This window comes from Prionailurus viverrinus, chromosome B1 (genome assembly GCF_022837055.1).
Source record: "Prionailurus viverrinus isolate Anna chromosome B1, UM_Priviv_1.0, whole genome shotgun sequence".
Lineage (NCBI taxonomy): Eukaryota > Metazoa > Chordata > Mammalia > Carnivora > Felidae > Prionailurus > Prionailurus viverrinus.
Genome location: NC_062564.1, coordinates 151200572 through 151272660, shown reverse-complemented (window position 1 = coordinate 151272660; position 72089 = coordinate 151200572). Strand labels below are relative to the sequence as shown.

General features: G+C 38.5%; 1 long non-coding RNA gene across 2 annotated transcripts; it reads right to left on the bottom strand.

Annotated features, from left to right (window-relative positions):
- Positions 1 to 33469: 33469 nt before the first annotated feature.
- Positions 33470 to 60457, bottom strand: LOC125164174 (uncharacterized). Of its 2 annotated transcripts, none has more exons than XR_007151664.1 (5): positions 60362 to 60457; positions 59152 to 59268; positions 58538 to 58628; positions 40822 to 40912; positions 33470 to 33607 (listed from the first exon to the last, which is right to left on the bottom strand). It is a non-coding gene; the product is annotated as an uncharacterized LOC125164174 (long non-coding RNA). The 2 variants fall into 2 exon arrangements; XR_007151665.1 differs by having other exon boundaries at positions 59152 to 59227.
- Between the last annotated feature and the right edge of the window lie 11632 nt (positions 60458 to 72089).

Genomic DNA, 72089 nt, shown 5'->3' with positions numbered 1-72089 from the left:
GTCAGTCCCTGAGGTTTATCCTAAGTAATAATAGTAACAATAGCAACTGACATTTGCTGAGCACTGACTATATGACAGGGACTATTCTAAGTATTTTATATTCTTTAGCTTATTTACTCCTCCCAGGTCTGCCCTGAGGTCAGTGTGACTACCCTCACCTTACAGATGAGAGAATGGACACATAAAAATTTGTCACTTGCCCCAGGTCACTCAGATCAAGTGGGAGCTGGACTCTAATCCAGACAGTCTGACTCCTGAGGCTAGCTCTAAACGACTACGACCTCGCTAAACTGTCCCTTTCAGGACAAAGAAGACTGATCAATACTTGCTCCAAGATGAATCGAGAGCCACATGAGAGTGAAAGGAAAGCTCAGTTTTCAATTTTCAATTTGGTTTATTAAAAAGACACAAAGCTTCTCTGTGTGAATAAACTTGCTACAAGGAAAATGAAATTGGTTAACACTGGAAAAGCATTTTACACTTTACAAAGAAGTATTACATGCTAGAACTCACTTAATGGGCCTCAAGATTGGGGAGCATTAGTAGGATCATTATTTTGGAGCTGAGAAATATGAGCATCCAAAAGCCAAGATCATTCTACTGATTATAACAGAGTCAGAACAAAAGCGTGCTTTCTAACCTGGATCTTCGGCTCCTTCCGTCATTATTTCCAAGATGAATGCCAATTTTTTTAAAAAAATGACACAATACTTCAAAGTCCATCTTTGTTTGAGAAGTGCCAGGAGGAAACATAGAATTCCTCTTATTTGTTTCTGTGATATATTTCCCCATTCATCTTTGCTCTCCACTCCTGTCCCCACCACCCACACTCCTGCCCCTCAGGCACCTGTTTACTGTGTTCAACATCTGTCCTTAACCTAGCATGTCTGCTTACAAAATATGCATGGAAAAAACTCCCATATTTCTCTTCAACTACTCACAATACTTCTGGCCACCAAATGTGTGGGGTTTTGCCCCACCCCAACCAATTCTCTGACACCAGGTGGGTGCCCTCCAATTCAATTAAGTTCTGACACTGTCTAGCTAGAGAGAGTTAATGTCAGATCCCACAAGGATCGTACAAGAGCACTCCCACTTCAGATGCCAGTTGCAAGACACAGGTTGTCACCTGTACTTCTAAGCAACTGGCTATAAATTAGAGTTCTCATGATGCCCTCTTCTAGTCTGATCATTTGTTAAGATGACTCCTAAAACTCAGGGGAATACATACTATGTTTACTAGTTTGTTCATAATAAAGGATGTCATAAAGGATACAGATGAACAGCCATATAAAGTGATACATGCTGTAATGGCCAGAAGGGTTCTGAGCATAGGAGCTTCTGTCCCTGGGGAGCTGGGGTACAACACCCTCCCAGCATGTGGATGTGTTCACCACCCTGGAAGCTCTCCAAACCCCGTGGTTCAGGGATTTCTAGAGAAGGTTCATCACATAGGCACAACTAATTCTTAACTCGATATCCAGCCTTTCTTTCCTCTCCAGAGGATGAGGGATGGGGCTTGAAGCTCCAAGCTTCTAAACATGACTTGGTCTTCCTGATGACCAGCCCCCATCCTGAAGTTCTCCAGGAGCCCACCAAGAGCAACCTTGCTAGAAAAAAGAGATGCTCCCAACACCTGGGAAATTCCAAGAGATTTAGAAACTTTGTCTTGGGAACAGGGCCAATACAAAATATTAGAACAAAAGATACTCCCAGCACTTTTATCACTTAAGAAGTTACAAAGGTTTTAGGAGCTCTGGCCAGGAGCCAAAGACAAAGATTAAATATATATTTCTTTTTATAAATCACAATATCACAAATGGGTTTCTATGTCATGCATTAATTTTTTTTTTAATTTTTATTTAAATTCCAATTAGTTAACATAGAGTGTAATATTAGTTTCAGGTGTACAATTTAGTGATTCAGCACTCACCTACAACACCCAGGTGCTCACAAAAAGGCATGTATTAACTTATAAAAATGCACTTATTCTGTGACTCTTATTCTGCTTCCTTATCTTCGTTTTGTCCGTATCTTGTTCAAGATTTGCACGTACACCTAGTTCACCGTTTGCAGTTGTTATGAGATTTTCCTTACTGTGCAGCCACCAGATTACTCATTTATCTCCTAGTGATAGAAGCCTACTCTACCTTTATCTCCCCACTACCACAAACAATAGCCTGGTAAAAACTCCTATACAAGCTTCCTTAGTGACCTGTGAAAAAATTTCCTGGAATTTATCCATGGGGGTGAAGTGGTCCTGAAACATGCATATTCTTAATCTTACTAAGGACCGGCACTCTGCTTCCAGGGGAAAAAAAAAAAAATGCACCATTTGCATTCTCAAGCATAGCACAATAAAAATTGTAGTCTCCTACATCCTCTCCAACCTTGGCAGCATACTTCCTTCTAATGATGACTAAACCAATGTATATGTAAAATTGTATCTCAGTGTGTTAATTTCCATTTCTTGGATTACTACTTTGTATACTCAGTGACAAATCAGGCTTTCCCTTATGTAAATTGCTAATTCTTATCCTTTGCCTATCTTTCCATTTGATTCCCTGCCTTTTTAAAAGAATTTTATTTTTTAGGGGTGCTTGGGTGGCTCAGCGGTTTGGCATCCCGCTCTCAGTTTGGGCTCAGGTCATGATCACAGATTTCATGAGTTCAAGTCCTGCGTCAGTCTCTGTGCTGATGGTGCAAAGCCTGCTTGGGATTCTCTGTCTTCTTCCTCTCTGTCTCCCCCTTCCCCACTCACTCTGTCTCTGTCTCTCTCTAAATAAATAAATAAATTTTAAAAAAGGAATTTTATTTTTTTAAAGAATTGTTTTCTAAAGAATTCACTTTATAGTCTAGAAATTGAGCCCTTCTTCATCTTACAAAATTCAGATGTTGTCTCCTGAGGAGCAATTTATCACTTTATTTGGTCAATGGCATCCTTTACTGAGCAAAAATATTTCACTTCAATGTAACTATATCTGACTATTTCCCATCCTAGAATTTGTGCTTTGAGAATCTCATTTAAAAATTGTCCCCTTCCCCTAAATTACAAAATATTTCCTATGTTTCCCTATAAGTGATACTTAGCTTTTCATAATAGTTTCAATCCATCAGATTTACTGTTGGATTGGTAAAACAGGGATCAGATTTATTTTTTCCCGATATAGGAAATCAGATTTTTCTAATGCCATTTGTAACTGTCCCTTCCCCTTGCTTTCTGGTCATTTTCATTATCCATCATATTCCCAAAATAAACAGATTTCATAGTAGGGGAGAAGTTCATAATGGTAAAAGGTTTTCACTGAGCCACTAGCCCTAGCCCTAGCCTTGGCTATTGCATCGTATGTAAAGGAAAGTAATTAGCCTACGTTTCGTCTCCTCATTTGGGACTCAACCTTCACGTAAGCTATAGAAACTACATTTAATATGTGTTGTTTAATTAGTAGCTACCTGTTCCCCTCCTTAAATTCACTCATCTTTTCATATGTCCAAACTTCTTCCCCTTGGAAAACGCTTCTACTTCAGGGCTTCCTAAAACCCTATGGATTTTTTGGTACAGCTTGCCATTATATGCCCTGTCTATGCAAAACATTGGTCTTCCTTAGCTAAATTGTGAGACTTTCTTATTTAAGAAGAGCTGCATGAAGTGACAGTCAAAAACACTACACAGCATGCATAATAATAATATATGGGTAATCAAATCTCATGCTTCAAGAAATAAAGTAATTACTGTGGGATTTAGGAACCAGAGCCTACCACTTCCATAAATAGCTCTGTCCAAATCACTGGAGGCTTTGTGTATAAATGTGTGTGTGTTTAAATATGAGTGCTTATGTGTGTTTGTGTGAAGGAGAAAGACAAGCCATGTATATTAACAGAGGCCTTGGAGTGAAACTTTCCCCCTTTTTCCCCCTAAACTTCTGGTATTAGCCAGTAAAAGAAATCGGAGTCTAGAACACATAGAGTTATATTTTACCTGACTGTAATAAATCTCAGATTTTCACTGTTCATCTCTGCTGCATTGCTCACTAGAGAATACTCTCCCCTGAGGCTGTGCCCAGGTAAAAAATGCCAACCAGCATTCACAAAAGAGATTGCTTCTAGAATTCCTCTTGCAAAACAGTAGTTTCTCCCTCCTGTGGTTTGGGTACATTTGACAGACTGGGAGCAAATCTAATATTTTCAACTGTATCACCACTGCATGAAATACTGTAAAAAACAAACAAAAACTGCTTTTCCAGTGTTTTCCCCATAATGCAAACCTACTTCATCTAATGATAATTCATCACAGTGTGGCTAGTAACAACCCATTCAAAAACAGACATGAAGAGCTTTGACCTAATTTCAAAAATTTAATGAAAATCAAATTTATCTAATAAAAGGCTATAGAACATCTTAAAACTAATGAGTTTACTTTGGGACTACATTGTATGAACTCAGAGTACATTGATGTATATCTTTCCCACTAGATTATAAACTCCTTGAAGGAAGGAATATGCTTTATTCACCTTTACATTCTCAGTGCTTGACATGTGACAAAAACATAATAAATTAAACTGCTATTCAATCTGGTTATTAAGATTGATCAGAAGCTCTGCTTGGAAGTTTGCTATTTTATTAATGATAAAAATATGGGACTACAAATTAATTATTAGTTTATAAAGACAGTTTGTCTGAGAGATAGAGTCCACAGAGGAGGATTTATTTTTTTTAAGTTGGAAATCATGGAATTATACTAATCCCTGAATCACTCCAACTTTGGATTTCTCAAATGTGAGAGATGAATGTTAAATACTACAAGAACATAAAATGAATCTATGAATAAAACTATAATGAATGTGGGTCCTCAAATAGGTGGACTTATTTTCTTGGTAATTCATCTTTAATGTAGTTATGAGCATATGTGTAGAAACCGTGAAGTAACAATACAATAAGAAAATAATATGCAACCTTGGGCAGAACTAATGGCACCCAGAAATACTTTACCAGGAATTAAATCTGCTTTCTACCACCACCAACTATGCTGCTAGACTTTTAAATTGCTATTAAAGAGGCAGAAATACTCAGGGAAATGTGAATGCACATGGCAGACCAGATGAGATAGAAATGACAAAAGAATATGCTAGGATCAATTTCATAAATAATTCAGGAGGGAATGGGGCATAGTATGTATAGAAAAATCACTCCATCTACTCCATCATGGAAGACAATATCAGATAGGAATCCAGGGTAATCTAATTAGCTAGTGCTCTCAGATGATAGATGATGATAGATGATAGACAGATAGATGATAGATAGATACATAGATAGATAATTATGTTCTTGAAGATATTATATTCTTGAATGTTTTTGCTTATTCCTGTTCCAAAGTTCTAGTTTAGTCAAGATTAAGAGAGTAGAATCCATGCGGGAAAAAAACAATATTCATTTGCCAATCTCAGTTTCCAGGTACTAAAAAATGTCAAAAGCAATAATCAAATGGCTAGAACATGATGATTTTGGAAGCATCCTTCTTCACAAATTCTCAAAAAAAGGAATACAATCATTGTCATATATGGAAGCAAGTCAACAAATACTTATTAAGACATAAGATCAAAATTGGTGACGGGCACCTGGGTGGCTCAGTCGGTTAAGCATCCGACTTTGGCTCAGGTCATGATCTCACGGTCCGTGAGTTCAAGCCCCGTGTCGGGCTCTGTGCTGACAGCTCAGAGCCTGGAGCCTGTTTCAGATTCTGTGTCTCCCTCTCTCTGCCCCTCCCCTGTTCATGCTCTGTCTCTCTCTGTCTCAAAAATAAATAAACGTTAAAAAAAAATTTTTTTAAAAAGATCAAAATTGGTGAAAGCTCTTAATCTGTTAGCAGAGTGTCCTCTTTTTACCTAGATTTCTAAAAATAACATACCGTTTGCCAAACAGAGAACAAAGTCAAGCAGGAGAGGATGGAGGTCCCTGTCCCCAAACCATCACTAGTTTCTACCCTTTCCTACCTTCTTTCAGCAAATTCCATTTAGAAAGAGTTTCCTCCAGGCTCAGACTTTTTGATATTTGGACTTCATCAGGTACATAATGGCATTTATGCTCCTTCAAGTTTTTCTTACTGGTTTTTTTAGGGAAAAAAAAATCTTTGAGATGACTATGTTAAGACATGGGCCATTCAGCCCACATCTTGAGCTCTTTATTCTAGGAACTCAGAACTGAATCTGTGGCCAAGAAAGGAAAGAGAGCCTACACTGAAGGCCTAATTGAAGATAGTGCTATACAAACTTTTTTTTTAAGTTTATTTACTTTTGAGAGAGAGAGAAAGTACAAGTTGAGGAGGGCCAGAGAGGGAGGGAGAGAGAGAGAGAGAGAGAGAGAGAGAGAGAGAGAGAGCATTCCAAGCAGGCTCCACACTGTCAGCATAGAACCTGTTCAAGGACTCAAACCCACAACCTGTGAGATCATGACTTTAGCTGAAGTCAGACACTTAATCAACTGAGCAACCCAGACACCACCAAACTTATTATGTTGGTGGACACATACTTACTGGCTGAAGTAAAGCATTCACAACCTACAAGTGGGTGGATCGACTTAAGTTTTCAAGCTCATGCCTTACACAGGGACAGAGACTATATTTTCCTTATAAATGGAATCAGAACACACCTGACTCAGGAATTTTGTACAGCTTCCTGATGGGATAGGCAGTATAGCAAATGTTATTTGGATGCTTAGGACATTTCAGTGATTTGTGAACCTGCAGGGAAAAATTGGAACAGTTTTTGAAAGTCTGGGATATATGATCTTTACAACTGTGGGAAATTGCAAAGCTAGAGACCATGGCAAGGAGAGGCATAAGGAAAAAAGAAAATTCAAGAGTCAGAGAACTGACTAGGAAAATGATATTATTTTAATTCAAAAGCTTTGGAACATCAGTAGTTAGATACTGAAAGTCTTCTAATGTTCTGAAAATGTGTTACCTTGGGAAACCTGCAATTAACCAAATCAATTACTGAAATATCTCTTGTGCCACAAATGGGCAGAGGGATTTTTATCTAGGAACACTAACATGATTTTATGGATGAAGCATTTGTCTAACTAATCCACTAAAGCAAGGCTGTGTCACCTAGAGAAGAAAAGAAAATGGCTAATGACAGAAAATGTAAACTAGCTAAGACAAGGCTTAAAATGGAGTTTGCACATTCTCAAACCAAATACACCTTTTCTCATTGCCCTTTCTCTCTGAAAAAAAAAAATGAATAGAAAAAACAGGTTCTTTAAGAAAAGCACCCTCACAAGTTCACTTGTGTGTGTGCAGCCAGAGAGCTATGGTCGTCAATGTCATTTCAGTCATGCCACCAATATATGCTTTCTCTGCCTCACACTGATTGGAAGGGCTTTCTAATTTCAGTCACCAGTTAGTCTGCTCATTCAGGCATCCTCCTTCCATACGCGAATTCTTCCTTATTACAAGGTCACTTTCACCTTCCATTTCTGCCTTCGTTTTGGATGTGAAATGTCCAGGTGTTCTGGATTATTAAAACATACACACTGCTTACCCTGCTTGAGAAAGATTATATTCATTTTCCATGGAGTTTTACATCTCATAATAAGCTACTTGTGTGATGATCCATTTTCATTTTTAATTAGGATGTCCTCTGAATTCCCTTTTGCTCCTGCAGACAAAAAAAAAATCAATCAAGAAATATCTGGAAGCTCAGAAACAATTAAAATGCAATTCTTGTAGGGGTGTTATCAAATCAAGAGAATCTGGAATTAGTTGCTTGGTGTTATCATAATCAAAGCCAAACTTTCACTCTAAATGTAAAACATGTCTAGATAAGCCTTATTACATAGTTAGAACAGTGTAGTTAGAATAGTGTTTTTAAGAAAGAAAATAGATCCCTGAATCTGGTTATGGGTATCCACTATCAATTTAACAGGGTATCTATTACCAACGAGTGATTATGATAAGTGCTGTCTTGGAAGGGAGCAAATCCTGAAAAGTAATTGGATTTGCTAAATCCAGACTTGCTTTGGCTTTGGTTCTGGCACCTGCAACAAAAGAGGACAGCTGTTCTGGATACCCACCAAGTAAATACTATTAAGCTCATTAACACAAACCTTTTGGCTATGATCAAGTGAAGTATCAGTTTAATTCATTATATGTCTTCTGTCAAGGGACTCACTCGGTCTTGCCCGGCTAGTTTGAGAGGTGGTGGGGTGGGATTTGGCAAGCCAACAAAACCTTTTCTGTCTTTATCAACCATGAGTTTTATTTATGATCAAAGTATAATGGCATGATAATGATAACAATACCTCGGATGGATAAACACCTCAATCCTAAAGAGCTCAGAGGGCTCTGCTGATATTTATCTAATTAATCCTCACCACATGCTTGTGAGTAGGCATGTGGCATTACCCTGGTTCACAAATAAGGAAAACGGGGTAAAAGTGACTAGCCTGGGATCACCAAGTAAACTACTTTGGAGAAAATAATATAGCCAAGACTTCCTATCACTCAATGCAATCCTGTGATTAAAAGAGCAATTGTTAGGGGCACCTGGGTGGCTCAGTAGGTTAAGCATCCAACTTCAGCTCAGGTCAAGATCTCACAGCTTGTGGGTCCGAGCCCCACATCAGGCTCTGTGGTGACAGCTCAGAGCCTAGAGTCTGCTTCTGATTCTGTATCTCCCCCTCTCTGCCCCTCCTCTGCTCATGCTCTCTTTCAAAAATAAATAAATGTTAAAAAAATTTTTAAAGAAAATAGCAATTGTTAAAATTTGAAGATTTGTGGTAATGCCTGTATATGAAACTGTGAAATATTCCTAGTTGGTAATTGCATGAGATTGTTCAGGGAGCAGTAATCAGTTGGAATCAACTAATAAACAAGATAATGGGGAAAGTGGATGCATCATATCTTCAGATGATCTATAAATTCCTTTTTATCCACTTGGTTGACCATTGTTTTTGGACCAAATTCCAACTTTGAATTCAAAGGGTAAAATGCAGTAATAACTTAGGAAGGCTTTTGAGAATTATTCCAAAAGATTTGAGAGACAACAAATAAACCAATACAGGTAACCCCAGCACTTTTCAAAAGTTCGCATTATGCCACTTCACTTTTTATGAAAGACCTAACATTTGTACCTGTTTTCTCTGACTGAATGAAATCAGAAGAGGATTTTCACTTTTATGAAAAAAGGCAGAAAGTGAAATGGCATCCATCACTGGTTTTGGAGCAAGCTCCTCCAGAGGCAGTGCACATTCACTAGGCTTCTTTCCAAGAACTACACTCAGCATCTCAGCATCCAGCCATCATTGTTCTGAACTGGGTCTGTGAGTATCTGGGCTTTATCTTTATTTTTGTGTGTCCATTAGCAAGATGTGTCCTAAGGTATCACAAAAGCTTAAGAGAGGTTATTTTGGGGGGTTCTGAGAAGGCTCAAAAAATTTGCCATATAATTAATGTGAATTGCTACTTCACTTTCTGCCATCTTGGCTTATGAGAGAGGTTTCATATGAAAGCTCTGTGTTCAGAGATCAGGGGAAACCTGTCCGTTCTATGACCTATTTTATGTTTATTGTTTAAGCCTCAGGATTTTACCATTTTAAAACTATGTGAAGCAAAACAACAATTGTGTCTGCATTACTAAAACATTATCATAAATAAAACAATCTGGTACATGCCATGAGTTTAAGATTCTCTTAAGTCTCAAAGAAAAGCGACCATATAGACTGAGCGCTGAAAATCAGATACAGAAAGTTTCGGAGCCTCCATTTGAGGAATCAACTTTTCCTCATCCTTTTAGGGTCAACTGAGCATTCAGTAACAGCCACTGGAGCTAATCAACTGAACATTCACCATGACACTGACAGCCCTTTAAACCAATTGAAATTTGACCGTTTGCAAACTGTAAGAAACCTATGCATATCTTTAGTAAGCTATTTGTCCTTCGTTTTTGCAGCAATGAAGAGATTTCAGTTTTTGCCCTCTTGCAGACAGCACATCAAACAATACTATAAAGTAAGCAGAAAGAGCAGAATTGGGTTGAAGTTCAGAAAGAGGATTTTCTTCACAATCCAGAAGCCAGATGGCCCACAATTTAACTTTGTTGGAGGCCTCTGTTTCTGAAGGAGATAGTGACTAAAATATAGAATGAACAGAAAATAGACACATTTTTATAACAGAAGATGTAGTATCTCAGCAAAGGCCCAGGAGCTGATTCATCTGTTAGGGGAGTATTTTTAGTTTTGGTACTCAGAACTCCTAGAGTCCCTAAACTATCTACTCCAAGTTAACTTTCAATCAGAATAAGACTCTAAAAAATATAATTATTAGTTAAATGTTGATCCTTTTTCGATGCTAATGCCATGAAAATATGTATCACTTTTCATCTGACAGGCATTACATTAGACATTTACACATTCCTGGGTTATTTAATCCCCACCACAAACTTAATCTTTTCATACGTAAACATCCAACAAATGTTGATGGAATAAATAAATGAGACAGATGTTACTTTCATTTTACAGACAGAGGTCCATAATAATAAAGTGATTTGCCTAATGTTATACTGCTACTAAATGGCCAGCCCAGTGTGCAAATCCTGATTCTCTTACACTGAGTGCATAGTTGCAAAATCTCATTTATGCAATTGTCTCCCCAAACAGGCAACTCATTTTTTAAAAATACTAAGGGAATTCTGGGACTATCAGAGATGCTACTTGAATTTCATTTCTGAGCCCTAACAATTATAAGTGGGAGACAGGTAACACGCAATCTCATAGAGTCATAACTAAGTCCCAGAAAAGGAGTTCAATTAATAGCTTAATTCCTGTCTCCTCTATTCCTTTCAAAATAGACATTTTGTTCAATAAGTGTGGTGTTAGGAGAACAAAGATAATGACATTTATCCCCAGATCCATCTCCATGGCCACTGGAATACCACTGAGTCTCCTCATGCCTCCTCCTGTCCCTAGTAAGTATCCAGAAAATATAACTGCATCCTGCATCTGACCTCTGGCGGAGGCTGGCAAATTGGAGATAACCCCCCCCCCAAAAAATGGTCACTACAATAAACAAATAGAAAAGAACTAAAAATGAAATAAGGAAAAAGAAAACCAGAGAAACCAATGAGCAATGTTGATGTTTTGTTTCATTTTAAACCACCATTAATGGGCAACCCTTTCAGAAATGGTCTTTGAAAAACCAAAGGCAAAATGTTTGAATGGAAAGACAATGGAAATGCCATATCTAATCTCAACACAAAAAAGTTTCAAAATTCAGTATGTATGTTTGTTTTACTAATACATGAGCAATATAAGTAATTTCAAATGCAAACTTCAAAACATTGTCCATTCTACTAATGAAATACTTGAAAACCACATGAATTTCACAATCACCTTGAACTTAAAAAGATAACTTATGTGTGGTATTTAATTAGAAATTGATGATCTGCTTGTGCATAATTCTAGAACAACTATACAGAAACACTAAATATTGCCATAATTCACACCGAAATATTAACAATTGAACAAATCCTGTGTTTACTCATCAAATTTATGCTCTCATATTGCAATGTCTTGGTCCTTTTTGGTAAGATTTAGAGCTGACATTATAGGATTTGGTGTGGTGTTAAAAATCTCCATGAATTAACTAATTGTGCAGCCGTGGAGCATAGTCAACCCTCCACAGCATGTCTAACGTAAGCCCCTCAGGCATAAAAAGGATTCAGTTTTAATAGACTCCTGAGTGCTGATAATGGACCCAACAGAAATATTAAAACTAAATTATTATAAGATTTTTTAATGTGACCTTGATATGGATTATCATCCTATGCATTCTTTAAACATGATCTAAACAGTATCCTAACAAAATACCATAGACTGTGTGATTTAAACAACAAAAATTTAGTTTTCCATGGTTTGGAAGCTAGATATTCAAATAGGGCATCAGTGTGGTCAGCTTCTGGCACGTAGCTAGCTTCTGGATGTGCACCTTCTCACTGTGCCCTAATATGGTGAGGAGAGAGAAAGAGTGAGTGCATAAAAGCTCTCTGGTATTTCTTCTTATACAGACACTAATCCTATCATAAGGGTCCACCTTCATGACTTCATCTAAACATAATTATCTTCCAAAAGTCCCAATCTCCATATACCACCACACTGAGGATTAGAGCTTTAACATATGAATTTGGAAGAGATACAATTCAGTCCATAGCAGAGCCCTAAATGATAGCAATGAGGCAAGCTCAGGTGGAGGAAATATTCCACGTGGAGGGCACAGAAAATGCCTATGTTATAAAGAAAAGCAAGGACCAGCTTAGAGTGTCTAAGTAACAAGAAGGCCAGTATAGCTAAAATAGAATGATCAAGTGAGAGAGTGGTAGAATGAGGCTGGAGAGACAGACAGGAGCCGATCATATAAGATATTATCAGAGCGGTAAGAAATTTAGAGGTTATTCTGAATATAATGTAAAGATACAGAAGGGCTTTAAGAGAGAAACTTACTTGATCTAATTTATGTTTAAAAGAAAATCACTCTGTCTTCTATGTGGAGAAGGGACTGTGGGGATAGAAATGGTGTAGGGATACATGTAGGGATACATGAATGGTGGTACCATTTACTCAAAGTAATTCAACATGGAGAGGAGAAGCAATAAGGTGGAAATTAAGAGTTCAATTTAACACATAACATTCGAGATGCCTGTTAGACATTCAAGCAGAGGTTGAATATAGAGCAAGCCAAAGGAAAAGCTAAAGATGGACATATAGTTCAGAAGTCACCAGCAGAGACATGAAATTTAAAGCTACAGAACTGAATGAGATGACCTAGGAGAGAGCCTAGGAAAAGAAGAGACCTATAGCTGAATTATGGCACTGCACATTTAGAGACTGTAACAGGAGGAGAATTACCAAAGAGGCTGATAAACGGCTGGCAGAACCATAGAGAGAAAATGTGGAGTGATTCTATACCTTCTATAGAAGAACTGTATTTGACCATGTCATAGTCGGCTGAGACCTTATGTAGGAAAAGGACAGCGAATGGGTCATTGGACTTGACAAGATGGCAGTCAATAGTTATGTCCAGTTTCAGTGGACTTTTAGTGAAGACAAAATACTGACTGGAATGGGCTAGAGAGATGACTAGAAATTAGGAAGTGAAGAAAGTAAGTAGAGACAATTCCTTCAGGATTTTTGCTTTAGAAGAGATCAGAGGCATGTGACAGTCACTGGAAGGACAATGGATCGAGGAAGCATTTCCTTAATGGAAGACGATAGCAAGTCTGTGTACTAATGAGAATTCTTCAGGAGAGGAGAAACTGATCAAGGGAGGAGATGGAAAGGGAGAAGAACTACCAGAGCAGAGGCTTTAAGTAGGCAAGAGTGACGAAATCCCATGACCAAGCAGAGACGCTGGTCACAGGCAATAACAAAGAGAATTCATTGAATCTGATATGAAGAAAGCCAGGGTGTGTGTTCATAAGCAGGTGTACTTTGGAAATTTCTTGGAGAAAATATGGGGTAGTTCTGAGTAAAGGGAGAAAAGATTGAATTGGAGGTTTGAGGTAATTATCACCGTGAATGAGAAAGTAAAATTTTATTTTATGATACAATAAAAATGAGTTTCTCTTGGGACCAAGTTCTCATTTGCAATATTGTTTGCATGGATAATTATTTCAAATAATGCCATTTATAATAAAGCCCAAAATTTCCAGGAAATATAACCCTGGTATTACTCAAGTAAGTGGAGTATTCCCTTCTCACAAAACTAATAATACTACGCTAATGAAATTTTGCTAACAAAGTCCACGTTGCTCATTATGACCTATTAAGAAAGACATTTTTACAACTAATAGTCTCTCTTTTTATTAAGGAACTAAAGCTAAAACCCTGTTAAACCATGGTAACTTTTTATTTGGGATGACAAAGTTCTGATTTTTCAAGCAAGAGGCAATTCCTTCATAGAAAATAAAGTTAGTAATGAAAGATCTCAAATAGTTGAAAAAACAACTTCTCACCATATCCTAATATCACATGAAAGAGTGTGGATGGCAAGTGACAGGTGCCACCTTATTCTCTGAGGACAAACATTTAAAGATCAGCACAGGGCATCAACTACAAGTTCGAGGACGACCAGGCTAACACCTCTACTGCACCCCGTAAGAGTTACTAACCTGGTGATGTCTCTTGGAAACAGAGAACTCTGAGGATTATCAGGGTAGGACTCCTCTGTTCAGAATCTAGGAAATGTGACTCCAATAGTAATAATGATGGCAACATTAATTATAACAGTACTTATAGTAGCAGAGGCAGTAAAACCACTTACCAAGTAATAAACACTTTCTACGTGCCAGATATTGTGTTAGGAACCCTAGCTGGATTACAAAAAGTATGATAACTTCTAAGCATCTTGCTAATAAAGAGCAAAACCTAGAGTTGGATATCCATCTATCTAACTGCAAAATATTCTTTTTGCTACGTAAATAAATGTCTAGAGAAAAGGTTACAATCTCACATACCTAAGAAAGTCACAGAAATAATAATGAGTGAAGGAGACTGCATACAATTTGTAATGCATAATATATTGGATGAGTAATAGAAGCCCAGATAGATCAGACAAAGGGGGTAGTTAATATTCAATTCCATTCAAATGTTATCGTTTGGAAATGTGAGTTCAATGTGGCCAAACATGCCATTTTTTCAAGAAAAACAAAAAATCCTTAGTATTTTGTGAATTTGTCAAATGTCTGTAGTGTTGGATTAATTTTTCAAATGCATAAATAATGCCTTGTGAGTCAAACAAAACATATCTGGAACAAGTTTCATCTACTTCTGAATCAAAAGAATTTGTTCTTTTTTTTTTAATGTTTATTTATTTATTTATTTTTGAGAGAGAGAGAGACAGAGCATGAGCGGGGGAGGGACAGAGAGAGACACACACACAATCTAAACAGGCTCCAGTCTCCGAGCTGTCAGCACAGAGACTGATGTGGGGCTCAAATCCACTAACTGCTGGATCATGACCTGAGCCAAAGTCTGACACTTAACCAACTGAGCCACCGGGTGCCCTGGTGCCAATCTATTCTTGATTAGCTTGGTAGAATTATAACCCTAGAACAAGAATTTTGCACATCTATTTGTATGCACACCAATGGAATGAAGGCAAAAGGAAAGGAGGACTGACAAGAAGCATCAGTGTTAAACCTGGAGTAAAAGCAAAACCACTGATTAGACCTCAGTGGGTGGCAAACATTACTAGTCAACCAGCATCAACATCAATGAATTTAGCTTAAAAATGGACAATATCAGTTCGGCACCAATGAGGTTAGAGCATAGTGAACACTGGGGCAGGAATTTTTGGACTTGAAAGACTTTTCATATCTATCATTAAAGGATATTGCCCATGAGAAGGAAAAAAGTTTCCAGAGTAGATCAGATCACATGAGGATTTGGCAGCTTTGAATATTGCCCTAGAAATTAGTAGTAGGAATTGACAGCTGGGTTGTTGCCTTTTGAGTTAAAACAATCAGGCAGACAAGATCCCGGAGCAGCTGCCATTTGGAAATTTCATTAAGCAATCTAACATAGGGGGAAAGCCTGGGCTTTGAACCCAGATAAATACCAGCTGATCACAGCTAACTTGCCGGGTTGTTACAGGGTTAGAAACAAATGTGTGTAAAGCTTCTTGAATGGAGCTTGAACAGGCTAGCACTTGGCCAGAATTCAGTAAGCAGTGTAAGATGGGGCACATGCAAGAAAGAAAGGAGGCCAGCCTGAGAAAGAAGAGAGGGGTAAAAGTATTTCTACTGACTCATACCCCAAGACTTGAAATGATAAAGTCCTGATCATAAACATAAACAAGTCTAAGCATTATCATAAAGGAAAAGCAACAAATTCGCTGATTAAAATGTTATCAGAGGTTGGGGCGCCTGGGTGGCGCAGTTGGTTAAGCGTCCGACTTCAGCCAGGTCACGATCTCGCGGTCCGTGAGTTCGAGCCCCGCGTCGGGCTCTGGGCTGATGGCTCAGAGCCTGGAGCCTGTTTCCGATTCTGTGTCTCCCTCTCTCTCTGCCCCTCCCCTGTTCATGCTCTGTCTCTCTCTGTCCCAAGAATAAATAAACGTTGAAAAAAAAAATTTAAAAAAAAAAAAAAAAAATGTTATCAGAGGTTAATGTACATTGCCTGGTAACTACACTTGGCTACAAACTGTTGGGCACTTCCAGAAAAAATAAGAGACGGATACATTTTAAGTGGGCAAGATGGTCAAGAAGCAAGGTTTTTGTCCCAGGAGCAGAAGATCTTAACCATTCTGGTTACACAATGAAGACACTAGGAATTTGGGCTTAGTGAAGTGTTAGAGGGAGGCTGAAAAACTGAAAGGAGAACACTAATGGCCAAATTTTCATATTGATAATATTGTCTGACGATAGTCCAAATAATTGCTTTTAATAGATCAAAGAGTGCAGGAATTACCCAGGGATGTCACCTTTGTTAAGAAACTCTACCTCTAAAAGACATACTGATATATAATGGAGATAGCCCTAGACTGAATATGAGGATACCCAAATTCTAGTCCTTAGTGACCACTCACTAGTCTTGTGGCTTTGGACAATTAGCTTAACCACTTTATCTTGAGTATTTTTTTCATATAAAAATGGAGATAATTACACCTGCTTGTCTTTATGACACAATTATTAATGAGGATTTTGATAAATTATAAATTCAATCACTCAGAAAACTTATGCAATCCTGTACCAACGTATATAACAGTTATGTTCCTTTAAAATCAATTTTCTTTGATCCTATCACTCATGCTTTGTAAATTCAAGGATTGTCCATTGTCTGGAGAAAAAAAAAAAGCATCTTGAACACACCTATTCACATTTTTAGCTCCAACTATTCACTTCTGAATTCTCCATACCAGCATACAAAGTACTTTCACCAGTGCTTTTGCTCAGTCTGACTTCAGAGAAAAAAAACCTCAGGCTTTGCCTGCCTTCTCAGATGAACCCAGCCTTAATCTCCTTACATGTGAACTCCAACATCCTTTACTACTGATACCATCAATTTAGTAATTAATAGTATTCTTGGTTTTTTAACCATGTTTCTAATGCTGTTGTGCATTTTTATCCCATATGGAATTAAAATCTTCCCTTGCTTATGTCTGATCTCCCCACCTATACTATCCATAAATGGAAGATAGCAGGGACTGTGGCTTTGGGGTGTTTGCATTTCCTTCATCACTGAGTGGTAGAAGGCTCTGTTAAACAACTGAATCGATCTCCCTGCTACTGCTGTGATCACCACACCGTTGTAAATCTGCTCTGCAGCAAGGCTCTCAGCTTCATGGTCACAACCCACTGCAGCTCAGCTTGGCCTCCCAAGTGCAAAAAAAGTTAATCACAATAACATTCTGACCTGGGCTTCTTCCAGGACTCACTTCGTTCTTTGTGGCCCTACCTGTGTTGTTGCCACAGTTAATATTACAGGGTTACCCATGATCACTGAGCTTGCTTGCATCACTAATGTTCCTGCTTCCACCTTCCAAGGAGAGACTCTCAAGGCAGGAGATCTGGCCCAAACAACAAACGTTGCCATGAAATTCAACTTCTCTTTCCATCTTTTCCAATAGTTGGTCGACGCAGATGGTTGTCAAGGAGCAACCACTTAATTCTTTTCTTTCTTTCTTTTCTCGTTTTCTGTTTTTTGTTGTTGTTTTTTTTCTCCATGAGTAGGAAAAGTAAAGCAGAGACAAGTGAGCAGCTAAGGCTTTTAATGAGACTAAACAGGTGAATGCTGAGGTCCACAGGCTCTGGGCACCTACTTTCTAGCCCTGAGATGTCCAATACCATTATCTACCAGCCACATGTGGCTATCAGGCACTTGAAATGCAGCCAGTGCAACTAGAAACTGAACTTTTGATCTTGTTTAGGTTTAATTCATTTTAATTTATAAACTGAAGCAGAGCAAAATAGTTTTTCATTAAATACGACTTTACTGTTTTGCCAGGACTACTTTTTACTCTGTTGAAAATTTACCATTCAAATTGAGATGTGCTGTACGTATACAACACATATGGGATTGTGAAGACTTGGTAATAAGGGAGGGAAAAGTAAAATAGCTCTTTAATAATTTTCTTATCGATTACATGTTGAAATGATGTTTGGACATAGTGGAGTCCATAAAATGTATAATTAAAATTAATTTTATCTATTTCTTTTTTACTTTTTAATGCAGTTACTGGAAAATTTTAAATGTGTGCCTTGCATTATATTTCTACCAGACACAGCTGTTCTAGCCCATCACCTAATATGTTTTAAAGTGTTAATAGCTAAGAATATTATGTACATTATTTCATTTTGTGCTCAACACAGATTCTTGAGGTACCATCCCTATTTTACAGATGACAAAACTGAGGTGTAGCAAGATTAAATTACTTGTCCAATAACCACAGCTAGCAAGTGATAGAGCTGAGATTCATACTTAGATAGGACGTGCACCAAAGCCCATATTGAATAATTGATTGGGATACTTACCACCCTTGAATTATAAAATTATTGATCAAATATGCTCAAAAATTTATTTTTTTAACATAGTCCAAGTCATCTAGCCAATTACAAACAATGAAAAACTTCAGGCAGAAGTTGAGCAAAATCCAGTCTCATTTGTTTCCGAAACAGAACCCAGACTGGGCCAGCCGAGTATGATAATGGCAAAACAGTGGGAAATAACCGGCAGGGTCACAGAGCAACCAAAATCTCAAATTAGCATAGGTTTGAATATTTCCCAAAGCACTGTGTCACAAACATGTACCAAAACAATGAATACAAATTACTCATTTCTCACAGTTTCTTCATTTCATTCGGGGAGGAATTTTTCCAAGCAATTCAAAGTCTTGGCCAATTGGCCTTCGTCAAAATAACAGGGAGAGTACAGGAATACTTTTTGAAGGTGAAGAATTGCTCCACAGGAGGCTAATTATTTGAAACTTGAATTTACACTCACTGCACGTTAATTTCTGCATTTTACCAGGCTCGCAAATTGCCTTTAGAAAATAATAGTGACAGTGAAATCCAACCAGATTCCCTGATGCTGCTTTAGAGACCCATTAGCGTCTAGAAGTGGAATATGATTCTGTCACCCATTTTGTAAATCTGAACTGTTTTCTATAGCTATTCAAAGGTGAGAGTAAGACCAATACATGAGATTGGTTGATATTGATTGGTTGATAAATGAGATTGGTGGCTCATCATGTCATTGGAGGTGCTGACCCTCCAGGTTTACTTCCTGGGTAAATAATATAGTATGGTAATGTGGCAGTGTCTGAAACTCTGTATCTGGGCTCTGTGAGTTATTGGTCAGACTAACAAGCTCAAAGAAACCCCTGTGAACTTTTTCCCCAACTACACACACACACACAAACTCATTTTCATGTATATCTTTGCATATATATGTACCTTTGCTTGTATAGGTTGCACTTTGCTCTAAGACAAAAATACTTCTATGGAATGAATCAGATGTACCATTTGAAATAAGGTTACAGGTCTCTTTCTATAGTGACAGCAGGTGAGACCAGATTCTTTTTGTCCATGCTAGCTGTATCCAGACTGTAAAATGGGAGTAGCTGCTCCTAACTCTTCTGAGTTGGATTGAAATCGACACTCCTCTTGAAATCTGAAGTTCACCTACCCAGATATCCCATCTGTGTCCCTTTCCAAAATGGCCCTGCGCATAACTAGTTCTCGGCCAAACATACAGTTAAGTGCATTCCATCACAAGAGTTATTTACATTTTTTATAAGAAACTCTTGAAGTCTGAAGAGGTTTATGCCATTTGGGAATAAATATGTAACAGTGGAAGTTTCACAGGCAGGTATTGTGGAGAAAATGAAGAAACAGTTTACTTCCTCAGATGTCGCCATTTTGCCTGCAACCTACTCACTACACCAGTCTTGGTCTCCTGAGTACTACTTAGCTGGAAATTTACACATAAGTTTTACCCTCCATCCAAACTTCCCTCCCATTTTCCTTCTTTCCTTCCTTCAGCAGATATTTATAGTGAATGCCAAGTATTTATTATCTATACCAGGCCCATGGAAACACATGCCTTTCAGGGGTGGGTTTAGGTGGTGTGTATAAGCATAAGGAATAGTCAGAGCCGGCAAACGGTAAGCCCATTAAAAATAGTGGCAGAGATAGAAAACTGGAGGCCCACGCCTTTCCTGTCGGAAAGGGAACATAAAGCTGAATCTTTCAGCTCTCTTTGAAGCCACTGCTGCTTGTTTTGCTCCTATAGCTTTCTCCAGCTGCTGTCACATCTGTCTGAGATCACAGTAAGCTCGGCTGCTTTAATACCCTGGTATCTGTTAACTCCTGCTGGAACCTGGCACCTCAACTCTTCTATCAGCCCAGATCATCATCATTACCACCCAGGCTGACCTCAGGCCCAGCCAGCAGCTCTCATGCGACTCCCTGTCAGAGGCACACCTCAGGCAGCAGACAGTCACAGTCACAAACTACTCCCCATGGCTGTGGGAAGAGGTGACAAGCTGCTAAGCTCAGTCATATTTTATCAAAGCCTTTGATCTCCGGTTTGATCTTTGCCAAGATCTGTGACACAAACAGGTCTCTACCCACATGGCAACCGGTGCTTACTAACTCAGTTCCTCTTTTCGTTTTGAGCACCCTAGTGCCTATATATTAATGCTGCCTAACAGGAACCGGGGTCAAAGTAAATAAAGTAAAAATAGGCACTTTGTAAGAGAGAACATTTTTCCATTCACCCTATTGGCTCATTTCAGAGCCCCACATTTGTGCAAGGCTTTTATTTGTACTTTCCTGAAAGGCATCATTAGGTCATTTTCTGTCAGGTCCTTTTTGGCTTGAACTAAGTAAGTTCTAAGAGGAGCCATGAGGTAAGATAATTCTAGCTGTGCTGCACATTAACTTTATTAGATAAAATTTAACACATTAAACACATATCGTAACAGATTATACTTCAGCAAGAAATGACAAAAATCATCTTGTTTTTCTTGTATTTCCAGTGGCTCTTAAAAAAAAAATAGGCCTGATGAAAGGAAAATTCAAAATAATTGTGAACAAAAGAATTCTGAAAACCTAGGAAAAGTGAAAGAAGTCAGACATGTTGAATGGGACGAGAGAAAGGAAATCATTCAGAGCTCCAACACCTGACAGGGCAAAGACTGTGAACTTAATTCTTTAGGGAATGGGAAGCCGCTGTGGGATTTAAGAGTAAGAATGGAAATGCCAGAACCTCAGAAAGAATCATTTGAACACTGGCAGTAGGCAGGAATGGAACAGATGGACTGCTTACAAGCAAAGTGTTTCAGTGAAGAGAATCATTCAGGTAGAGAGCTGGGCAGCAGTGGAGGGAGAGAAAAAAGCTACAAATATAAAGGGAAGCAGTGAGATTTGGCAATCAATGCAACAAGTAAAGGGCAAAGATATATAAAGCTATCGCTGAGGTTTGGGGTTTGGATGTCAGAAAGACTAAAACTCGAAGCTGCTGCCTCCTGTGAAATACTATTAAGGAGATAATTACAGTGGGAAGGACAAGAAGAAGGAAAAAAATCACATCTTACCCTGGTTCCAAACATCACCAGATTGACCATCACCAGGCCTTAATAGGCACATCAAAAATAGACCAGAAGGCACTCCAAATTCAAGAAATCTAGTTTCAAATATGTGACAAAAATATGACCAAAGTCAACCAAAACAAAAACAAGCACATCAGGCATTAACACCGGGCAAGAGATTAAGTTCGATTTAGACACTGATTGCCTCAGCTTCTCACTTTTTATTTTGCAGTAAAATATTAGCCATAAATAAGAATTAGGAAAAGGGCAGCATGGCATTATAGACACGACTTGTCTAAAAGTTAGGTAACCTAGGATTTAATGCCTGCCCGTGGACCTCCTTGACATTACCTCCCCTGTTTTTCTTTCTACCTCAGTGTCTGTTGTTCCTCAGCCTTTATTCCTGTCTATTCCCTCTTTCCAAAATCTGAATTTTGGAGGGGCCCAGGACTTAGCTTTCAGTCTTCTACTCCATCTGCTCTCCTTCCTTAAGAGACCCTATCTTGCCCCAGGGTTTCCGATACCCTCAGCATGCAGATGACTCCCAAATTTCTCTCTGCTGTGCTGACCTCATTCAGCTCCAGACTTACACTCTAACAGCCCAATAGCCTACTGAAAATCTCTATGGACATATCTCAAAGGCATCTCATAGTTCATGTGTCCACAAGAGAATTCTCAGTGTCTTCCCCGATACATCTATTCTTTCCCCAGTGTACCTATCTCAGCTTACCAGCATCCCCATCAGCCTAGATAATCAAGCAAAAAACTAGGAGGTAACCTAATTTCTCTCTTTTGTCTCACCTTGATATTCAAAATATGTGATAACCATGCTCTTCTCTCAAATCCACATCTCCCACTATCATTATCACCTTTCACTTAGCCATACAGTTGACCGACGCAGGGGTTAGGGGCACCAGTCCCCACACAGTTGAAAGTCCATGTATATAACTTTTGACTCCCCCAAAACTGAACTCCTAATAGCCTCCCTTTAACTGGAAGCCTTACTGAGAACATAAATGGTTGATTAGCGCATATTTAGTTTGTTATATGTGCTCTTACAGTAAACTAAGGTAAAGAAAGCCTTAAGAAAATCATAAGAAAAAATACATTTATAGTATTGTACTATATTTATCTGAAAATAAAAAATCTGTCTATAAAGGGACCCCGGCAGTTCAAACCCATGTTGTTCAAGGGTCAACCATAATAACCTACTAGGTGATCTTCCCTCTGCCAGAATGGTATTTCAGAAATATACAGTAGATTTTATTCTCACACCATGCATATGTGTCCATACACATGCTGTGTAGAGTATGCAATAAATGTGAGTATAAATATAAACAAATTTCCACAATTAAAAATCAAACTACTAATACCTGAAAGGCCTCAGCGATCTGGCCCTTCCCACCTCTTCAACTTCTTCATACTCCAGAGACACAGGCCTTATTTCTGTTTCTCCTGCATGGCAAACTCTAGTCTCTACCCTTGCTGTCCCTCTGATTTAAGTGTTCTGCCTCATATCTTTGGAAGCATGGCTTCTCCTCTTTCGGGTCTCAGTTTGTCACCTCCTCAGGGAGAATTCCTTAAACACTAACTCTCAAGTGGCCAATCCCCAACTACAGTCACTTTATTTCCACTATTTCCTCTTTTTCTTGGCTCTCATCACTCTCTGAAATCTTGCCTTCTGTTTTTTCCTCTCTCTGCTCCTAAATATAGGCTCTGTGAGAAGACGGGTTCTTCCCGTGATTCATTAGTTCCCCACTCTACCCCTAGCACCTAAAAAAGTGCTTAGTCCATGGTAGATGCTCAAGAAATATTTGTTACTTAATCAATCTGGGCCTCAGTTTCTTCATTTGTAAAATAAAAGGACTTTATTAGATGACCTTCAAATTTCTTTCCACCTCCATCATTTCTTTTGAATAAAATGGAGTATGTCATGGGAAAACTTTAATAGATAGACTCCCAGGTTAACGATATATAGTTATTTAATAGGTGTTTGCTAAACAACTAAAATGATTTCCAAGCTGTTCCTTTATATGCGTGCAACGATGCAATCACCAGAGCCTCTGACATACTGCTCCTCTGTGTGCAAAAGGACAGTTTGATTTGCTTCCCATTAATCTAATCTTTTCTTATTCTCCTGAGTAAATGCCACCTCAAGGCAAAATCTAACAAACACCAGACAATGAGAGCTGACATCCAGCTGGTATGCACCAGAGCGCCATATTCGTATTATGGCTGGTCCTTCTCCATTCCATACGGCCATTGAATATATTGCCACTCACCCATCTCACTATTCTCCAGTCCAAGGCATTTTTTAAGCATGTAAATACCCAGCGCTTTCAAATAAGGGTCTTAGTTAAAGACTTTCAGTTAATATACTAGGAAACAATAGACACTAAGCCAATTTACTATTCTAAACCAAGGACCAGAAAGAGTGCGTACAGAATGTTGGTCATATTTGTTTATAGCATATTCAACAATAAAACCAACAAAGTCTTTCCCCAAAGTTCTTATTTGATTCCTCATAGATTGTTTTTGAGTTTGTGGACTTTCTTTTTCTTTCTGTTTTGTTTTGCATTTTTCTGAATTGAATTTTGATGAGCCTGTTCTTCCTCCTAGAAATAACTGTTCCCAGTTATTACACATCCAGTGGTGTAATGTGTATTCGTCGAAACCGCAGCTGAGAAACACTTGAGAAAGTGATTTAAAGATGTTATTGCTGCCATTTGTTTATGAGTTTACTGAGGAAAGCCTGGGCGTCATATGGATTTCTGCCATATCAAGAATTACTTTGTCTTTAAAAAGTTCAAATGCTGTAGGTGCATAATGGACCATTTTCTGTGATCTGTTCTCAGTCTCTCACAAAGATATTGGAAATAAATAAAATCTAATTAGAACAAAAAGACGGAGCAATATGTAGGCTCAGCTTTTTCAGTACAGCAATGAGTCAGCTTTATAATTATTTTAAAGTGTCAGAACAATTTGTCTTCATTTCATTATAATAACTTAACAATTAGTGCTCATTGGCCATTCTCCACCTCTCTAAATTTCATCATAAGTGAAAATTCTGTTTCATAATGAAATTTCTACTTAAATATCTGGGTTTGTTAAAATAAAACAAAATGGATATTTAAGATATAAGAGAAGCTGTTCAATTTTTTAAACAAAGCTTAATGTGTTAAGGTCTCCATACTTACAATATTCAACCCCAGGAAAACACTGAAAGTATTTTCAAAATCACTCATAACTCACTGGGTTGTTTTTTATGTTATTTCCTGGTGAACACAAATGTAAGGTAACACTTCCCATTGTAATTATCTGTCCATATCTTATATATATAATAGATTGTGAGTTTTGGGGGGAAAAGGACTTGTGCTCTGTGTCCTCCAGAGTACATGGTAACTTGTATATGATGGGCACTCCATTTAAATTAAAGTATGAAATTACACAATACTCTTCTTTTGCTTGGGCAAGCAAAAATCAATGAGACTGTTTTGATTAGTTTTTTCCAGCCATGACATTCAAGAGACATGGGCCAAACAAATCTATTTCCCTAACAGGTATTCATATTCATGTTGCAAGAATTGTTGCTGTTACAGGCAGCAACAACGTCAGAAACATCAGAAACAAATTATAGCAAGGCCAAAAACTCACCTGCAGCTTAGATTCACTGGGTCACAGTTTGGTCTGAAAAAAACTTTTCCTTAGTTTAAAAAAGCAACCTATTAGGAAGCCCCCAAATTGGCCAATCCCTAGGATCTTTTGTAGTTTGAGTTAGTATAAAACTAGACTTCTTGGACCTCTTCAGACAAGTGTTGACTCCCTGGCTCAATAACAGATCCAAAAGGGTCCTTCGTCAGGGAACATCAACAGAAGCTACCCAAAGTGCCCATTTTAAATTTCAAATTCAAAAAAAAAAAAAAAAAAAACCTACATATCTTTGATGATAATGAAGTTTTATTTGTTTTGCTTTGTTATAGTTTTGTTATTGCTTCCTGATATAAAGTCTGTTTGGAGCAAGTAAAAATGTACTTTGTTATCCTTGACCATTTTTATTAAGCCCACCAATCAAATAGGCATCACTAAAGCACATAGAAAGAAATCTTTGATCTAATATTTAAATGTTATTAAGGTGATAATGATGGGAGATATTAATTGTCCCCAATAAGATGAGCTCTGGAACACTCTTTGTTCAATTTCAATCACCTCATTACTAGATATTTGCAGACTTCTATAAATAGCAGTCAGAAGGGCTGAAGGCTAACGTGATTCATTCACATGAAAAGGTCAAAAGAACATCAGGGAAGGCATACAATTAATCCTCATTAATCTGGCCTCAGATTATTCAAAATCAGGGCTTTGCAGAAGTCAGAGAAAACCTAGACTTTTACATAGTTTAGGCATGAATGATTTTGTATTAAATGATGATCAAGGGTTACTGAGTATGGTTAAGATGGATAATTTGTAAAAGGCAAGATAGTCTATTCTGGATAATTTGGGGACAGAATAATAAATTAGTTGTGTCTTGGTACATTTATTCCTCAATTTCACACATACAAAACAAAAACAAAAACAAAAACCTGTATTGTAATCATTTCACTCAGGGATGATTTGATGTCTAGAAAACCGGTTAATGCTAAGCGCGTTCAAAATTGGATAACATATAAAACATAATGCTAAGATTTACATTTTCACTAATAAGATTTTCAAAAAAATTGAAATAGATCATACACACATATATAATAAGAGGTCAACATTCAAAATATATAAAGAACTCATACAACTCAATTGCAAATAAAAAACACTCACAAATAATCCAATTTAAAAATGGATAAAGGACCTGAATAGACAATTGACTGCAAACAGTCAATAGGTATATGAAAATGTGCTCAAAGTCACTAATAATCAGGGAAATGCAAATCAAAAGTCATAATGAGATATTACTCACATCTGTTATGATGACTATTATCTAAAAACCACAGGTTAGCAAATGTTAGCAAGGATATGGAGAAAAAGAAACACTTGTATACTGTTGATCAGAATGTAAATCTGTGGAGCTACTATGGAAAAAAGTATGGAGGTTCCTCAAAAAGTTAAAAAGAGAATCACCATCTGATCCAGCAATCCCACTTCTGAGTATGTATTCTGAATTGAAATCAGAATCTCAAATAAATACCTGCACACCCATGTTCATTGGAGAATTAGTCACAATAGGGAAGATATGGAAACAACCCAATGTCCGTGAATGAACACATGAAGAAAGAAAAGTGCTATGTACATACAATGAAATACTTCTCAGCCTTAAAAAAAGGAGGAAAACCTACCACTGGCAACAACATGCATGGACATGATGCGCCAGTGAAATAAGTCAGACACAGAAAGCCAAATACTCCATGATCCCACTTACATGTGAAATCTAAAACAGTCACCCACATGGGACACCTGGGTGGCTCAGTCAATTAAGTGTCAGACTCTTGATTTCAGCTCAGGTCAGAATCTTCCAGCTGTGAGATCAAGCCCCACATTGGGCTCCACGCTGAGCATGGAGCCTGCTTAAGATTCTCTCTCTCCCTCTCCCTCTGCCTGTCCCTCACTTGCGCTCTCTCTCTCTCTTTCTCTCTCTCTCTCTCTCTCTCTCTCTCAAAAATAAAATAGCCAAACATATTGAAGCATAAAGTAGAATGGTGGTTGTCAGTGGCTGGAAAGAGAGGGATGTGGGGAGGTGACGATCCAAGGGTATAAAATGTCAGTTATGCAAAATAAGTAAGTTCTGGAGTTCTATGGGACAACACAGGGCACATAATTAATAGCTATGAATTTGCCAAGAGGGTAGGTAGATCTTATGTTAAGTGCTCTTACCATGAAAGGAAACAAAAACCAAGGGGTGTGTGAGGAAACTGGACATGACAGATAGGTTTATGGCATTGATAGTGATGATAGTTTCATGGGTATATACTTATCTCTAAAAATATCGAGTAGTATACATTCAATATCTACAGTTTTGGGGGCCTTTTTTTCCTTTTTGTTTCCTTTTCTTTATATGAAATTTATTGTCAAATTGGTTTCCATAAAACACCCAGTGCTCATCCCCACAGGTGCCCTCCTCAATGCCCATCACCGGCCCTCCCCTTCCTCCCACCCCCCATCAACCCTCAGTTTATTCTCAGTTTTTATCTACAGATTTTTGTATGTCAGTCATATCTCATTAAAGTGGTTAAAAAATAAAATTACACAAATAAAATTAAGTAAATAAATAAAATAATAAAAAAACTGGATTCATAATCAGAGGACTGCTTGGTAAAACTATAGTTACAATACAGGCAAGACTGTGTTTCATTAAAGTAAGGATAATTTGACCTACATTGCAACAAAAGTCAGGTTACAATTAGTTCCATCCATTAAGCATTGATTCTTGTTAACATTAGTTAAGGCATTTTCTTACCTTGGCCCTAAATATTAAGATGCATAGTTTACTTGCAGGTCATATCATCACTTATTCAAATTACACATTGAGCAAAGGTACGTTTTAAGCAATAAAGTTCTCCATCTTCAAGCATGATCGATGATATCAGTGGCATAATGTATTGTTTTCTACTACGTAGCTGTACATAGGCTTAAATAAGACTTTAAAGTGGTAATTATTTAAGTTTTAAGAAGGAATAATAAGAATGGATGTATTTTGGTTTTCATGAAGTAATATCTTTGTTTTGCTTTGGTATTGAGTAATTAAATAATTTATTCTTTCATCTCTACTACTCGTCAAGCACTGTGCTAGGGCTAGGCACTGGGAATTTTAGAGTGAACGTGTAGAAGTAGACTTTGCCTTCATAGATCATTCTGCACTTAATGGCGGAATAATATAGCTCACATTTTTGAAAACAGTGTTAAGTTTCCTCCACTTAGTGAATTTCTCTGAATACCTGGTATAACTCATGTGGTTAGTTAGACACACAAGTCTCATAAAGTCAGTGAGAACTCCCAAGGAAGTGGAAATTGTATAATGTGTTTTAATATATGGGTGTTTAAAGAAAATGTAAATTAATTGTCTACTTGATTATTTTCCTGCTATAGGGGAGAATAATTGCCCACTGATTGTGGGCACTGATAATTGCCACTAGCAGAAAGTTATTTGAAACAGATATTTGTTGTTCTTCACCATGCCTTTGAGCCCAAATATATTGATGGGACTACTACTACGAAATTATAATAAAAGTCAATAGGAAAATAAAAATTTATATTGAATTTCTACTTTGCAAACCTCTCAAATATATATCTAACACAAAAACACATTACAAATATAGTTTTAATGATTAAAAAAGGGGGAGAAGAGAAAGAAAGGGTAGCAAAAAACTAATTTAAAAAGCAACACGTAAAATAATGGAAGAGACGAGAAAAGGCTAACATGATTATAAGTAGCTAGGACAAGGAGACCTGATTTCAATTCACTTTCACCAACATTTACTGAGCTCTCCTAGGTGCACGGCACTGTGCTAGTTTGGAAGGAAATACAAGAGAAGTAAGAAATAGCTGTGCTCCCCAGGGTTGCACAATTTTGTGGGGATTTATTTTCTTCTCGTTCTAATTTCTCTAACTCAGGATGCATAAAGAGTATCTGATTCTAAACGAATATCCGGCCCTCCCCCCATATTACTGGATTGTCTGAGAGTTAATGAGAGGTTTAAGAGGAGAAATTAAAACATTCACAAGAGTCCTCCTTTGGTCAGACCCCCTTGCACAGTGATTGAGCTTTTTTGATGCATTTTCATAGCAATACCTCTCTGGGTTGTTTGTGAGTTTGCCTCATCAGTAAGAAGAATCTCATTGTGCCACCCACCAAGCACGCACTTGCTAATCACTGTTAATTGCCTACAATTGAGATCAGCAGACTGTTCACTGAGTACAGTGATGGGCACTTAACTTATTGGCACTGAGGCTTCCTGTGTGCCCATTTCTACTAATGGATCATTTGTCCTCAAAATTGGAAGTCCCAGCATCAATCACATAAACAGGCTCAGTAGGCAGAAGTGCTTACCTTCCTCTTCACCTCCAGAAGGAGGGCAATCCAGACAGGCGCATACATCTGGCCAGAAGATGCACAGCCTTTGTGGAGAGCCAAAGTCCTTTGCTCCACTGGTAAACCTCAAAATAAGGAACTCCTAGAGAGGCAAAACATTCTGACACAGAGATGATGAGGATGATGAGAAGCAGAATCTTTCCCTGTCATCTCTTTGTTTTCAGACTCCCTGTCAACATGCCACAGCACTACAGGAAAAGTCAAAGAATGCCTCTGGAGATTACTGAAATGGCAGGCTTCACAACTGCCTCAAAAGTTGCTTCCTTTTAAGAGGCTACTATCATTGTACATATGGAGACAAAATCATGGTGATCAGAGACTACTGACAGCATATGCTTCTGATGCACAAGGAATGAGGAAACAGTGCTTTCCATTACCAGTCATGCCTAGATGTCTTCCTCCAGAGGTCAGAGGGGGTAGAACTACACCTGTGTTTGATGTGATTTATATTTCCTTATAGCTGTAGCATATATGGCTTAATACTGGCACCCTTTAAAGAGGGGCATTTGCCTGGAGTTTGTTAGATCCTTTGCATACAGTAAACAATAAAACCTTATCCTCTACATTCCCAAGACATCCTACCCTCCCTTCCCATGATTACTATTTACCATTAAATCTTCGTTTCAGGTCGTTAAAGAAAAAATTGCTCTGACACTTGTTAAAATGGCAAGGAAGCCTTTATTCAAGACTATTGTGATAGATGTCAAGACTCTCAAAATAGGGGAGAGAGATCAGGCTCAATTCTGAATACAGCAAAAAAGCTGGGGATTTATAGCCAGTGAGGGTGTCCATGGATGGAAAATTACGAAGAGGAGACAAGTAGGGTAGGGAGAATCCTACTAAACTGACCTAACAGGATAATTGCTGACGGCAGGCCAGGGTAATCAGGGATCAAGGGTGAGCAGGTTCTCACTAAACTGACTTAATGGCATTCACTCTAAAAGTGGACTCAGTAGACTGAAGGGAGGGCCCAAGGATGAGACCTAGTAAAAAAAAAAAGAAAAAAAAGGGCTCAGAGGAGCATGCCAAATGTTTGGTCAAGGAAAAAGTCTTTGTCAAGGGGAGGCAGTGACCCTTATAATAGGCTACCCTCTGTTCAGAGGCTACAAAGTTTTAAAACATATTTCTTAGGCCAGTTATTGGCCTGATTGTCACTATCCCTTCTTGAATTCTGTTCCTTGTTCCTGTGTGAGCTAATGTGGAATTTTTCGAAACCCTCCATACACATATCCTTTCACCTAAAGTCCACCAAGATCATCTGTAGGATGAGATTCTTCTATTTCCTTGATTCAAAACAGCTGTGAGCTTTGAAACCGTGGGTACTCTTGCATGGTCATGGAGGCTATGGAAAAGAAAACGAACTCCTCTTTTGGGGGCTCAGTCGGTTGAGTGTCCAACTTCGGCTCAGGTCATGATCTCATGGTCTGTGAGTTTGAGCCCCGCGTCAGGCTCTGTGCTGACAGCTCAGAGCCTGGAGCCTGCTTTGGATTCTGTGTCTCCCTCTCTCTCTGCCCCCCAGCCCCGCTCATGCTCTGTCTCTCTCTCCAATAAATAAACATTAAATAAAACATTTTTAAAAATTTTAAAAAAGAAAAAGAACTCTTTAAAATGAGGGTCTAGAATCTGCAAAATTCTTGCAGAGAGTAGGCCGTATGAGAACTTTTGCACTCTTAGGATTATAAAATATCATTTGTGTCATGTTATTTTCAATAATCAATTAATGTTCTTTTTTTATGTTTTCATTTCTTTCATCTCCACAGCCACAATTTCCCATCTTATTCCTTTCCCCACTCCAAGAACCTGAACTTGAGAATTAAATTTACCGAAATGGTATTGTACTACACATCTATTATAATGTTAGCCATTCAAGTTTCCTCCCTGTGAATTATCCATTCGTACACTTTGTTCAATTTTTAAAAAAAATTTTTTTTATGTTTATTTATTTTTTGACAGAAAGAGACTAGAGTGTGAGTGGGGGAGGGACAGAGAGGGAGACAGAATCTGAAGCAGGCTCCAGGCTCTGAGCTGTCAGCACAGAGCCCGACACAGGGCTCAAGCCCATGGACCTTGAGATCATGACCTGAGCCAAAGCCAGATGCTTAACAGACTGAGCCACCCAGATGCCCCACTTTGTTCACTTTTATACTGGGTTGCCTGACAGTTTTCTTCTTGACTCGCAGGTTCTTTACACTTTACACTATTAATCCCCTTTCATTCACATATTTAAAAAAATATTCTCCAGTTGTTTTTTAATGTTTATATTTGCTTCCCATTGTTAAACAGAAGTCTTTAATATTACTATAACCAAATCTATTACTTTTCCCCTATTTGTGATCAATCCATTTGTTTCTTATTTTAAAAATATCTCTCAGGCCCAAGGTCATAATGAGATTCTGAATTTTGTTCTAATGGTTGTAAACATTTCCTTTTATGCACAAGTCTTTAATCAATTTTGACATTAATTTTTTATAGGTGCAAGGATGAAGTCTATTTCCCAATAGTATTTGTTAAGTAATCATTTTTATACTTACATCACTACTGTGGATGTGCCAATATACATACATATGAGTGTTTGATACATATATGTGTATGTATGTGTATGTGTATATTTATACATATACACAATCTGATTATCTATCTGGAAAAATAATATTATTATTTGATCAGGTAAATCCTCTCTCTTTACTTTGGTGGCTATGAAGGGTCTTAACTATCAACTGACATTTGCTCCTCCATAAATTTTAGTGTTACTTTGTTTAATTCTCAAAACTATCACATTAGAATTTTAAGTAGAATTTCACTATGCTTATAGATTAGTTTTGGAAGAACTAACATCTTTACAATGTTAAGCTTTCTCATTCACAAACTTGTTAATTTTTTCTTCAAATAGCAGAAATAGGAAACAATATCCCACATCTACCCCCCAAAATTTTTAGATAATGACAAAATGGTCTAATTAGGTTTTACATAGGTGCTGGATACTTGAATAAAGATTAAAGATTTATTTGGAGGAAATTAAGACCTATTTCACTTAGTTTTCTCATTTATAAAGCAAAAACTACTATCTCAGTGCCAGTCAAAATAGCTGGTCATGACTTGATTCCACTGATAAAGGGAGATGAGATACCTATACCAGAGTTCTTATTTCATCAAGGAAGTCTTCTAAGAAGAAAAAACATCCACATAATTATTGGAAATGATTTCTAGATTCCCTTTTAACTGTTTCTATTAAAAAGCTATTTCTAGGGGCGCCTGGGTGGCGCAGTCGGTTAAGCGTCCGACTTCAGCCAGGTCACGATCTCGCGGTCCGTGAGTTCGAGCCCCGCGTCAGGCTCTGGGCTGATGGCTCAGAGCCTGGAGCCTGTTTCCGATTCTGTGTCTCCCTCTCTCTGCCCCTCCCCCGTTCATGCTCTGTCTCTCTCTGTCCCAAAAATAAATAAAAAACGTTGAAAAAAAAATTTAAAAAAAAAAAGCTATTTCTATTAATTTTTCAAATTTCTGAAAGTGCTTTAATTCTTTATGGGTTATTTTAACAATTTTGTTTTCATCTAGTCTTTCACATATCAATACTTTCATTGATTATGAATCATCTTTACAGAAGAGGAAAGAAGAAAGAAGATATAAGTTAGAGAAAATAAAGCACATTATCATTTCTGTGTCCCAGTGGCACAGGGAAGCCAGTTAAAAACAAACAGTAGTATTAGTTGATTAATTGAAGAACCCAGAAAATCAGCACAACTTTATTTTACTTAAGCAAGTTGTTCTAATAGGTGTTTTCTGGAGAAACACTTTATAGGGAAAAGTGGTCTGTCCTCAAGATACCTTCTTCATCCATAAGCTTCTGAATTCCTTTTTCCTTCCTCTTAGACAATTTCAGTAGTTGATAGTTTTCTTCTCAATCCAAGCCTCTTTGTTTAAATGCCTATATCATTATTGTCTTCTGCAGGGGAGAACTGGAATCAACACGTGATTAGACAATGTTTACCACCAAAGTGAGGGGGGCAAAAGGGATGAAATAGTTAATGGTGTTTGTATTTCAGAATTATGGCAAGAGTAAAGAAAGTATGAAAGACTTTTTTAATGCTCCTTTGTATCCTTCTCCAGCCAACTCTGACTGACCTGCAAATTTACGTATGGAATTTCTTCAACATATAGAAATAATTCTATAGAAATAAGATATAGAATAATTCTGACTATACAATGTGGCTGGAGTGGAACACAGATGTGTATACGCGTTTTAAAACTCTACAGATGATAGTGACATGGAACTGTAATTATGGTTTGTGATGGGAGCTCATGTGCCTAATTATATATCTAATTCTTAAATCAAATCAATAACACCCTATCAAGCTGTCCAGCATATTATTGAACCCCCTCAATGACAATGAACACATTTTCCAAAGCAACCTTATCCAACTTTAGACAGTTCAGGATCCAAGAAATTCCTCCAAAATCAGTCTCATGGCGACTTTCAGAAATTGGTCTGATGTCTTTCCATTGAAGCTATTGAAAATAAGTCCAATTCACTTCACCCAAGATGGCCTTTCAAATTTTTCAACTAGATTCACTTCTGACACACCCTTTTCCAGGCTCAACACCTTCATCTCTTTAGGCTTTTCCTATATTACAACATTTGCAATCCATCTCACCAGCTCTGTTCTTGCTATCTGAACACATTATGGTTTGTCTGTATCCGCTCTTAAAAGGCATCCGCAGAACAGATGAAATCCTTCAAATGAAATCTCAGAACCTGGGAGATCAAAACTAGTTTTCACTCAATTTAATTGCTATACTTAAATGACTGTATTTTAATATTTTATTTGTACTGCTCTTTGAGGCATTTTTATCACACAAATAGCTCACGTTTAACCTAGGTAACCTAAAATTCCTAAATGAACAACTTGCTTTCCACAAATTTATAACTGCTGCCAACTTTTGGCTCTTAGAAAAGGACATTGCATTTGTTACTAGAAATATCTATCAAATTAGAGTTGATCAACTGTTACTGCATTACCATTTTGGATTTTGCTTCTGTCATCATTTCTAGTCCTCTCTGCTTCTGTGCCTTCTCTATATTCATTCACATCACTAATAAAAGTGCTCAAGAGAAGAAAGACTCAGATGGAGCTCTGGCACTGACAGCAGGAATTTTCCTCCAGACAATGACATGGGTTCATTGGTTGAGCAGCACTGATTGTATCCTTTGAGTACGTTTTTTTCAATAGCAATTAATTTATTTAGTTGTACTAGGTTCTAGTCCATATTTCCAAATGATTTCCAAACAGGCATAGCAAGAGCTTTCCAAACATTCTGGTCCAAACATTCTAAGCTTACCATACTATCCTTATAACTCTTACTGTAAAAAAAGCAAATGAGGGTTCAACTTCAGCCCACTGACAATTGACAGCTTTTACAAATGCTGCTTTTCTACTCACGGTGCACCAAACTATCCGTTTAATAATCTCGCCTAGAGTCATGCCCAAATTTGATGATAAAAACCTACCCCTGTCAACATCAGGCATACCTAGGCTCTCCCCATGTTTCTTACAGTTTCTTCTCACTATATTATAATTATTCATGTATCTGTGATTGAAGGCAAGAGCTGTATCTAAGGACCATGCCTGACATATGAAGTATTTGTTGAATGAAAAAGTGAAAAACCCTCAGTCATTTATAGTAATTAAAAATGGAGGCATTGACAAGATTTTATATATATTTTTTTATATTTATTTATTTGGTGGGAGAGTGCACAAGTGGGTGGGGGCAGAAAGAGGGAGACAGAGGATCTGAAGCAGGCTTTGTGTTGACAGGCTGATAGCAGCTAGCCCAATGTAGGGCTTGAAATCACGAATCGCAAGATCATGACCTGAGCTGAAGTCAGATGCTCAGTCCACTGAGCCACCCAGGTGCCCCAACAAGATTTTAGATAACAGGTGTAGTGGAAAGACTAGACTAAGGTGGCACCTATGATTCCTACCATCTGGTTTTTACACCATAATATAAGTGGAACCTGTGACTTATGTCTAACCAAGTGAATACAGCAAAGGTGTCAGGATATGTTTGTTTACAAGCATATAAATATATTACATAACACTGCAATGCCCATCTTGTGAGGAGACTCCCCCCTTCATTGATGGTTTTGAGGAAGAAATCACTGGGGTAGAACTACATGGCAAGAAACTGAGGGCAGCTCTTAATCAACAGTCATCAAGAAATTGAGGTTCTCAAGCCAATAATACACACACACACACACACACACACACACACACACACACAAATGAATACTGCCAATATGATGTGAGCTTGGAAGCAAATCCTTCCCCAATCAAACCTCAGATGAGATCTCACCAATTAGCCCCTTGACTTCGGTCTTAGAAGTGACTCTGCTAAGCTGTTCCTTGACTTCTAAGCCACAGAAACTGTATATCCAAATCATCCAGGAAGCTTTGTAATCATATACATGTTCCAATCTCAACTTTTAGAGTATTATGAAAAAGCCCCTTGGGAATTCTGATGTTTACCACTGTGATGAACCCCTGACCTAAACTAACCACCAATTTTATTATAAAAATTAAAAATAAAATTATGTAAGAGTAGTACCTTTCTTGTTGTCACAGTGCTAATGACTAGCAGTCAGGACTTACTTTTCCCCTTTCACATTAATACCTTCATACATACCCTATGTACTGACTACTCTGTCCTTAAACACACAAAGGATCCCACATTAACAACAACAACAAAAAAAGGTGGGAGAAGACTTTGCCACACCTTCCCTCTGTTTCCATTCCATTCATTCTTTTTAAAGGAAGTTCTAGGCCTGTTACTGCCATTTTACCACTCACTCCCATGCTCTACAACTTTTGATCTTACTAAATCCACTCACCAAGATACCTGTAACCTCTTATAATCCACAGGATACCATGCTCACCCTGTTCTTTTTCTTCTATTATGGAGGCACAGCCCTAAGTGATAATAAATAAAGGACAGAAGCAAAGATCAAGAACAAAGATTACTACCCTACATCTTCCTTGGGTTGGGCTGGTTTATGCCTTCTCAATTTCAGCAATAGCATGCCATTGAAGATGGCAGGAACTACCATCAATCCCAGGGTTTACTTAATAGTTGACTCCACCAACCAGCCCCCTTGCCTTCTAGTGATTAGAGAAAACTTTGTTTTACATTCTCAGACTTACCAAAGAGTAAGTAAGCCAGAAGCTATTCGGGTATCAGTCTTCTAGTCCTAAGAAACTATGAACACTATAAAAACAAGACTGTTCGAGGGACCAGCCCAGGGACAAATATTCTGGAATTCTCTTCCCCAGCAGGCCAGGCCCTTATTTTCCTGTCTTCAAGCATCCCTGTGGCCTGAGGCCTGCAGCAGTGAGAGGTGAAGGATGGTTCAGACACAGACGGCAGTCCGCTCAACCCATGTGAAGACAATAGTCCTATTGGTACAATTTCTTTCCTTGGCTACAAAGGTAATCTCCTCTTAAGTGGTTAGTGGTAGAAATTTTGGTTTGGTAATACTACATTAATTGGAAGGGAGGAGTAAATCAGATCTAAGATTGTAACTTGATCCTTCCCACAGCCAGGCAGAAACCAAGAGAGAAGGTACTGCCTAATGAATAGGTGCTCTAAATGAATAGAAAAGAGACAAGAGATTCTGATTCCAGCAATGTCCAAGCAGGGTATTCAAGGTATGCTTTATTCTTCAGCAATTGTGCATTTAGTCTTTGCTTTTCCCTAAAGACTCTGCAAGTTGTGTTGAAGTGTGCCTATCAGTATTCCACTAACAGACACGTCTCCACATTTTTGCTATTTTGTTCATATTTATCATAAGAATCTTGGTCTCCTAGGCCCATCTGTGACCTCTTGGTCTTGATTCCAGAACCACTTTTCTTATCTGAGATTATAGATTTTGAGTGCATCTAGGTCATACCTGCTTATCGTATAATATCCTTGCCTCTGGCATGCAGCTGCCTTTCTTGTAAAACAATCTTTTCTGGACTTTCCTTAGGTCTCTTTTACATGCCCCCATTTTTAAACAATTCATGCCATGCATGCTAACTTCATCTTACCACCTCAACTCATACTCTTCAATGTGCCCTCTGTAAAAGCCCCTTTTTTATCCTGAAGCAAGAGGCTCAGAAGTTACAGTGACAAAGTTTCTGGTACATCAGTGTCCATGGCTGCAGTGATGCATTCTTTACCTAATCTAGTTTATATCTGTCCTCTCAGTTCCTCTGAAAGAGATAAGCTATTCTATTAACAAACAGGGCAGACTGTGTCCTCCTGGCTATCCCCAGATTGAACTATAGTTCCACTAATGAAATTGTGCTCCCTCATTTGGAGAACCAGAGCTCGAACTTGAGAGGTTTCCTTTCAAACTTATAATCACTCTTTCCCTATAAATCTGCTCAGAACTGACCTCAAAACTATAATTTCCCTCTCGGGCCTCTGGATTCTTTCTTCCCTGAATCCATTTTGGTTGCGCTCTTTGTGTCAATATTTGTATACACCCCAAAGTTTTGACAGGACCCAAATTTGTCTCTAAATGTATCCCTCCAGTATAACATCAACTTTCCCTAGATACATCTGATTTTTCCTTCATATAGTCATTTGGAAAGACGTCCAACTCTTCTCTGTCTCTCCATTTTTACTAGGAAAAGAAAACTACTTTATAATAATTTATTTAAACCATCACGTATAACCATTTGCAACAGATTTTTAGAACGGCATACCAGATTAAATATATATATTTTCTTCAGATTAAACATGTTAAAATATAATCTTCCCATAGGTAAAAAATAAATAACATGAGATTTCCATTTCAAATTAAGTCTTTTAACAAGCCAAAGGCTTCTAATCCAAGACCATGGATACCATAAAGAATCAACAACTTCATAATGAAGAGAGACCCTATGCCTACACAATAGTGATGAGCACTGTCCATTTACCCAGCATCTGCTGAAAAAACAGGTATGCAGTGAGAATGAGAGGGAACAAAAGAGTTTGCGTCCCCTGATTCTCCTTCTCTACCCTTCAGGTGATCCCAGGAGTCATATCATTGATAGCATTTCCATCAGGATGAGACTCTCCTGTTTGGGAATGTGGCATACAAGGGAAAAGTTAGAGAGCTGCACCTAATAGCAAAACAAATCCAATTATGTACCAGCGATTTTAATGCCTTTCTGAGATTGAAGTGGCTCACTAAAGCTCAGACTGTAAAGATCCAGGGAGCATGTTTATTTATTTATACCATGACTCCCTCCAAATAGGATTTGAGGCAGCTCAGTGAGCATGTTAATAATGCTTATTCTCAAGACCCTATTTACCGTGTTGTGGTGCAGGAGATATCATTACCCCTGTTTGCTCTTAGAAAATCTGACTTTTTGGAGGGTTTTTTGTGGAACTTTCTGGAATTCAGAAGGGACCTTGAGGACTGCTTTCCTCTGATCCTGCAAGATTGTGAACATGGGAGAGAAAGAAGCCAAATACTGGGGTGGAGCCATCACAGAAGGCAGGAATAAAATGAGCATGCAGGGTTTGAGGATGCCCAGGTAAGTCTTGGTGCACAGAAGTCAGTGCCCACACGAGGCCCCCATCTGGAAAGGGAACTTCAAGAATTAGTCAATGTGTTCCTGACACCAGAGGATGAGGCTTGTTATAGGTATTAAAATTTTCTTCTTTATATACGTGATGAGAGCACTGTATAGTTTGGAAGCCTCTGCTGTCTAGAAATGAATGTTTCTCATATTTCTGGCTGGGAAAACAGGTCAAGAGAGAAAAAGTGCTGACTGAGAGCTCACTAGGTACCTGGTACTATGCTTGGTGTCTTCCATATGAAGTTTCAACTGAACTGTATAAGAAATCTGCCAGATTGGAGCTGTTGTTCCCCTTTGTGTAGTTGAGTTCCAGAGAAGGGGAGCTTCTTTATCAAAGGAGAGGCAGCTGATAAGTGATGAGGCTGGAAGTCAGGCTTGAATCCATTTGTGACCCATAGATGTCTTATCTTTGTGCTAAGCTGACTGATACCCAACACTGTGCCTAGCATACAGCAGGCATAAGACATGTTTGCTTGCAGGAATGACACAAAAATATAAAAATTACTCATTCCACAGATATTGACGGAGTGCCTACTATGTGCCAGACACTATGAGTCAACATAGGATAAATTCAGCACTAAAATTGCAATTCAAATGTAAATCAGCTTTAATATGAAAATGAAATTAGGCCAGCAGGGAGGCCATAAATGAGCCTATTATAATACATCCCATAAGAGGAAGAGCAGCCAGGAAAAATGAGGTGAAGGGATGATGAGATAATGTAATTTTAAAATTGGCTTCTGTTCTCCTGAAATACTTTTAAGATTTTACTGCAAAATTACACAGTCATCAGGAATATGCCATTTTTAAAAGACTTTCTCACTTGGGTCAGTGCATAAATAATAATACATGTTTAAAAATGCATGACTATTCATTAAACCATTGACCACTTCCAGCCTATTGAGTACATAAGTATTTTAAAAATTACTTTAATACATATTTACCCAATAGACCAGAAAAGTTCCTTTGGTACATGATGTGCATTTAAAAAGCTGCCTGCATAAGGAGTTATCGGATCTAAACCAGAGTTGGCTGCCGACTACATAATATGCATTTTAAAGAACAACCTAATTATGTGCTTACCCAAGAGAACAAAGTTAATACTGAGGGTCAATAATTATTACCTTCCTTTACTACCTTTTATTTTTTTCTGTCAAATAAAATAGAGAAAAAGAAGTTTATATCTGCCCTCTCGTATGTTTTATCTTGACAACTACTGCCTCAATGCCTCTTTCACCCCCACTTTCAAAAAACAAAAACAGAGCGGGGGGCGGGGGGGAGGAGAAGAGACCGAAAGGGGAGGGGACAGAAGGGAAGAAGGGAGAAGTGGTTGTTGTTTTCTTTATTTAAGAAAACTATGTGTAATTAAAAGTAAGTACCTTTATAGCAAATGCAGATGGTCAAAAATCCATCTTTTAATGTTTGCTATATTCTTCCCTTCTGTACTAAAAGATTATACTATTAACCACAATTTACTAGTGTTCCTGTGTACTTTTACAGAAACATGACTATCTTTCCCCTTTCTCTTTGGTAAGACACAATGATAGAGATTTCTTTCTCACCTTGCACAAACGCAAAAGTCCTCTGTTATTTAGTCATGGAATCTGTGTCTAGCAGCACGATGTGGGAGAGTTCTCAGCACAAAATCTATTCCTGTTCACAAACATGTAAAAATTAAAAGGTGTATTTTCAACAAATATACTAATTCACTAGTTTCTCTGCTCACTGCTCTTATTGTACTACACTGATGTGAGGGGTATCACCCCACCAGTAAATGGTGCTGACAGACCAGATAGCAACTTTCACAACCTCATTCTAGAGACAACATTCCCCCTTAATTTCTAGTAATGTAGAATCACCCCATTAGCTCTAAAGAGCACACCCAACGTGCAACTACCACTTTGTATTTATTTTTTTTGATTTAACGTTATTTTTTATTTTTTAAAATTTACATCCAAATTAGTTAGTATATAGTGCAACAATGATTTCAGTAGATTCCTTAATCCCCCTTACCCATTTAGCCATCCCCCTTCCTACAACCCCTCCAGCAACCGTCAGTTTGTTCTCCATATTTATGAATCTCTTTTGTTTTGTCCCCCTCCCTGTTTTTATATTATTTTTGTTTCCTTTCCCTTAGGTTCATCTGTTTTGTCTCTTAAAGTCCTCATATGAGGGAAGTCATATGATTTTTGTCTTTCTCTGACTGACTAATTTCACTTAGCATAATACCCTCCAGTTCCATCCACATAGTTGCAAATGGCAAGATTTCATTCTTTTTGATTGCTGAGTAATACTCCATTGTATATATATACCACATCTTCTTTATCCATTCATCCATTGATGGACATTTTGGCTCTTTCCATACTTTGGCTATTGTTGATAGTGCTGCTATAAACATGGGGTTGCATGTGTCCCTTTGAAACAGCACACCTGTATCCTGTGGATAAATGCTTAGTAGTATAATTGCTGGGTTGTAGGGTAGTTCTATTTTTAGTTTTTTGAGAAACCTCCATACTGTATTCCAGAGTGGCTGCACCAGCTTGCATTCCCACCAACAATGCAAAAGAGATCCTCTTTCTCTGCATCCTCGCCAACATCTGTTGTTGCCAGAGTTGTTAATGTTAGCCATTCTGACAGGTGTGCAGTGATATCTCAATGTGGTTTTGATTTGTATTTCCCTGATGATGAGTGATGTTGAGCATTTTTTCATGTATTGGTTGGCCATCTGGATGTCTTCTTTGGAGAAGTGTCTATTCATGTCTTTTGCCCATTTCTTCACTGGACTCTTTGTTTTTTGGGTGTTGAGTTTGAGAAGTTCTTTGTAGATTTTGGATACTAACCCTTTATCTGATATGTCATTTGGAAATATCTTCTCCCATTCTGTCAGTTGTCTTTTAGTTTTGCTGATTGTTTCCTTCACTGTGCAGAAGCTTTTTATTTTGATGAGGTCCCAGTAGTTCATTTTTGCTTTTGTTTCCCTTGCCTATGGGGATGTGTCAAGTAAGAAATTGCTGTGGACAAGATCAAAGAGGTTTTTGCCTGCTTTCTCCTCGAGGATTTTGAAGGCTTCCTGTCTTACATTGAGGTCTTTCATCCACTTTGAGTTTATTTTTGTGTATGGTGTAAGAAAGTGGTCCAGGTTCATTCTTCTGCATGTCGCTGTCCAGCTTTCCCAGCACCACTTGCTGAAGAGACTGTCCTTATTCCATTGGATATTCTTTCCTGCTTTGTCAAAGATTAGTTGGCCATACATTTTTGGGTCCATTTCCGGGTTCTCTATCTATTCCATTGATCTGAGTGTCTGTTCTTGTGCCTCACTTTCTATTTGGGTATTAGATGTCAACTGGTTGTAGAACAGTGAGTCATACGTCTATGAGTACAGATGGTTCCTACACATACTATTCCTAAGTGTTATTCTTTATCACTCAATGGTATTTTATTTCTAAAAATCTATTTCAAACAGGTTTACTTCCTCTCTTTACCACCATTCCCCCATTGCCAAATCAATTACATTCTATCTACAATAATTAACACAGAAATCTTTCACGAATTCTATTTGAGCCTTAAGAATTGTCTACCTTCTATTCTAGATGTGTTTATTTCAATAAGTCCAGAGAGATGAATTCAGGTTTGTTAAAGATGGATAAAAAGACTAAAGTCAGCTTATTTTTTAAAATTTATCCTAATAATTTATAATTTATTCTTCATTCTTTTCATTTTTAAATCATTGTTTCATACCTGAAGAATACCCCAGAGATTTAAAAGCTGGTGTGAGTTTCTTAAATACACTTGGTAATTTTATAGAGGAGGAGAGAAGTCTTAGAAGAAGCTAAGTGGACCATAATTAAAGCAAAGTTTATTTTATATCAGCACAGTAATTAAAATATAATTAATATTTAAAGAAACAACTCTAATACTAAAAACATATATCTAAACTCCCAAGCAACTATACTAATGAGCTCAATGATTCAACTTCATGTACTCATGCTTCTTACTCTCCAGTTGACAAGAATAACAAGCATAATTGGAAACATTTTGTAAATATAAAGTCATTATTTTTATTGTGGATATGGATATAGATGTATAACAAAGAACTAAATAAAATTTAAAAATAAGGTCAACATCATAAAGCTAAACCACCTCCTATTACTCAGATTGTCTTATTTTAGACACATCACTCTCTATGAGCAGTAAACTCTACTCAAGGGTCAGGTTCACTTTCTCCTTTTAAAACAACTGTAAGATACACACTAAAAATTAGAACAAACTAGAAGACTTTAGAGTCTCTAGGCTGTTTGCCGTGTGTAGTATTTTTCTAAGCCTCTGAGAAATACATCAGTACCTGTTTGTTTGAGAGCATGTTCTCCTTCTGTTCTAATAATTTTTAAATACATTTTGCATTATTTTTAAATTCCTTTGGCCATAATTAGATTCACTGGAAAACAAAACACACCTTAGTCTAATGGCATGAATTTTCTCTGTCACCATCTGGGTTGAATTGCAGTATTGGGAAAATCAGTTTAAATGCACATCACACAATCTTTTTGCATGTTCTTTCTCTAGGAGTTTTCTTCCCAAAGTTGCACTTTCTCTTGCCCAACCACATTCCTCCCTCAGGCATGATATGGTGCCCTCTCTTCACAGAACGGGAAAAGCATGACTCAAAAAGGAAACCAGATTTATTTTTTAAAGATGAGATTACACCACACTTTGTTTCTAAAACCTAATGAGCAAGTGAATGAGTGTTTAATTGAGAAAGACAGGAAAAAGAAAGAATATGGATGCTCAAGATAGTATTTAAGAGCTTCCCTTCTTATTCTAAGTTGGATTGCCAGATTTAGAAAATAAAAATATAGGACTACAAGTTAAATTTGAATTTCAGATAAATAATGAATATTTTTATGTCGGTCCCATGCAGTATTCATATATACTTTATACACTAGAAAAAAAATTTTTATTACCTAAAATTCAAATTTAAGTAGGTTACCTATATTTTATCTGGCAATCTATCTCCCAGGTTCTCCTTAGTGTAATACTCAACTTATTTTATTATAAACAAGTACTTTGGGGATGGGCTCAAGCTAAGTACTCCCCTAAAATTGGTCCAAGTTTAGCAACTTTTTTCCTTGAATTGGAAAAAACTTTTTAAACAAGAAAGGCAATCTTGAGCTGCAAAATTGAGAAATTGCATGGGTTCAGACTGCCCAAGAGCTCATTATTTCTCAGAAAATTAAGAGAATGAGAAATGAAACCATTCCATTTTTCATCCTCCACCTACAAATTATCTATAATTACACCCATTCTTATATACTACCTTCAGTTTTAGAAGTGTCTCTCTTTCTATAAGTCCTTCAGATCTTATGCTAACCCATTGCTTTTGATTTTCAATCAAATGTCCCTCTCTTCCCTAAACTCTCAAACTTTGACTTTCATCTACTTCTAACCTCATTCTACATACATATTCATCTCATATTCAGACCTACGTCTCCACTAGTTGCATCTTCATTAATCACCATCTTTTCACAGACAAAAGTAGGCAACAGTGTTGACTTCCCTTCTTCTTCCTATCACTCATCATTAAGCGCTGAACCAGGGAAATAGATGAGAGCCCATACATCCTTTGTATGCCAAAATAACATTCCTAAACTTCACTGTAATGTTCCAACACAAGCACCAACCAAAATATTGTATTTCAACTGTCAGGAAAAAGATAAAACTTCAAAAAGACATGAGATTTACTGTATGAAATTATAAAATTTATGTTATATTCCATTTAGTTCTACAACTAAAAAAAGAACATATTTTCATCCAAACAGAAAATAAAACAAAAAACTTCCATCACGATATATAGAAAAGACGAATAATTATTACATCCAATGTTTCTGAGCTTCATCTTACAAATTCCTTTTTCATATATGTCTGTGCTTCAACTCACTCCATTCTCATTTCTGCCCTCACCTCCCCATTGAGGCTACTCTCAGTTAAGGCCATCAATCTCTTCTTATTCTTATATGAAAGGAACATCTGTTAGCCTTTATTTTATAGTCTCTGATGTGATTGAACACTAGATTTTCCCATTCATGAAATCCCCTTCTCCACTGGTATATTATAAAGACACCCTTCCTGTCCATTTTCCTACCTCTTCAACACTTCCTTGTAGCCATGAATTCCCTCCTTAAATATGTGTGCTCCTTTACATTCTATACATTTTCCTGGACAAGTCCTAAATCTATGGTTTCAATTGCCACTTACAAGCTGATGACTTCCAAATGTTTATTCCCAATCCAAAACTCACTCTTTTTTTAATGTTTATTTATTTTTGAAAGAGAGAGAGTGTGTGAGCAGGGGAGGGGCAGAGAGAGGGAGACAGAGAATCCCAAACAGGCTCCACACTGTCAGTACAGAGCTCGACGTAGGGCTTGAACCCACAAACCATGAGATCATGACCTGAGCCAAAATCAGGAGTCAGACACTTAATCTGAGCCACGCAGGCACGCTTCTAACCCAAAACTCACTTGTAAGTTCCTTCTTGATATGTCCACCTGGATATCCCCAAATTCAAACAAATTGAAAAGTCAATTCATCCTCTTTAAACTTAAATCTACTCTTCCTCTTTTACTTAATCTTTCAAAAATAACATCTTCCTTCCTTCCTTCCTTCCTTCCTTCCTTCCTTCCTTCCTTCCCGCCTGCCTGCCTTCCTCATTTCTCAGAAAATTAAGAGAATGAGAAGTGAATCCATTCAATTTCTCATCCTCCACCTACAAATTATCTATAATTATACCCATTCTTCCTCTCTCCCTTCCTTCCTTCCTTCCTTTTCCTTCCTTCCTTCCTTTGTTTGCAGAAATAGCATTTATTTAGTCACAAAAGTCAGGAATACCTAACAGAGGGCCATAACAGATTAAGGACCTCTTGCTTATAATGATATTTGTCTTATAGTAATTTGTGTGCTGATTTTTATTTCTCATGTGATATAGTAAGTTTATCATTGATTTCCTAGAAATAGCATCCAATAAAGATTTGGTGGATGAATAATGAAAAATTTAATTTATCTAGAAAAACACTGATGACTAGTATTATCAGCTGGGATTACATAGATCATGCCTAGTCTACAGGGATTTGTGTCTGTGTCCACAGGTTCAGCCCAGCCTCCAAAACTGCTGGCACATAATAGGTGCTCAATGAATATTTGTTGAATGGAAGAATTAAAGTGTGTTTTGATAGAGACTATACTTTCCACATTTTTCTGAAGAAATCTATGACTATAAGAGTGTCCTAATCACAATTCACATTATTTACCTATTGCTAGATAATGTTACCCCAAAAACTTAGCGGCTCAAAAAGACACAGAATCCTGAGAGTTGCGGCAAGATGGCGGCTTAGGAGGACGCTGGGCTCACCGCACGTCCTGCTGATCACTTAGATTCCATCTACACCTGCCTAAATAACCCAGAAAACCGCCAGAGGATTAGCAGAACGGAGTCGCCGGAGCCAAACGCAGACGAGAGGCCCACGGAAGAGGGTAGGAAGGGCGGCGAGGCGGTGCGCGCTCCACGGACTGGCAGGAGGGAGCCGGGGCGGAGGGGCGGCTCGCCGGCCAAGCAGAGCCCCCGAGTCGGGCTTGCAAAAGCGGAGGGGCCTGACGGACTGTGTTCCCACAACAAGCGCGACTTAGCGTCTGGGAGGTCATAAGTTAACAGCTCTGCTCGGAAGCGGGAAGGCTGGAGGACAAAGGGAAGGAGAGCTGCTGAGCCCCCTGACAACAGAGCTCAGTTTGGTGGGGAACAAGGGCGCTCGCCAGCGCCATCTCCCCCGCCCATCCCCCAGCCGAAATCCCAAAGGGAACTGGTTCCTGCCAGGGAACTTGCTCGCTCCGCGCAAACACCCAACTCTGCGCTTCGGCGGAGCCAAACCTCCGGCAGCAGATCTGACTCCCTCCCGCTGCCATAGGGCCCTTCCTGAAGTGGATCACCTAAGGAGAAGCGATCTAAGCCTGCCCCTCCTGCCCCCGAGCACCTTGCCTACCCACCCCAGCTAATACGCCAGATCCCCAGCATCACAAGCCTGGCAGGGTGCAAGTAGCCCAGATGAGCCACACCACCCCACAGTGAATCCCGCCCCTAGGAGAGGGGAAGAGAAGGCACACACCAGTCTGACTGTGGCCCCAGCGGTGGGCTGGGGGCAGACATCAGGTCGGACTGCGGCCCCGCCCACCAACTCCAGTTATACACCACAGCACAGGGGAAGTGCCCTGCAGGTCCTCACCACGCCAGGGACTATCCAAAATGACCAAGCGGAAGAATTCCCCTCAGAAGAATCTCCAGGAAATAACAACAGCTAATGAGCTGATCAAAAAGGACTTAAATAACATAACAGAAAGTGAATTTAGAATAATAGTCATAAAATTAATCGCTGGGCTTGAAAACAGTATACAGGACAGCAGAGAATCTCTTGCTACAGAAATCAAGGGACTAAGGAACAGTCACGAGGAGCTGAAAAACGCTTTAAACGAAATGCATAACAAAATGGAAACCACCACAGCTCGGCTTGAAGAGGCAGAGGAGAGAATAGGTGAACTAGAAGATAAAGTTATGGAAAAAGAGGAAGCTGAGAAAAAGAGAGATAAAAAAATCCAGGAGTATGAGGGGAAAATTAGAGAATTAAGTGATACACTAAAAAGAAATAATATACGCATAATTGGTATCCCAGAGGAGGAAGACAGAGGGAAAGGTGCTGAAGGGGTACTTGAAGAAATAATAGCTGAGAACTTCCCTGAACTGGGGAAGGAAAAAGGCATTGAAATCCAAGAGGCACAGAGAACTCCCTTCAGACATAACTTGAATCGACCTTCTGCACGACATATCATAGTGAAACTGGCAAAATACAAGGATAAAGAGAAAATTCTGAAAGCAGCAAGGGGTAAACGTGCCCTCACATATAAAGGGAGACCTATAAGACTCGTGACTGATCTCTCTTTTGAAACTTGGCAGGCCAGAAAGAATTGGCACGAGATTTTCAGGGTGCTAGACAGAAAAAATATGCAGCCAAGAATCCTTTATCCAGCAAGTCTGTCATTTAGAATAGAAGGAGAGATAAAGGTCTTCCCAAACAAACAAAAACTGAAGGAATTTGTCACCACTAAACCATCCCTACAAGAGATCCTAAGGGGGATCCTGTGAGACAAAGTACCAGAGACATCACTACAAGCATAAAACATACAGACATCACAATGACTCTAAACCCGTATCTTTCTATAATAACACTGAATGTAAATGGATTAAATGCGCCAACCAAAAGACATAGGGTATCAGAATGGATAAAAAAACAAGACCCATCTTTTGCTGTCTACAAGAGACTCATTTTAGACCTGAGGACACCTTTAGATTGAGAGTGAGGGGATGGAGAACTATTTATCATGTGACTGGAAGCCAAAAGAAAGCTGGAGTAGCCATACTTATATCAGACAAACTAGACTTTAAATTAAAGGTTGTAACAAGAGATGAAGAAGGACATTATATAATAGTTACAGGGTCTATCCATCAGGAAGAGCTAACAATTATAAATGTCTATGCACCGAATACAGGAGCCCCCAAATATATAAAACAATTACTCATAAACATAAGCAACCTTATTGATAAGAATGTGGTAATTGCAGGGGACTTTAATACACCACTTACAGAAATGGATAGATCATCTAGACACACGGTCAATAAAGAAACAAGGGCCCTGAATGAGACATTGGATCAGATGGACTTGACAGATATATTTAGAACTCTGCATCCCAATGCAACAGAATATACTTTCTTCTCGAGTGCACATGGAACATTCTCCAAGATAGATCATATACTGGGTCACAAAACAGCCCTTCATAAGTTTACAAGAATTGAAATTATACCATGCTTACTTTCAGCCCACAATGCTATGAAGCTTGAAATCAACCACAGAAAAAAGTCTGGAAAACCTCCAAAAGCATGGAGGTTAAAGAACACCCTACTAACGAATGAGTGGGTCAACCAGACAATTAGAGAAGAAATTAAAAAATATATGGAAACAAACGAAAATGAAAATACAACAATCCAAACGCTTTGGGACTCAGCAAAGGCAGTCCTGAGAGGAAAATACATTGCAATCCAGGCCTATCTCAAGAAACAAGAAAAATCCCAAATACAAAATTTAACAGCACACCTAAAGGAACTAGAAGCAGAACAGCAAAGGCAGCCTAAGCCCAGCAGAAGAAGAGAAACAATAAAGATCAGAGCAGAAATAAACAATATAGAAACTAAAAAAACTGTAGAGCAGATCAACGAAACCAAGAGTTGGTTTTTTGAAAAAATAAACAAAATGGACAAACCTCTAGCCAGGCTTCTCAAAAAGAAAAGGGAGATGACCCAAATAGATAAAATCATGAATGAAAATGGAATTATTACAACCAATCCCTCAGAGATACAAACAATTATCAGGGAATACTATGAAAAATTATATGCCAACAAATTGGACAACCTGGAAGAAGTGGACAAATTTCTGAACACCCACACTCTTCCAAAACTCAATCAGGAGGAAATAGAAAGCTTGAGCAGACCCATAACCAGTGAAGAAATTGAATCGGTTATCAAAAATCTCCCAACAAATAAGAGTCCAGGACCAGATGGCTTCCCAGGGGAGTTCTACCAGACGTTTAAAGCAGAGATAATACCTATCCTTCTCAAGCTATTCCAAGAAATAGAAAAGGAAGGAAAACTTCCAGACTCATTCTATGAAGCCAGTATTACTTTGATTCCTAAACCAGACAGAGACCCAGTAAACAAAGAGAACTACAGGCCAATATCCCTGATGAATATGGATGCAAAAATTCTCAATAAGGTACTAGCAAATCGAATTCAACGGCATATAAAAAGAATTATTCACCATGATCAAGTGGGATTCATTCCTGGGATGCAGGGCTGGTTCAACATTCGCAAATCAATCAACGTGATACATCACATTAACAAAAAAAAAGAGAAGAACCATATGATCCTGTCAATCGATGCAGAAAAGGCCTTCGACAAAATCCAGCACCCTTTCTTAATAAAAACCCTTGAGAAAGTCGGGATAGAAGGAACATACTTAAAGATCATAAAAGCCATTTATGAAAAGCCCACAGCTAACATCATCCTCAACGGGGAAAAACTGAGAGCTTTTTCCCTGAGATCAGGAACACGACAAGGATGCCCACTCTCACCGCTGCTGTTTAACATAGTGCTGGAAGTTCTAGCATCAGCAATCAGACAACAAAAGGAAATCAAAGGCATCAAAATTGGCAAAGATGAAGTCAAGCTTTCGCTTTTTGCAGATGACATGATATTATACATGGAAAACCCGATAGACTCCACCAAAAGTCTGCTAGAACTGATACAGGAATTCAGCAAAGTTGCAGGATACAAAATCAATGTACAGAAATCAGTTGCATTCTTATACACTAACAATGAAGCAACAGAAAGACAAATAAAGAAACTGATCCCATTCACAATTGCACCAAGAAGCATAAAATACCTAGGAATAAATCTAACCAAAGATGTAAACGATCTGTATGCTTAAAACTATAGAAAGCTTATGAAGGAAATTGAAGAAGATTTAAAGAAATGGAAAGACATTCCCTGCTCATGGATTGGAAAAATAAATATTGTCAAAATGTCAATACTACCCAAAGCTATCTACACATTCAATGCAATCCCAATCAAAATTGCACCAGCATTCTTCTCAAAACTAGAACAAGCAATCCTAAAATTCATATGGAACCACAAAAGGCCCCGAATAGCCAAAGGAATTTTGAAGAAGAAGACCAAAGCAGGAGGCATCACAATCCCAGACTTTAGCCTCTACTACAAAGCTGTCATCATCAAGACAGCATGGTATTGGCACCAAAACAGACACATAGACCAATGGAATAGAATAGAAACCCCAGAACTAGACCCACAAACGTATGGCCAACTCATCTTTGACAAAGCAGGAAAGAACATCCAATGGAAAAAAGACAGCCTCTTTAACAAATGGTGCTGGCAGAACTGGACAGCAACATGCAGAAGGTTGAAACTAGACCACTTTCTCACACCATTCACAAAAATAAACTCAAAATGGATAAAGGACCTAAATGTGAGACAGGAAACCATCAAAACCTTAGAGGAGAAAGCAGGAAAAGACCTCTCTGACCTCAGCCGTAGCAATCTCTTACTTGACACATCCCCAAAGGCAAGGGAATTAAAAGCAAAAGTGAATTACTGGGACCTTATGAAGATAAAAAGCTTCTGCACAGCAAAGGAAACAACCAACAAAACTAAAAGGCAACCAACGGAATGGGAAAAGATATTTGCAAATGACATATCGGACAAAGGGCTAGTATCCAAAATCTATAAAGAGCTCACCAAACTCCACACCCGAAAAACAAATAACCCAGTGAAGAAATGGGCAGAAAACATGAATAGACACTTCTCTAAAGAAGACATCCGGATGGCCAACAGGCACATGAAAAGATGTTCAGCGTCGCTCCTTATCAGGGAAATACAAATCAAAACCACACTCAGGTATCACCTCACGCCAGAGTGGCCAAAATGAACAAATCAGGAGACTATAGATGCTGGAGAGGATGTGAAGAAATGGGAACCCTCTTGCACTGTTGGTGGGAATGCAAATTGGTGCAGCCGCTCTGGAAAGCAGTGTGGAGGTTCCTCAGAAAATTAAAAATAGACCTACCCTATGACCCAGCAATAGCACTGCTAGGAATTTATCCAAGGGATACAGGAATTCTGATGCATAGGGCCACTTGTACCCCAATGTTCATAGCAGCACTCTCAACAATAGCCAAATTATGGAAAGAGCCTAAATGTCCATCAACTGATGAATGGATAAAGAAATTGTGGTTTATATACACAATGGAATATTACGTGGCAATGAGAAAAAATGAAATATGGCCTTTTGTAGCAACGTGGATGGAACTGAAGAGTGTGATGCTAAGTGAAATAAGCCATACAGAGAAAGACAGATACCATATGGTTTCACTCTTATGTGGATCCTGAGAAACTTAACAGGAACCCATGGGGGAGGGGAAGGAAAAAAAAAAAAAAGAGGTTAGAATGGGAGAGAGCCAAAGCATAAGAGACTGTTAAAAACTGAGAACAAACTGAGGGTCGATGGGGGGTGGGAGGGAGGAGAGGGTGGGTGATGGGTATTGAGGAGGGCACCTTTTGGGATGAGCACTGGGTGTTGTATGGAAACCAATTTGTCAATAAATTTCATAAAAAAATAAATAAATAAATAAATAAATAAATAAATAAATAAATAAAAATAAATAAAATATATATATATATATATTCAGTATTTTTTAAATAAAAAAAAAAAAGACACAGAATCCTGTGATTCAAGAACCTGGGTGATGGCTGAGTTGTCTGGCTCTGAGTTTCTCACAAGGCTGCAGCCATCTAAAGGTTCAACTGAGAAGGGTCTCTTACTCTCTCAGATGGTTGTTAGCAAGATCTAATTTCTTACAGCTTGTTTGAGACCTCAGTTTTTAATGAGCTTTTGGCCAGAGACCTCCTTCACTGTTATTTTGCCGTTACTGTTTTTGCACATGGTCAACATGGTAGTTTACTTCATCAAACCAAGATTACCTGTTGTAATCTAATCACACGTGTGATAGGCATCACTTTTGTCACATTCTGTTCATTAGAAGCAAGTCATGAGGGACCAACCACACTCAAGGGGAGGGGATTTCATGAGGGCATGCCCCCTACTTGAAACAGTTATGGAGACAGATTCGGGGAGAAGTGTTCATTGAGAGCTGTGTCACAAGGTGCCTACCACATTGTACATAAATACTCCTCTAGGAAATAGGAAATCACTGTAAGCAGAAACACTCTGGCTTATGACCACAACTAGAACTACATTTATATAACTATTTCAGCCATGTAAAGAAACAGCCTTTCCACCAATATTAGTAAATAAACAGAATTTTTCCCTAGAGACAAAGAAGAAACCTTTCTCTCTTCTCTACATTCAAGAATGTCTTCAAGAATGAGATCAGATCAAGTTACAAGCATATTTTTAAGCCCTGTTGTCCACATCCAGACTTCCCCTTTCCTTCTGTGCACAGGCCAACCACCTATATAAAATGGCAATGAGATGCTAGACTATCATCAATTTGGTCAGTCTGACTTGAGCTGGACTCAAAGTTGAGGACCAGAGGTAGATACAAAGGTCAATATCTGTCTGGTTACAACTTCTCCCAGACAAATGACCTATTGACTAACTCTTAGGTAAATTCCCATCAATAGTTTCAAATTCCACATAACCTCAAAGGACATTAAATCTATTCATTTCTGTACTGCTGAGTATCCACAGTAGATGCAGAAGGATTTAGAAATGATTAGATAAATGGTGGTTGGTTGTAGGAGTCAATTCTATTATTTGGTAGAATTTGGACAACACATCAAGTTTGGAAGTTAATAGAATCATGTGCAGGAATTTAGAGTATTCAGAGGATTCTTTTGGACATGGACAGTTAAAGCTGCCTGGTTAAAAAGATTTCACAGGCTTCCCTGTATAGCTTCTAAAGCAAAAGCAGATTCTCTGTATATTTAACACCTACTACTGTCTATTCATTTTCCATTCATACTCTAAAATCAAAACCTTGCCAGAAATTGAGAATAAAGAAGATTTTGAATTTTTATTGGAAGACAATCATTTGAGGTAACTGATTATGAGTTAATTGCCTCTGAGCATTTCTGGAATTGCTGCTTATGCATTTTCTTACTGCTGACAGGATCCCTAATACTGACAGTGGGAACTGTTTCAAGTAAGATCATGCAACATAGTTTTGCATCCTTTTTTTAGATCTGTTTGTGTGGCAGTAATTGAGTCTCTTTTGAGCAGCTCCTGGGGTAAAAATTTATATATTAATGGCCTTGGATTTGGGGACACCCAGAAGTAGGAGAAATTGGGAACTAAACAGCAATTCAGTGCTTTATATGTCAGAGAAACCTTGAAGGAAATGAGGAAAGAGAGGTACATGACTCAGACTCCAAAATAGGGAAGGAGGGTGAATGCATTAAGATTCAAAGGCTATAGCTTGACAACAACCTAGTATGGCAGCCTTATAATGGGAAGGACTCTGATCTGTGATTGTAATCCTACCTCTACCTCTATTCCCGCTGTGTGATCTGGGGGCTAGGCTTTGTAATCTACAAAATAAGAGTATTGAAGTGCTTGATCTGTAAGAACCATTCAAGCTGTAAATTTCTCTACTGTGACCTGATAGAGGAAACTCAATCAATTTCTGGCCTACAACCTCCCTATCAGTTTATATTTCTCTCCTCTTGGCACATTCCTCCCAGAATTCTCTCCAGCCTCCAGATCTTATCCTGGGTGAATATTTTCACTCTTCAGCAGTCAAACTCTCTGGTAATTAATGCTGCATAGCTGACTAGTAATAAAGATGTGAGTTGATAATGGCTGAATGAATGACCCACAAGTAATAGCATTTTAAACATAAATGGACTCTCAAAGACTAACACATTATGACCCAAAAGATTGAAATTATAATGATGAACTGAAAGGAAGTAGAGTTAATTTTTTTGAGCTTAAGCAATCATCTACCCTGATTACTCATAAAGCTGTCCTGGCTGATTTGTCCAGAGTGAGTAGTTCAAGGTAGAAGAGTTGAAAGAATGCCATATTAGCACACTTTGAAAGCAGACAGATGTGGAGTTAAGTCACTGTTCTACAATTTGCTAGCTGTTTGACTTTGAGCAATTTACTCATCTGATCTTAAATTTTCTCCTAGAAGTGGAATTAATAGTGCCTATGTCCCACAATTACCTTAAAGAATAAAAAAGATAATATATCTGGGACACAGTACCCATGTAACAAATGCTAACTATCATTATTACTACCTCTTCTTTGGGAACTTAATGATAAACTTCATTTTTAAAATCAAATGATGCTAGTTTCACTCTCAAATGAAGACTACAAAAAGCTTTGCTGTTTTAAAAAATGAATATACAATATAATATCTCTGCCTATTAAAAAAAGTGACACTGGCCCAGTATAAGAAAACCAGTCTGATTATTTTATAGTTACTTGTAATTAAATCTTTGAATACTGCTTTACCTCATGAAATCAAACCTTTCCACTTTCAATGGAAACCTTGAAGTCCCTCATTAATGATGGATAATTTCCCTAAGTTTTGAAAATTCTCTGTCCTACTTAGATAATGTTTAAATGATGGAAATCAATTTAATTTAAACAGGAAAGGACTGACCTCATGCTATGGATCAAATAAGTACAAATGAGAAACTAATCCAAAACATAAGCTCCCTGGATCTGCATACTTTATTAGTCCTTGGACACTGACTATTCAATATTATTATTGTAGCATTACTTCACTACATAAATCCCTTTATGTTTTATTCAGATCTAAAGCTTTTGCCTTTAACACCAAGTGCTGAGGAACTATGGAGCAATGGGCTGGGGGAGAGCTCCCTCCACCAACAGGGGTCAAGAGGGAGGCTTGCACAGAGAGACCTTCGTGTTCAAAGTAAGGTCGCCCTCTGGCCTCCCCAAGCTTTTTATCTACAGGGTCCAGAGGGGTCCCCAAGTGCTAATAGTAAGCCTAACACCCTTGGTCTTTTACACCTTCACTGCTTAGTGTCAGGTTAAAGCACAGAAACTTTACAACTCCAGGTAAGACTGCCATTTTTTTGTCCTGCCTCAACACTGATGGTCCAATCTAGTCTTGGGACTAATTTCAAAATGCCTTTCATTACTTTCTTTGTCTTCATCATAGGAAACCCTGTACTCTTTGGTCATTTTTCTTCCCTGAACTATCTTCTTATTTTCCCCTGAGAAAAAGGAAACAATCAGATGAGTTTCACAAGTTTCACTACTATATCCTCCCACCTATCTCTCTTTCTTCTCTCATTACAGTGAGCTAACGTCAATGTCCCTGGCTAAGCTTAACTGTTCTACTTAGCAAGGAGTATCATCAGATCTTGCCTGCTTGAGAATATTGGTATGGCTGATTTCTTCTCTCTATTGCATTATGAAGGCTACTTTTTCTGGTACCTCTCTTCCATCAACACACAGGCATGGTATTATTTCTCCCATTAAAATACACAAAAATTGTCCCTGGACTTCACCTCCCCTGACAACCACAGACCACTTTCTCTGCTTCCCGCTACAGAAAATACCTATACAGAAGTCCCTGTGCCTACTTGTGTCCTGTTTCTCTCTCCCTATTTTCTTTTAAATTCTTTCCAATAATGTTTTTGCCTCCACGACTCCATGGAAAGTCCTCTTTTTCTTATGGTTGTCAACACATTTTCATCATTACTAAATCCAAGAGTCAATTTTCAATCCTCATCGTACTTCACCAAGTATTTAACATATTTGATCATTTACTCCTCCTTGTCATGGTTTCCAAAACCCCACACTCCCCTGACTTTCTCATCACTCACCAGGCACTTTCACTCTCTAAGGTAGTTTCTCCTCAGCTCACCAAGCTCTTAACAATGGAATAACCCAGGACTTGGTGATCCCTAAACCTCACCTATTTTCCCGCTACACCTATTCCTTGGTGATTCCATCCAAGCTTTAATTATTCCCACTATCCTGATGGCTCCCAAATTTAATCTCCAGCCTGCACCTTACCTTTCTACTTCAAACTGCCACTCGGTGCCTCTACATGCATGTCTAATAAGCATCTCCAGCATAAAATACCTCAACTGAATTCCCAAACTGGTTCTTTTCCCCAAACCTTCCACCAACACTTTCTCAGGGGTGAGCAATTCCTTTCTTCCAGTTGCTCAGGCCAACGCCTTGGAGTCACTCTTGACTCTTCTTCTCACACATATACACTCTTCTATTTTATCCCATCCAACACCAAATCTTATTAACTGTCTTCAAGATATATCCAGAGTATTACCACTTTTCACCACCTCCACCGCTATTATTCTGGTCCAGGCCATCATTACATTTTGCCTACATTTTTGCAAAGGCCTCCTAGCTTCCTTCCCTGTTTCTTTCCATGAATTTGCAACACTGTAGCCACAGGAATCCCAGGAAAACATGTATAAATTGGACAGATCATTTCACTCTTCTGCTGGAAGTCTTTGATATCTCAGTCAAATTAAGAACCAGTGTTTCTGGGGGCACCTGGGTGGCTTAGTCAGTTAAGCATCCGACTTCTGCTTAGGCCATGATCTTGCAATTGGCAGGTTTGAGCCCCACGTCGGTCTCTGTGCTGACAGCTCCGAGACTCAAGCCTGCTTGGGATTTTGTGTCTCCCTCTCTCTCTGCCTCTCCCCAATCCATGTGCATTTTCTCTCTCTCTCTCTCCCTCCCTCTCTCTAAAATAAATAAAAACATTTTTAAAAACTAAAAACAAACAAACAAACAAAAACAATGTTTCTGAGATTCCTGGGAGGCTCAGTTGGTTAAACATCCAACTCTTGATTTTGGCTCAGGTCATGATCTCATGGTTTGTGACTTTGAGCCCCGCAATGTGTTCTGTACTGACAGTGCAGAGCCTACTTGAGATTCTCTGTCTCCCTCTCTCTCTCTCTCTCTCTCTCTCTGCCCCTTCCCCACTCACTCTCTCTCTCTCAAAATAAACACATAAACTTAAAAAAAAAAAAAAAACCAGTGTTTCTACAATAGCTTCCATAGCCCTATAGGATCTGCTCCCTGCTCACTCTTTTGTCCTGTAATCTCTCACTCTCCCTATGTTCCATCCTGCTGGGCACCTTGCTCCCCCTCAGACTTGCCAGGTGTGTTTTCACATCAGAGTGGTCACACTTGCTGCCCTCATGTCCTGGAATGTTCCTCCCCCAGATATCCACATGACTCAGTCCTTCACCTCTTTATGTATATATAGTCTTTTTCAGGTACTGTCTTCTCAGAAAGATTTTCCCTGATCACAATACTTAAAATTATAGGGGCGCCTGGGTGGCGTAGTCGGTTAAGCGTCCGACTTCAGCCAGGTCACGATCTCGCGGTCCGTGAGTTCGAGCCCCGCGTCAGGCTCTGGGCTGATGGCTCAGAGCCTGGAGCCTGTTTCCGTTTCTGTGTCTCCCTCTCTCTCTGCCCCTCGCCCGTTCATGCTCTGTCTCTCTCTGTCCCAAAAATAAATAAACGTTGAAAAAAAAATTAAAAAAAAAAAAATTATAAACCCCAAGTTTCATATTCCGTCCTCCTCCACAGCTTTTTTCTTTTGCATTTTCACCATCTAACATACTATTATTTTACTTACATTCTTCATTAACTGTCCATCTCTATTAGGATGAAGCTTCTTGAGAAGAAGAATTTTTTAGTTTCATTTTATTCTCTGCTATCTCAGGTGCCTAAAGCAATTATTAAAACATGAAAAATTCATAGATACTCAGGAAATATATAACATAGTCTATTATAGTGTTGTTAATAACAATAATAATAATAATAACAACAAGCACTGTATAATGCTTATTATGTGCCAAGCACTGTATTAAGGGCTTTATGTATGTCTATTAATGTCATTGACTCATTTCATCTCCATTTCCACATGAATCTACAAGTAGGTAAGACTTTTGTCTATATTTTAGAGTTGAAGAAATTACAGCCCAAAGAGGCTAAGAAACTCTTATACTGAGAGTATCTGGGAAATCAGAATCTGAACATGGAATTTATACATTACTTCTCTAGGTTCTGATTCCTCTATTAAAATCAGGAAAATAAGAATTTTCTTGTGGAAATTATAGATAACATATACAAAATATAAAGACAATAGCACAGTGTCTAACTCTGGCAAGTCAGTATGTACGTGGAAGCAATAATTATACCACAACTATTCATACAGAGTAAACTTTAGTATAAGGAATCTTAAAATACCTTTCTAAATGGAAGTGCTGTGTTATTCAATCTCCCAATTTGTGTTTTGATTGGTGGTACCAGACTTAAGGCAGCCCTTCAAAATCACACAAATGAGAATTAGTCTTTTCTGTCTATCTATGGAAAAAATAATTGGGGCTTCATTTTTGTTTTTGTTTGCTTCCTTAGCTTACCAGCTGTATTATATAAGCCTATGTCAATGTACATACAGTCTAACAATGCAAGCATATTTGTTTTTCAAATCAAAGGGGGAAGACTTTATAAGCCAGTCAGTATTCATCTTATTTGTGTAAGACTCTATTCTGTTCTTCATTTAAGCTTACAGAGCTCCAGTATGAAGAAATCTTTAAACCCCAGGCCTACTGATTAGCACGAGCTCTGTTCCAGTACCACAGAGGAGTAAGAAATAAGGCTTCATATAGGGGCTCCAAAATAGAGTGGGTAGATTGATGTCCCCACTTGTGTTTCAGTGCCCCCAAAATACCTTCACAGCATGTGCAACAGTATGGGGGCTCTACTGAATTTGTATTCTGGAAAACAAACTAAAAGGTCAACATGCATGTATATTTATAATGGAATTGGTATTTGTTAATCAATGAGGGGAAATGTTTCTTCCTTTGTAGCAAGTTCTCAAACTTTTCTGGGGAGAGCCTGCAGTTAGCCTTAGAAAGCTCTTACAAATTACGCATCAATATTTTCTAAGATACTTGGGACAAAGCGCTGTTAAACTAATAGTCTACTGGCTTTATAATTTCAATACTAAAACTAAGATGCAATATTAGACTGGTACATTTTTCATGTTCTTTAAAGGGAGAAAATATACGAGGGTAAAAGTGGAGTAGAAAATTTTAAAAAATAATAATAATTTTTTGAAACCACACCATAGTGTAAATACCCTCAGATTGGCAAATATTCTTTAGCTGGAAACTATGGGTGAAGCATGTCAATATCACAGGGGACAATAATCGTCAACCAGCTTTATCAAAATAGAGATCATACCTTAATGTAAGTCTTCTCCAGTAAGAATGGTAAAAGCAGCATTTCACCCCTAACTCCCAATTTTATACTTATAATTGATTAGTCATTTTTTTTACCCCAGGTTAACTAGTTCTGAAAACATTTGTTTGTATGACTCATAGAGATATCTAGAAAAATAATTAATCATGAAAGCATCACTTCGGGAATATAAAATGAGAGTTTCTCAGTATACCTCCATTTGGTTTATCAGGTCAAGTTGTCTGATAAGATCATTTCTCCCAAATCCATATCCTTCATACCAGGTGACTCCTGTTACCGAACACAGCACCTGCACCAGACAAAGTGGTGGGAATAGTGGACCATGAGTTCTCCACCTCTATTCCCTCTATTGTTTGCTATAGTCATTACATCATCTCTCTTTTTCAGCCCACCAACTGTCATAATCCTTTACAATTTCACCTTTGGAGATTATTTCATATACTTTTAGTTCTAATTTTCTAAGTCCTAGCAACATAGAAGAGAATCCCTTGCAATTATTAGTCACATTATCCAAGCCACATTCTCACTTCTAGGAACATCTGGCAACCTTCAAGATTAATGTCTTCTTGCAAAACTTAATCACTGAAGTCAGCACTTCTTGCCTGACCTCAGCCCCCTGCTCATTTATTTATTCTTTCTCAGATAGTACTTAGCACCCACTACTTTGCATATGATACTCAATAAATATCAGATTAAATTGAGATTCACCCAGGGGCACCTGGGTGGCTTAGTCAGTTAAGCGTCTGACTCTTGGTTTCAGCTCAGGTCATGATCTCACAGTTCGTGGGGTCAGCACGGAGCCTGCTTGGGATTCTCTCTCTCTCCCTATCTCTCTCTCTGCTCCTCCCTCACTCATGTACTCTCTCTCTCAAAATAAATAAATAATTTTTTAAATTAGATTTATCCTTTTCTTTATTATAGTTCCAGTAACTTTGTATTATAAGTGAACCTCTGGGTTGTAAATGGGTTTTAGTTTCAGACATGAGTGGCTTGGAAATCAGTGGATGGAGTAATTAAGCAGCAAACTTAGGTTAGTAGAGAAAAACTACAGTAACTGAATAGGAGGTAAAATTAAAAGGTGATAGGAAACACACTCAGAGAAAACAAAGCTGATACTAAAGTGAGTCTGGGAGAAGATTTATAACTCATACAGTATAATAAAAATAAATTTAAAAGTTTTGCTAGCACATACATGTAAAATGTGAGCTATAGTGGAAGAAGGTTGATGAGCAGGGTGATATGATATTATGAAGAGACAATGGGCAAAAGAGAACTTGAAAGGGGGGTTGTTATGAGGTTACAGTTGCAGTTAACATATGTTATCCAGGTACGGTGATATTCTGTCATGAGGAAGACATTGTAAGTTTAAATTTTTCCTCCTTATAAGAGGTTTTTGTTTACTAATAAAGCAAAATTTCTTTGTTGTTTCAAATAAGGAGTTACTAGTCATAGTAAGAGCACTTATACAATTACTTGATAATGTCTCAATATATTGTGACTGCCTTCATCCCATAGTTCTATTGACTTGCTTTTGAGGGAAATGGAAGAACTAGCGATCCCATCTCTTAGATTGACAAATAATGAAAAAAAAAAAAACAAGCTTCCTTAAATTTGTGCAAACAAAATTCAAATGGAAGTTAACCAATTTGTGTACATTATTATAATAACCCTGCTGGGAAGCAGCTGCATATAATATTTTAAAGCATAGGCTTTGGTGTTGAATGAACCTGGGCCAGCCATTGCCCCACTATTCATTAGCTGTGTACCTTTGGGAGATTCATGGCACCTCTCTGGGCCTCAATTTTCTCATCTGTAAAATGAAGATAACTCCTATGCCACAGGGTTAGTTTGGAAATTAAATGGTGTGGTACATGTAAGATAACAGCTATGTAAATTGAACTATTTATGACAATAACAATGATGGTGACAATATCATATTGTGACATCAGCATCAAAGCAGCATGAGTCATTCCTTTTTCTCTCCCCTTTGATGTGCAACTAATCCAACGTTCATAACTGAAAAAAGAAAAGTCCCTCTGTACAACATACCAGGATACCTCAAAGATCCATTCATCTGTTCACCAAAAGTGGGTGGATTGGACAGCAGAGGAACAGCAGAGCAAGGGAGGTGGTGACAGAGGTGGTGATGGCAAAGAAGGCTACAGCCCATCTGGTAGCAAGCAGGCATGATCTTTCTGCAAAGAGGTTGGAAGGTGAAGGCCATGAGTGGGGATCTGCCCTGCCATACATACTGTAGGTGGAGATACCAGTCACTATCTCTGAGGAGAGGCCACAGTGATGCCAGGAGAGAAAGGAAAGGAAAAAGCAAAAAAAGCTGAAAACAAGAGTCTCCTACTGGAGACAGATGTCTCCTTCTAGAGACAAGAGGGCTAACTCTAGACCTCTGGGACCCTTCCTGCACCTTCAGGATACCTGTAGCAGGCAGTAGGCACACCCAAAGCCTCAAGTGCTAAGCATATGCCTCCTTGCACACCTCTGTTCCAACTCTGCCATCACTCTTTGCCCCTTTGTGGTGTGTATGTGTTTGTTTTAATCCAATCTTAGCAGTGAGTCACATTGTCAGGGAAATAAAAACCTTCTGCTATATCGCCACCTTCTGGAAAACAAAAATAAGGCTTCTAATTACCAACCTGGTAAACTGATTCTGAATCAAAGTAAAGAAAAATCTTGCCTAAATAATAAAGGTCTTTCTTGCTTCAAATGTAGTGGCAGAGGCACTTTTCATCAATACCATGAAACATCAGAATATAGTATCGCAAAAAGAAAATGAAAATTTTCGATTCCTGAGGCGGCAAGATGGCGGCTTAGGAGGACGCTGGGCTCACCGCACGTCCTGCTGATCACTTAGATTCCATCTACACCTGCCTAATAACCCAGAAAACCGCCAGAGGATTAGCAGAACAGAGTCGCCGGAGCCAAACGCAGACGAGAGGCCCACGGAAGAGGGTAGGAAGGGCGGCAAGGCGGTGCGCGCTCCACGGACTGGCGGGAGGGAGCCGGGGCGGAGGGGCGGCTCGCCGGCCAAGCAGAGCCCCCGAGTCGGGCTTGCAAAAGCGGAGGGGCCGGGCGGACTGTGTTCCGACAGCAAGCGCGACTTAGCGTCTGGGAGGTCAGAAATTAACAGCTCTGCTCGGAAAGCGGGAAGGCTGGAGGACAAAGGGAGGGAGAGCTGCTGAGCCCCCTGACAACAGAGCTCAGTTTGGTGGGGAACAAAGGCGCTCGCCAGCGCCATTTCCCCCGCCCATCCCCCAGCCGAAATCCCAAAGGGAACCGGTTCCTGCCAGGGAACTTGCTCGCTCCGCGCAAACACCCAACTCTGCGCTTCTGCGGAGCCAAACCTCCGGCAGCGGATCTGACTCCCTCCCGCTGCCACAGGGCCCCTCCTGAAGTGGATCACCTAAGGAGAAGCGATCTAAGCCTGCCCCTCCTGCCCCCGAGCACCTTGCCTACCCACCCCAGCTAATACGCCAGATCCCCAGCATCACAAGCCTGGCAGGGTGCAAGTAGCCCAGACGAGCCACACCACCCCACAGTGAATCCCGCCCCTAGGAGAGGGGAAGAGAAGGCACACACCAGTCTGACTGTGGCCCCAGCGGTGGGCTGGGGGCAGACATCAGGTCTGACTGCGGCCCCGCCCACCAACTCCAGGTATACACCACAGCACAGGGGAAGTGCCCTGCAGGTCCTCACCACGCCAGGGACTATCCAAAATGACCAAGCGGAAGAACTCCCCTCAGAAGAATCTCCAGGAAATAACAACAGCTAATGAGCTGATCAAAAAGGATTTAAATAATATAACAGAAAGTGAATTTAGAATAATAGTCATAAAATTAATCGCTGGGCTTGAAAACAGTATACAGGACAGCAGAGAATCTCTTGCTACAGAGATCAAGGGACTAAGGAACAGTCACGAGGAGCTGAAAAACGCTTTAAACGAAATGCATAACAAAATGGAAACCACCACAGCTCGGCTTGAAGAGGCAGAGGAGAGAATAGGTGAACTAGAAGATAAAGTTATGGAAAAAGAGGAAGCTGAGAAAAAGAGAGATAAAAAAATCCAGGAGTATGAGGGGAAAATTAGAGAATTAAGTGATACACTAAAAAGAAATAATATACGCATAATTGGTATCCCAGAGGAGGAAGAGAGAGGGAAAGGTGCTGAAGGGGTACTTGAAGAAATAATAGCTGAGAACTTCCCTGAACTGGGGAAGGAAAAAGGCATTGAAATCCAAGAGGCACAGAGAACTCCCTTCAGACGTAACTTGAATCGATCTTCTGCACGACATATCATAGTGAAACTGGCAAAATACAAGGATAAAGAGAAAATTCTGAAAGCAGCGAGGGGTAAACGTGCCCTCACATATAAAGGGAGACCTATAAGACTCGTGACTGATCTCTCTTTTGAAACTTGGCAGGCCAGAAAGAATTGGCAAGAGATTTTCAGGGTGCTAGACAGAAAAAATATGCAGCCAAGAATCCTTTATCCAGCAAGTCTGTCATTTAGAATAGAAGGAGAGATAAAGGTCTTCCCAAACAAACAAAAACTGAAGGAATTTGTCACCACTAAACCAGCCCTACAAGAGATCCTAAGGGGGACCCTGTGAGACAAAGTCCCAGAGACATCACTACAAGCATAAAACATACAGACATCACAATGACTCTAAACCCGTATCTTTCTATAATAACACTGAATGTAAATGGATTAAATGCGCCAACCAAAAGACATAGGGTATCAGAATGGATAAAAAAACAAGACCCATCTATTTGCTGTCTACAAGAGACTCATTTTAGACCTGAGGACACCTTTAGATTGAGAGTGAGGGGATGGAGAACTATTTATCATGCGACTGGAAGCCAAAAGAAAGCTGGAGTAGCCATACTTATATCAGACAAAATAGACTTTAAATTAAAGGCTGTAACAAGAGATGAAGAAGGACATTATATAATAGTTACAGGGTCTATCCATCAGGAAGAGCTAACAATTATCAATGTCTATGCACCGAATACCGGAGCCCCCAAATATATAAAACAATTACTCATAAACATAAGCAACCTTATTGATAAGAATGTGGTAATTGCAGGGGACTTTAATACACCACTTACAGAAATGGATAGATCAACTAGACACACGGTCAATAAAGAAACAAGGGCCCTGAATGAGACATTGGATGAGATGGACTTGACAGATATATTTAGAACTCTGCATCCCAAAGCAACAGAATATACTTTCTTCTCGAGTGCACATGGAACATTCTCCAAGATAGATCATATACTGGGTCACAAAACAGCCCTTCATAAGTTTACAAGAATTGAAATTATACCATGCTTACTTTCAGACCACAATGCCATGAAGCTTGAAATCAACCACAGGAAAAAGTCTGGAAAACCTCCAAAAGCATGGAGGTTAAAGAACACCCTACTAACGAATGAGTGGGTCAACCAGGCAATTAGAGAAGAAATTAAAAAATATATGGAAACAAACGAAAATGAAAATACAACAATCCAAACGCTTTGGGACGCAGCAAAGGCAGTCCTGAGAGGAAAATACATTGCAATCCAGGCCTATCTCAAGAAACAAGAAAAATCCCAAATACAAAATCTAACAGCACACCTAAAGGAACTAGAAGCAGAACAGCAAAGGCAGCCTAAGCCCAGCAGAAGAAGAGAAATAATAAAGATCAGAGCAGAAATAAACAATATAGAAACTAAAAAAACTGTAGAGCAGATCAACGAAACCAAGAGTTGGTTTTTTGAAAAAATAAACAAAATTGACAAACCTCTAGCCAGGCTTCTCAAAAAGAAAAGGGAGATGACCCAAATAGATAAAATCATGAATGAAAATGGAACTATTACAACCAATCCCTCAGAGATACAAACAATTATCAGGGAATACTATGAAAACTTATATGCCAACAAATTGGACAACCTGGAAGAAATGGACGAATTCCTGAACACCCACACGCTTCCAAAACTCAATCAGGAGGAAATAGAAAGCTTGAACAGACCCATAACCAGCGAAGAAATTGAATCGGTTATCAAAAATCTCCCAACAAATAAGAGTCCAGGACCAGATGGCTTCCCAGGGGAGTTCTACCAGACGTTTAAAGCAGAGATAATACCTATCCTTCTCAAGCTATTCCAAGAAATAGAAAGGGAAGGAAAACTTCCAGACTCATTCTATGAAGCCAGTATTACTTTGATTCCTAAACCAGACAGAGACCCAGTAAAAAAAGAGAACTACAGGCCAATATCCCTGATGAATATGGATGCAAAAATTCTCAATAAGATACTAGCAAATCGAATTCAACGGCATATAAAAAGAATTATTCACCATGATCAAGTGGGATTCATTCCTGGGATGCAGGGCTGGTTCAACATTCGCAAATCAATCAACGTGATACATCACATTAACAAAAAAAGAGAGAAGAACCATATGATCCTGTCAATCGATGCAGAAAAGGCCTTCGACAAAATCCAGCACCCTTTCTTGATAAAAACCCTTGAGAAAGTCGGGATAGAAGGAACATACTTAAAGATCATAAAAGCCATTTATGAAAAGCCCACAGCTAACATCATCCTCAACGGGGAAAAACTGAAAGCTTTTTCCCTGAGATCAGGAACACGACAAGGATGCCCACTCTCACCGCTGCTGTTTAACATAGTGCTGGAAGTTCTAGCATCAGCAATCAGACAACAAAAGGAAATCAAAGGCATCAAAATTGGCAAAGATGAAGTCAAGCTTTCGCTTTTTGCAGATGACATGATATTATACATGGAAAATCCGATAGACTCCACCAAAAGTCTGCTAGAACTGATACAGGAATTCAGCAAAGTTGCAGGCTACAAAATCAATGTACAGAAATCAGTTGCATTCTTATACACTAACAATGAAGCAACAGAAAGACAAATAAAGAAACTGATCCCATTCACAATTGCACCAAGAAGCATAAAATACCTAGGAATAAATCTAACCAAAGATGTAAAGGATCTGTATGCTGAAAACTATAGAAAGCTTCTGAAGGAAATTGAAGAAGATTTAAAGAAATGGAAAGACATTCCCTGCTCATGGATTGGAAAAATAAATATTGTCAAAATGTCAATACTACCCAAAGCTATCTACACATTCAATGCAATCCCAATCAAAATTGCACCAGCATTCTTCTCGAAACTAGAACAAGCAATCCTAAAATTCATATGGAACCACAAAAGGCCCCGAATAGCCAAAGGAATTTTGAAGAAGAAGACCAAAGCAGGAGGCATCACAATCCCAGACTTTAGCCTCTACTACAAAGCTGTCATCATCAAGACAGCATGGTATTGGCACCAAAACAGACACATAGACCAATGGAATAGAATAGAAACCCCAGAACTAGACCCACAAACGTATGGCCAACTCATCTTTGACAAAGCAGGAAAGAACATCCAATGGAAAAAAGACAGCCTCTTTAACAAATGGTGCTGGGAGAACTGGACAGCAACATGCAGAAGGTTGAAACTAGACCACTTTCTCACACCATTCACAAAAATAAACTCAAAATGGATAAAGGACCTAAATGTGAGACAGGAAACCATCAAAACCTTAGAGGAGAAAGCAGGAAAAGACCTCTCTGACCTCAGCCGTAGCAATCTCTTACTCGACACATCCCCAAAGGCAAGGGAATTAAAAGCAAAAGTGAATTACTGGGACCTTATGAAGATAAAAAGCTTCTGCACAGCAAAGGAAACAACCAACAAAACTAAAAGGCAACCAACGGAATGGGAAAAGATATTTGCAAATGACATATCGGACAAAGGGCTAGTATCCAAAATCTATAAAGAGCTCACCAAACTCCACACCCGAAAAACAAATAACCCAGTGAAGAAATGGGCAGAAAACATGAATAGACACTTCTCTAAAGAAGACATCCGGATGGCCAACAGACACATGAAAAGATGTTCAGCGTCGCTCCTTATCAGGGAAATACAAATCAAAACCACACTCAGGTATCACCTCACGCCAGTCAGAGTGGCCAAAATGAACAAATCAGGAGACTATAGATGCTGGAGAGGATGTGGAGAAACGGGAACCCTCTTGCACTGTTGGTGGGAATGCAAATTGGTGCAGCCGCTCTGGAAAGCAGTGTGGAGGTTCCTCAGAAAATTAAAAATAGACCTACCCTATGACCCAGCAATAGCACTGCTAGGAATTTATCCAAGGGATACAGGAGCACTGATGCATAGGGGCACTTGTACCCCAATGTTCATAGCAGCACTCTCAACAATAGCCAAATTATGGAAAGAGCCTAAATGTCCATCAACTGATGAATGGATAAAGAAATTGTGGTTTATATACACAATGGAATATTACATGGCAATGAGAAAAAATGAAATATGGCCTTTTGTAGCAACGTGGATGGAACTGGAGAGTGTGATGCTAAGTGAAATAAGCCATACAGAGAAAGACAGATACCATATGGTCTCACTCTTATGTGGATCCTGAGAAACTTAACAGGAACCCATGGGGGAGGGGAAGGAAAAAAAAAAAAAAAGAGGTTAGAAAGGGAGAGAGCCAAAGCATAAGAGACTGTTAAAAACTGAGAACAAACTGAGGGTTGATGGGGGGTGGGAGGGAGGAGAGGGTGGGTGATGGGTATTGAGGAGGGCACCTTTTGGGATGAGCACTGGGTGTTGTATGGAAACCAATTTGTCAATAAATTTCAGAAAAAAAAAAAAAAAAAAAAAAAAAAAAAAAAAAAAAAAAAAAAAAAAAAAAGAAAATTTTCTAGTAACTGAATGTAAAGTCATGGAATATTACAATCCAACTGATAATTTAAAATAGTTGCTATGAATAAATCTAATGAGCTACAAGGACACTCAGAAAGTCAATACAATGCTCATAGATCTAAAAATCAGTGAACAGGAGGAGTACTTTACCAAACAGACTGGAATTCTAAAACTTAACCAAACAAATACTGGAGCTGAATAACGCAATAAATGAAATGGAGAGTGCATCAGATGCATTGGAAATAGGGAAGATAACATGGAAGAGAGAATTAGTGAGCTGGAAGGTAGAAATATAGAAATAATTCAGCTGGGAGTGCAGAACCAAGATTTTTAAGAAGTGAAGAAACCCTACAAGAACTATCTGATTTCGTTTAAAAAGACAATATAAGAATAATGGGTATTCCAGAAGGAGAAGCAAGGGAGGAGGGAAGAGAGGGTTATTTTTAAAAAGAATAGGTGATAACTTCCCAAATCTGGGGAAAGAACCAGATATACAAGTCCACGAAACTAATAGAACACCTTATTATCCCAACACAAAAATACCTCTCCAAGACACATTATATTAAAATTGTCAAAAATCAACTATAAAGAAAAAACTTAAAGGCAGCCAGGGAGATTTAAAAAAAGAAGAGAAGAAAGCAATCTACAAACAAACCAGTATGCCACTATTAGCTTATTGGCAGATTGGCAGATTTCTCATCAGAAACCCTATAGGACAGGAGAGAGTAGAATGACATACTCAGAATATTTAAAGATAAAAACTGCTAGTCATGAATACTCTATTGAGCAAAAGCAATCCTTAGATATGAAGGGTAGGGGCTCCTGGATGTCTCAGTCAGTTGAGCGTTCGACTTTGGCTCATGGTTCATGGGTTCAAGCCTTGCATCAGACTCTATGCTGACAGGTCAGAGCCTGTAGCCTGCTACCGATTCTGTGTCTCCCTCTCTCTCTCTGCCCCTTCCCTACTTGCATTCTCTCTCTCTCTCTCTCTCTCTCTCTCTCTCTCTCTCTCTCTCAAAACTAAACATTAAAAAAAATTAGACATGAAGGGTAAATAAAGGCTTTCTCAGACAAACAACAGCTGAAGGAGTTCACCACCACTAGACCTGCGTTACAAGGAATGTTTAAAGGACTTCTTCATGCTGAAACAAAAAAACAAAAGTATAAAAAATTCTGATTTTGTGATTAAGATGATAGTCAGGGGGTTCTTGGGTGGCTCAGTCAGTTGAGTGTCCATCTCTTGATTTCGGCTTGGGTCATAATCCCAGAGTCATGGGATTGAGCCCCTTGTCAGACTACACACTTATCATGGAGCCTGCTTAGGATTCTCTCTCTCCCTCTGTCTCTCTCCCCAACTTATGTGCGCTCTCTCTCTCTCTCTCTCTCTCTCTCTCAAATTAAAAAAAAGGTGATAGAATTAGAATACTCTGACTCTTTTTTAGAATAGTGTATTAAATTCTTAACTATAGAATAAAATTAAAGGAAAAGAGTATTAAAAATAGCTGCCTACTATAATTTGCTAACACAATCACAGCATAAAAAGAATATCTGACCTCAAAAATATAAAAGGGGAAAAGTACAAGGATAAAAACCTTAAAGGCAAATGAAGATAAATTGCTATCTACAGAAAAATGTTATTTTATCTATGAGATGTTTTATGCAAACCCCATGGTAACCACAATGCAAAACTATAGAGCTGACACACAAAAGATAAGAAAGGAGGGAGGATGAGCAAATCACTATGGACAATCACCAACTTACAAAGATAGAAACAGAAGGAAAAAGAAACAATGGAGAGACAAAACAACCTGAAATCAAAGATAAAATAGCAGTGCATTATATCTCTGTACATTACATATCAATGTGTATATCATTGTACATAACATTACATATCAATAATCAAAATGTAAATGGATTTTACTCGCCAGTCAAAAGGCAGGGTAGCTAGATGGGTTAAAAAAAAAATAGACCCAACTATATGCTGCCTACAGGAGACTCATTTCAGCTCTAAATACACATAAAGGCTCAAGATGAAAGGATTGAAGATGATTTCCAAGCAAACAAAAATGAAAAGAAGGTAGACTTAGCATACTTAGATCAGACAAAATAGACTTCAAGCCAAAAAGGGTGATAAGTCACAAAGAAGGTCATTTTATAATGATAAAGGGGTCATTATATCAAGAAGATATAGCAATCATAAGCATATACACTCCAAACACACAAGCACCAAAATATATTAAGCAAGTAATAATAGATCTTAAGGGAGAAATAGAAAACAATAAAATAGTTGTAGGAACTTCAATATCCCCATTATCAGCAATGGATAGATCATCCAGATAAAATCAAAAAGAAAACAGTGGAACTGAACCACACTTTGGAACAAATGGACCTAATGCAGGACATTCCATCCACAGCAGCAGAATACACATTCTTCTCAATTGTACAGGGGACATTCTCCAGGATAGATTATATAATAGGCAAAAAGAAAAAAAATTCTTAACAAATTTAAGAAGATTGAAATCATACCAACTATCTTCTCTGACCACAATGGCATGAAACTAGAAATTAAGAAGAGGAAAATGAGAAGATCTACAAATACGTGAAAACTAAACAACACACTTTTAAGCAACCACTGGATCAAAGAAAACATAATGAAAAGGAAAATAAAAATATTATCTCAAAACAAATGAAATTGGGAGTGCATCAAATATTGTGGCATATAGCAAGAGCAATTCTTGGAAAAAAGTTTATAAAAACAAATGCATATATTAAGAAATTAGAAAGTTCTCAAATTAAAAAACCTAACTTTACACTTTAAGGAACAAGAAAAGAGCAAACTAAGCCCATAGTAGCAGAAGAAAGGAAATACTGTGGATCAGAGTGAAAATAAATGAAAGAGCCCGAACAACAGAAAGGATTATCAAAACTAAGATGTCCTTTGGAAAGATAAAAATTGACAAACCTTTAGCTAGACTAAGAAAAAAAAAGAAAACTCAAATAAATACAATTATAAATAAAAGAGGTAACATTGCAACTTATACAAGATCGTGAGACTGCTATAAATAATTATATGCCAACAAATTACATAAAATTTATCCTCAAAGAAATGGATACATTTCTAAAAACACACCAACTAT